Raw genomic sequence first — 72089 nt, forward strand, 5'->3', positions numbered from 1 at the left:
TATCATAATTTTCCTGTTAGACATCAAACATGGAACTCAACTCAAGAACTCAAGGTCTTTTATTGACGTTCTGTACATGTTACCACATAAGAACGAAATACGTACTCAGGACCAGCAGCGTAAAAAAAAGATAATTATCATACAGTAGGCTACATAGAATAATTAAAACATAATTTAATAGACTACAAAATTTTAAAGTAACATAGTAGATATATGTACAGTATAGTTATAAGGTAGTCATTGCTTTTCTTTAGGCCTTACTTAAAACGGTCAAGGGCCTCCAACCAAATTTTGCTTAGGGCCCCCAAAGGTCTAGGGCCGGCTCTGGCCACAGCCCCATGAAAATAAGCAGAGTCAGGGTGTTCTTCCTTCTGAAACACAGCCTACTATCCCCCTGGTCTTCAGTAAGCAGGTTTGAACCTGCTACATTGATCTGAAATGTAATAATCGTAAAGTGAATTATAGGCAGACATAAGCCAGTTGACAAAGAATGTAGCTGAAGGTGAGTTGAGCATAAAACAGCTCTTCTTTTTACCCCTGACCCTCAGATGATGTCCACATACTGTAACAAACACATTTATTGGTTTTAAATTAATCTATGTTTTTTTTACACCAGCGATATGCATACAGGTTATTTATTCTTAGCCTCTACACCATTACCGTCCCACAAACAGGCCCTAATAGGCCTTGTAGCCACCTGCAGATTGACATACAGTATAAAGTGATAGTAACCCATTAACGTGCACATCCCTCTCAATACAATTTATGGACATAGCCTAGTTAGCTATGTGTGTGTATAATTAGCCTAGTATTACATATGATCAAGTCATGCATTAATTACATTTATTAATATTATTAAGGTATTATTTCCAAGTCATGTTAATAAATAGCAATGAGTTAATTAAAAGTCCATTAGTTGGAGAAACCTTGATTATTAAAGCACAGTTTTAGTGAATAATAATTCAAATTTCAGTGAAGTTTGCAGTTCTGTTCTCACATGGAGCAAGAAAAAAAAAATGAAATGGAAATAATACCTTAAAGCATTATGATGGGAAACGTTTTTGATGTTTTTTATAAGAGAAAGTATTATTTATTTATTCTTTTCAAAAATATAAATTGAACATTTCAGAATATGCAAATGCTTCACATATAATTTTCATTGTTGCACTTTGAGATTCTTTGGAATGAAAAGTGTTATAAATTAAATATATTATTATTTATTATTAATTCTTTGAACATTTCCATTCGATTATGAAACCATAAACAAAAGAACATAACAACAATAAAAAAAATAATTTATAAGAGAAAGTAATTTTACTTATGGAAAGGGCGCGAACTCATTTTTGCGCGAACTGCTGCAGGCGCGAACACGTCATCATTCGCGTGAGGGGACAGCACAGGTCGTCAGAGAGGCAAGTTACCAGCTTGTTTTATATTCTTTTCAGATTGTGAAATGTTGACCAAAATAAACAAATTACTGATAGCCACCTAGATATTACAGACCAGCATAATACTACATGTGTTGCTTGCCTATAGTATGAAGATGACGAGTAACTATTAGGGTTGGTTTCCGAGCTCGGTACTTTTAAGGCCACCAACTGAATGACGGTACTACCGAGTTGCCGATTCAAATTCAATAAATCGGTACCAAAGTTCGGTGCCTGAGAATATCTGGTGATATAGACTAGTGTCTGTGACTATTAAACCGCAAAAAAACGATTTAAATACGAAATCTGCGTGTCTGTGAATGGCGGTTTAATTTACCTCACACAGATAGGTGCGCGCACACACACACACACACACACACATTGTCTCATATGAATGTATGAATGAACAGAGCCTGAAAGTCACATAATTATGGCAAGCCGTTTTAGCATTAAATACACCTTCGCATACTAGTCATAAATCAGTTTTGACTAGTCATAATTCCAGTTCCAGATATCTCCTCTGCAATTTTGACTAGTCGATATTGCAATTAAGATATCTACAATGTGATTGTGACTAGTCATAATATGGATTGAAGATATCTATAATGTTAATTTGACTAGTCATAATATACATTCAAGATATCTATAATGCTATTTTGACTAGTCACATTCTTCCATTGACTTCCATTGGAAAATATTTCCAGATATCTTCAAATGAGTTTTGACTAGTAGAAATTGTAATTAAAGATATCTATAATTGATTTAATACTAGGCATAATTCTAATTAGAGATATCTCAAATTACAATTGCACTAGTCATAATTAAATTAGAGATATCTCTAACTGAATTATTACTAGTAAAAATTATAATTAGAGATATCTCTAACTGGGTTTTGACTAGTCATAATCACATTTAAGATATCTTTAATTCATCAAATTTAAAGATATCTAAAATACATTTGTAGATATCTGCAAATAATTTATTACTAGTCAAATTATAATTGAAGATATCTTGAATTGGATTTTTGTCTAGGCAAAACTTAATACGAGATATCTTGAATTGGAATTCTTCCTAGTCGAAACACATTTAAAGATATCTGCAATTTAATTATAGATATCTCTGTCTGATATTTGACTAGAACGATCTTTCTTTGGAGATATCTGCAATTAGCTTTGTGACTAGGAAGAATATAAATGTAGATATCTGGAATTAACATTCAGACTAGTCAAAACTCCTTTATAGATATCTTAAACATGCATGCAAATATGCCGTAGCTAAGCCACACCTTAAACATTTTATTAACCAATCCTACCGCGGAAACCGTTGTCATCTGCCATTTTGTTTAAGAATTGTATAATAAAAGTCCTGCGTCTTTGGTCATTTTAAGCTCCTTTATAGAGAAGGAAATCAAACGTATGAAAATAAAAATGTACCTGGGACATGTGTAAACGTGACATATAATATGCTGAGAAGATCAAGAAGGTTGTTGTCTAATTCTAGGCTATATATTAAAGTAATAAACAAGGTTGAGATGCATGCTGTGGATTAAGTTGTGTTAGTTTTCATTCCCAAACGAACACATTTAAAGCTAAGCATTTGGCCTTATTTCTGGTGCAACATTACATATGTTATAATTTTAAAATAACTTTTCAACGCACTGGCGCTCATCACTCAACACAGCAGAATATCACATCGCAGATCTTTTGCTATAATACAACACACCACTCCCACCTTGTGGATTATTACCTTTATGACATGAGTAAACACAACGCAATGTACTAATCAATGTAATCAGTAGCTACATCATGTCAATGTTATTTAAACATTTATTAACCTGTAATCTTTTTAAAATCATTCTTAAATGTTTTTGACTGGGTCTGCTGGAGACATTTAATCATATGCATCCAAATGTTGTCACTCGTCGATTATTGGTGGAAAATGTCCTCACGTCACAACCCTACACAACAGCGCAGATTTGACTAGGAGCAGGTACAATTCAGATATCTTAAAATAGAGTTGTGACTAGTCGAAATTGAATTAGAGATATCTCTAATTACCTTTGCGTATGTGTGACGCGTCTATTGAAGATATCTCTGACGTCATTACAGATATCTTTAATAGAGTTTTGACTAGTCAAAATGTATTTAGAGATATCTCGAATCAGATTTCTTACTAGTGCAATTATAATTGCAGATATCTCTAATTTTCATTTTGACTAGTCGAATTATAATTATCACTAGTCAAAATACAATTGTTACTATCTTTAAATATATTTATAGATAGTCAGACAAAGGTTTAAATGCTAAAATGGCTTGCGATACATAATAGGCATTTTACCGTTTAATCTGTGAAAAAAATACCGTCATAAACAAAGATCTTCAGGGCAACCCGTCAAAATAAAAGTCCGGGTTATCGTGACACCTATATTACTGTTGTATTGTAGAATTTAGATACGTCTCAATGTAATAATAATTCTAACACTAATGTAATAATAATAAATGATCAACATTTCATATTTTTTGTAATAAATGTAGGCTATAAAGCTCAGTTATAAAGTGCAGCACTGTTTGACAAAAAGTTTGTTTAATTAAATTAAAATATACATTAATGTTTTATGTCTTCATTTAATTACCAGAAGATACACAACACATCATTTGTTGGAAATATTTTCATAGAAATTATATATATATATTAGTGCTGGTCAGCGATTAAATGATTAATCACGATTAATCACATGATTTTTCTGTGATTAATCGCAGTATGCACCAAATTCAATAATGAATACAAAAGTGCTGCTATATGAATAAAAGGGCAATAATATATGGTTTGCAAACACTTTAAACAAATAAGGTGCTTTTTACAGCAGTTAAAAGTTAGTATCAGTTACAATATTTCTTGTAAATATCAACTTAAACATTAATTTAACCAAATTAAATTAAACTGGTGGTATACATATTGATTGTGTAGTAATATTCTCATCAGTGTTCTGTCAGCTTTATAGGCCGACTTAAATCTGCATATTTGTGATATTCACCCCAGGGCGTTATTTAACTTTATAAAGGCCATTTTTTTAAATCTTATTAAATGTATGCATCATCTTTCCTGTTAAATTCTTACATTTGATTAATAAATTCAGTTATAATAGTAAAGACACTATAGGCTGTTACCAATCTAATTAAATAATTTAAACTGCAAAAAATAGAGCTGCAATAAATAATGTTATAAGATTGATGTTCTCAATAAAGCATGCGATCATACTTTAAACCGCCAATAGGGGGCAGCAAGTGATCGTCTTCATGAGCGAGTCATTGAGTCGTTCATTCAAATGATTCATTCAAAACACTGAATCATTCAGTAACAAAACACTGCGCTGAGTGTTGCTTTCCTCTGGAACTATTTTCCTCGTGAAATCATGGGTGAAATGGAACAAAAAAGGTTGTTTGGATCTTAATAGTAGTGTAAGTATAAGTATAAGAAGTGTAAGTAACTTAATATTAATTAGGCTACTTGTTTATTGAACTAGGCTACAACATTCATGCTACACAATTCACGATTGCAAAGTCGACTTGTGTTATAAACAAAATCATAAATAATATATGCATTATCTTTCATGTTAAATCAATATCAACAACTACAAAAAGCTCAGTTTGACCCCAGTATGTTTCTTCTGTGAGTTAATATCGCTGCTCAATGGTTTTGATTTCTCCACGAATGTCTCTCACAGAGACGGGCAGCGCGAGCCTCAACGCGACTAACGTACCAGAGGCAGAGATACACTCATCAATCGCTGTTTACATTGAATATAATAAAAACAACAAAAAAAAAGTTTCTGGTTATTTTAATATTTTATTTGTCCCTTTTGTCCCAGACAAAGAATGTCAAGCCCTTGGCTTACAGACAGCACTGTATTCTCCCGTGACCAATGGTTTGTCTGTGTGTGTATTCATTCTCTGTGAGATTAGTAGCCTATATGCTGAGTTTCAGTTTATTCATGAGACCGCTCCAGTTCATGTGCAACGCAAATGATCGCTCTGTCACGGTTTGTCTGCTATATTATTTATTACAGCTTATTTATTAAATTCAGGCAAATGATGAAACATTTATTAAAATTAAGATACAATTTATACAAAGCTTTCTACAAAACAAAACTTAATGAAGTGGTCAAAATCATCTCTGACCCGATGTCTTTAGCCTTATTCGGACTGGATTAGATTAACATGGGGACATGGGGGTAAAGTCATTTTACCTCAGGACGTCTGTAATATTAATGGCCAATTCGCACGGGATAAGACATCTCAGTAAAACTAGCAGAAGTGGGAGGAGTAACTGGCTTTACGCACCTCCTTGACGTCATGTGCGTATGATGTTACCGTTATAACGTGAGCAAACACAACCTGAGCGCCAGTCTGAACTCCGTCTCCAATATATGTGTTTTAATAAACAGTTAGGTCCAGTCTAACGATTCTGATTGGGTTATGTTGGTAGTAGACACTTTCCTAGAGCTAAAATGTGTTGTGCCTCTAATAAGTGCTTTTGATCTTCTTTTTGCTTTAAATGATATGCGGAAAATACTGGACATTTTCCACAGATTTGTCCCACCACCTACAACGCAACCGAATGCTTCAAGCGCCTCCAAGCTCGCAAAATGTGCTCTTTTTTAACTTTTAAACAGGAAATGATGGGATTTTACCATACATTTTTACAGCGGGTCTATTCGAACAGGATTAGTATTACCTGAGGTAATTTTTCCGGACCTTTTTAGAGAAGGTAAAAGTCTCGGTAATCTTTACCGAGATTACCCGTAATGTCCGTAATGATTACCGAGATGGCACATTCGGACGGGACTAAAATCACAGAGAACCTCTGGTAATAATTACTTTACCCCCACATCCCCATGTTAAACTAATCCAGTCCGAATAGGGCTTTTGACATAAATTGCACATCTGTGCGTGTTTCATAATCAATATAGCCTAGATGATATTTAAAAATAACATTATAATATTTTAACATAACTATAAAAAAATACATTGTTTGGCTAAAAAAGTAGCCTATCTTCTCCTGTCGGCGCCGATAATGCACAACGGGGACGTTCATTTGGTGAATTTCCCTCGAGTATAGTTGGTGCTGCAGATAGTAATTATAATATTAACAGTATTGGCAACGATATGCATCTGTTCATTCATTCTAGAGCTGCAACTAACGATTATTTTTTCTGTCGACTAATCTAACGATTATTTTTTCCGATTAGTCGACTAATCTAACGATTATTTTTTTCCGATTAGTCGACTAATCTAACGATTATTTTTTTATTAGTCGACTAATCTAACGATTATTTTTTCTGCCGACTAATCTAACGATTATTTTCCGATTAGTCGACTAATCTAACGCTTTATTTTTTTACCCTCGCATAAGTTACGCTAGAGGTGTAACAGTACAGACTGCTCACGGTTCGCTCTGTATCACGGTTTTAGGTTCACGTTTCAGTACAGTTCGGTATTTGCTATGTTCAGGGGGAAAAGGACAACTGTCAAATGAAAATAAAGAAAATAAGAACAGATAACTTAAATAGAAGCAGCAGCACAAATAAATACTATTGAGCAAAGATGATAATAAAATAACTATGCTTTTCAGGTTTTTCAGGTGGGTCTAACATTAGTTTTTAGGTAGAGAAATGGAATAAAGTAATCAAATGTAAAATAACTGCATATTGACTAATGTTTTTAATATTTACTAACATAATATTTTGCATATTAAACTTACAAAAGCTATTCAGTCAGGAGCAGTGAGTGATGTCTTTATCTTTTGTTTGACATTAAACAGACAGCAGTGAAGGCTACTGCCCCTTTAAGACCCAAGGATAGTCGTCGTATTTTCTGTATAAAGTTCACTTAAGGCATATACAGAGTAGGCCATGACATTTTGACATACTTTTTGTGTGAGTTTGTCCGTTTAAGCACAGGATTTGAAAGATAACTTTTGAAAGAGACAGATCTTCTCATTCGCGTCTCCTGGCTACACGCGGGTGATGACGGGGAAAATGACTGCTCATATTCGGACGTACGGCAGCTCTCGCATGCGTTTTATAAAGTTTACAAAGAGAGACCGTTTTGCCCACGTTTTTCTTTTACTTTTGCTGTTGTAGTAGTGTATACCTGAGGAGTCAGCACGTGTATCCATCGACAGAAACATACATACAGCATTATTAAGTTACAACCCATATTAAAGATGCGTCATCAGGTGTGAGATGACCCGCGGTGTAAGTGCGTCCCGGCACCTTTTGCTCGGGATCCCGGTTGGGAAACACTGGTCTGTATTGATTGACACCGCGCTGGTTTGTTTAGAATTATAATGAGCGCCGTGACCGCGCGCTGCCGCGTGATGAGGGTGTGTCGCAACTCTGTTATTCAACTGCTCTGGTTTTAAAAGCTGTCACACTAAATGCGCCAAAATGCAATAAAACTTGTTTTACGGTCGAATGCAACGCACCGAGTGTGTGTGTGTGAGTGAGTAAGAGACGCGCAAAAGGGTGGAGAGAGAACTTAAGGAAATGCAGCTAAACGAATATGCGTGCGTCTTTTAAATAGCATAAAAATGAATGAATGATGAATCAATATGTGGCGGCCGTTATTGATTATGTGGCGGTCCGCCACAAATTATTCTATGTGTGGGAAACACTGTTTGGCCTGTTTAAAGTATTCCCATACTTTTGATATTCATGGTCTAGGTTTTTGTGATAGAATGGAGAACTTTCTCCATTCCCACGAGCAGAAGCCAACATTAAGCGAGTTGAATGTGTGATACGACGCGCCGACGCATTTCACGAACGTCGACGTGACGCGTCAATACACTGACGTCAGACGCACGTCCGCTAACAAACCAATCAATGTTAAGATGCAGCCCAAATAGATGATGATGACAGGACGCCAGTGCATCAGGTAAAGTTCTTTAGTGCGCTGACATAACTGCGATTTAAAAGCAAACCAAAATGAACCAAATCCATACAATGTATCAAAACACGAACTTTGGTTTGGACCTTGGTGCGGACTTTCAGGTGTGAAAACGCCCTAAGATGTGATAACTACTGAAATAATTGCGAATTGCAAATACTGCACTTTGCTCTCGTGACCAGAGCCCACTGTTGGTGAGGTGTGTGTGTGTGTGTGTGTGTGTGTGTGTGTGTGTGTGTGTGTGTGTGTGTGTGTGTGTGTGTGTGTGAGAGGGAGATGCACAGTAGGGTTGTGCCGATGGACGACGATGGAGAAACACCATCGTGATGCCACGCCCCCGCCCCGCTGCGAGTCTTGCGAGTCAACACACCAGAGTATGTGAGCGGAGCGGCGGGGCGGCAATTTCCCCTCCACGTTCTTTCTAAGCATTCTAGAATCCCTCCGCTCCAGCTCCGCTCCGGGTTCACCATCTCCCTCTCTCCGCCTCGCTCACTGATATCAGAAACACCGCTCCGTCTTCGCTCTGAGGAAATTTGCGGCTAATAACTGCTAAAGTATTTTAGTAAGCTCTGAAATATCACTATAAAGTTCGGTTTATAACCTGCATTAACTGAAAAAAATGTATAAAAAATAAACAATAGGAGATTAAGAGCATAGTTTCAACGTGGTTTATTGGAACATTTGTGTGCATTTTCCCCCCACTATGCCAAACTGGCTTTATCAAAAGTTAAATATCATTGATGCTGAATATAATAACTGTATAGGCTACCTACTGTCTACTGATAACTGTATGCAGGTAAGCACTACAAGATGTTTTTGATTGCATTAGAGAGAACGATTAGTTCGTGTGTGTATAAGTGCTACCTGTTTAAAATGTGCTTTCACCCGAACATTCAGTAGGCTATGAGGTAAAAAAAAAAAAGAATCCCTTAAACTTTACCATCCCGCTCATGCCCGTCGCCGTGATCATCTGTATCCAGCTGGTTGTTTACCGTGTGAGTTCTGAACACTGCACCATGTGCTTATTTAAATCTTTTCATTTCTACTCATATTAGGCTATTCCTCATGTCTGTGAGGCGAGCCTGCTGAGTTTCAGTTTAATTGAGACGTGCTCCAGTCCATGATCATTGAAAGCGATCGCTTTCCGCGACCTCATAGTCTAGGCTACTTATTTGCTTCTTATTAATTAAATACATGCAATTAACCGAAGAAACCTTTATTAAAATTAAGAGACAATTTGTACAAAACGAAAGAGAGGCTTTTTACAAAACAAAACTTAATATTAAACTAAATATAACCACCAAAATCATTTCTGACCCACTCGCATCTTTGCACTTATAGGCTATCATAATGAGATAAAATTAAAAAATAATATTAGGCTATAATATTTAAACAAAAAATTAAAAAAATTGTTTAATGGCTACAACAAGTATAGTAAGCTACAGATTTATGTCATGTCTGAGCTGGATTTGAACGAACATCATTTTACCGGCGGGTTCATGAGCGCGCGCCTGCGGATTATTGAGCTGATCACACCGGCGTCATGACAAATCCTGTCCACCTGTGAAATCGTGTCCGCAAGGACCCCCAGAGCGATTCTATTGGCTGAAAGAAATGTTAATAGGTAATCTGTTCAGAGCCTGATTACAATTCTTACACAATCGCGTTTTGATTTTTGCTGTTTAAATTGTGTTAAAATAGTCTTTAATGTCTTAAAAAGCATATGTTTCATATATTAGTAGTATATAACTGAAGCTATAAGTGCTTATATAAATATATAATTCAGAACATGTTTTTGCTCCCATTATAGCAATCAATTACATATTTCAAATAAATGTTTTGCATGTGTACTTAGTATGGCAATGAATTCATAGTTTATTAGTTTATTATTTAGTTATTTTTAAACAATTGCTTGTCCAGAACCATGTATAACAACTTTTGATCAGGCATTTAAAACCGCTACCAGCGGACACGATTTCACAGGAAGACAGGATTTGTCATGACACCGGCTCCGCTCCGCTCATTAGTCATTACAGGCTCGTTCTCGACAGAATGTCCATGTATTCAAAAATGGTCGGGTTTAAATGTGGCTCGGGCTCATAATTACAGTTAATGTGTCGGGCAGGGCCGGTCTCTCGGGTGCATTGGCTTGGGTAGGGTCGGTCTTGATTTTTTTGAACTGATCTATGCTCTAGTTCGAAAAAACAAAAACGAAACGAAAATATTCGTTTTTCGTACCCCCCGGACGATATCATCGTCCATCGCGATGTTTTACTGTACACATCGTCAGCTGCCGATTTAAGTGATATCGCCCAACCCTAATGCACAGTGGACCTTTTTTTTTTTTTTTGCCCGTTTGCGTTTTGTGTTTTACTACTTACACGATTAATTAATGATATTATTGGTAAACAGGTCCTTCTCAAAAAATTAGCATATTGTGATAAAGTTCATTATTTTCCATAATGTAATGATAAAAATTAAACTTTCATATATTTTAGATGCATTGCACACCAACTGAAATATTTCAGGTCTTTTATTGTTTTAATACTGATGATTTTGGCATACAGCTCATGAAAACCCAAAATTCCCATCTCCCGCTCACGTGCACTCGCTCGCGCCCGCTCAGTGTGCATAAACGAGCAGAAGAAAGAAAGTTTGAAGTAAGTGAGAAACTTATGAGGGACTGGCGAAAAGCAGACGTTACTTTAACTGTAATGAAGAAAACAAAGAAAGCTAATCGCGGACTGAAAGCAGGATGGCCAGAGCTGAAGGAACGAGTCCACAGATGGGAGAGGCTCAGCCGCGCGAGACGGACACTGTGTGAATCGTTCTCCGCTGCATATTTTACTACATGCAGTTTGTATTTTGCAGAATAAGATTTTCTTTATGGGGGCATTTTGTTTGTGTTCAGTCTTTCTAAGTTGTTGTCTTTAAGTTAATATTTCAGTTAAGAGTTTTTTTCTGTTTTCAATTTTTTTTTTTCAGGGCTAGGCTAAAGGAGCAGCATAGAGCGTCCTCTCGCGGCTATATGTTTATTCTTGTCAGTCAGTATGAATTAAATTTGATATATAAGTCGCACCTGATTATAAGTCACAGGACCAGCCAAACTATGAAAAAAAAGTCTGACTTATAGTCCGGAAATACGGTAGCATGTTTCATCTGATCAATAAAAGAAAAGTGTTTTAAAACAAAAAAAGTCAACCTTTTAATTAATTATGTTCAGTTATGCACTCAATACTTGGTGGGGAATCCTTTTGCAGAAATGACCGCTTCAGTGCGGCGTGGCGTGGAGGCGATCAGCCTGTGGCACTGCTGAGGTGTTCTGGAGGCCCAGGATGCTTCGATAGCGGCCTTAAGCTCATCCAGAGTGTTTGGTCTGGCGCCTCTCAACTTTCTCTTCACAATATCCCACAGATTCTCTATGGGGTTCAGGTCAGGAGAGTTGGCAGGCCCATTGAGCACAGTAATACCATGGTCAGTAAACCATTTACCAGGGGTTTTGGCACTGTGAGCAGGTGCCAGGTCGTGCTGAAAAACCAAATCTTCATCTCCATAAAGCTTTTCAGCAGATGGAAGCATGAAGTGCTCCAAAATCTCCTGATAGCGAGCTGCATTGACCCTGCCCTTGATAAAACACAGCGGACCAACACCAGCAGCTGACATGGCACCCCAGACCATCACTGACTGTGGGGACTCAGGGTTTTTCCTGGGTCAGAAATGGTCTTCGGTGGTGGCTGACCAGACATGGTTATCCACACACACGCATGCACGCGCACACACACACACACACACACACACACACACACACACACACACACACACACACACACACACACACACACATACACCAACAGTAAAAGTACCTACCCACATGATCTGTGAGCCCAATACTGACAATAAATGTAAAATAAAAAAATAAAAATGTAATCTAATTTTGATATCTCATTATGTATGATGTCTTGATGTTTGTTTCTTTAGTTCCTCGTTTTTACACGGTTTGTGTAATTACTGATTAATTATTTTGGCAACAATCATTAAAAAGTAGCATTAAAATTTTTATAATAGTCTAATTCTCTACCATATAATATTTAATAAAATTATTGGCTATCAACAACTTGCATTGTTCTGGTTTCACCTTATTCCAGGCTATACTTTTTTTTTTTTTACTACATATTATCAATATAAATACTCAAAATAAATACTTGAAAATACTGTGGATTATTAAGACTAATTCGTACTAACCCCTCTTGTTTAATGGGGTAAGCACACTTGCGTTCTCATGTCAGAGGTGTTGTGAGTAAATGATTACACACCGATTCGTGAGTTCAGTGTTGGAGAGATCAGTTCATTAAAATGAGTCATTAGTTCGCGAATCAGACAAAAGCGGATGTGTGATTCCAGACTGTTAAAACAACGCAAAAGATTTGTCATCACAGAAAACACTTCGTAAGGATATTTTTTCGTTTATTTGAAAGTATGGTTTATGTCGGCTGCGTGTGCAAAACGTCTGTCAGAAGAGGTGTGTTTTTTTAGCACAATTCACATCCAGCAGTAATTCAGGGAAAATATTGTGCGAACGCGCCACGTGGAACATGGAGTCAGTCTTCCGATCTTTTACCAGTGTGTCAGTTCAGTTGATTTTGATTGATATGTGCGAGTGAGAAAGAGCTCAGAGAGACGGTGATTAGGGTTGGGCGATGTCACTTAAATCGGCAGCTGACGATGTGTACAGTAAAACATCGCGATGGACGATGATATCGTCTGGGGGGGTTGGAGAGAAATAATATATATTTTCGTTTCGCTTTCGTTTTTTCGAACTAGAGCTTAGATCGGTTCAAAAAAATCAAGACCGACCCTACCCAAGCCAATGCAACCGAGAGACCGGGCCTTTACACATTCCCCGACATATTAACTATAAGCCCCATTTAAACCCAAAATTTTTTGAATACGTGGACGTTCTGTCGAACGAGCCTGTAATGACTAATGAGCGGAGCGGAGCCGGTGTGATCAGCTCAATAATCCGCAGGCGCGATCATGAACCCGCCGGTAAAATGATGTTCGTTCAAATCCAGCTCAGACATGACATAAATCTGTAGCTTACTATACTTGTTGTAGCCATTAAACAATGTTTTTAATTTATGTTTAAATATTATAGCCTAATATTATTTTTTAATTTTATCTGATTATGATAGGCTATAAGTGCAAAGATGCGAGGTGGTCAGAAATGATTTTGGTGGTTATATTTAGTTTAATATTAAGTTTTGTTTTGTAAAAAGCCTCTCTTTCATTTTGTACAAATTGTCTCTTAATTTTAATAAAGGTTTCTTCGGTTAATTGCATGTATTTAATTAATAAGAAGCAAATAAGTAGCCTAGACTATGAGGTCGCGGAAAGCGATCGCTTTCATTGGTCATGAACTGGAGCACGTCTCAATTAAACTGAAACTCGGCAGGCTCGCCTCACAGACATGAGGAATAGCCTAATATGAGTAGAAACGAAAAGATTTAAATAAGCACATGTGCAGTGTTCAGAACTCACACGGTAAACAACCAGCTGATACAGATGATCACGGATGGGCATGAGCGGGATGGTAAAGTTTAAGGGATTCTTTTTTTTTTTTACCTCATAGCCTACTAAATGTTCGGGTAAAAGCACATTTTAAACAGGTAGCACTTATTCACACACGAACTAATCGTTCTCTCTAATGCAATCAAAAACAACTTGTAGTGCTTACCTGCATACAGTTATCAGTAGACAGTAGGCAGCCTATACAGTTATTATATTATATTATATGATTTTGAATGAGCAGACATCTGTATTGATCCGTAGATAAAATAACTGATGAAAACGTTCATCTTTCCAAACATACAAACAAATTTGCACTGCAAAAAGCATCAATGATATTTAACTTGATAAAGCCAGTTTGGCATAGTGGGGGGAAAATGCACACAAATGTTCCAATAAACCACGTTGAAACTATGCTCTTAATCTCCTATTGTTTATTTTTTAAATATTTTTTTTCAGTTAATGCAGGTTATAAACCGAACTTTATAGTGATATTTCAGAGCTTCGAGGTGAGGAGTGGGAGATGGTGAACCCGGAGCGGAGCTGGAGCGGAGAGATTCTTGGCGTGGAGGGGAAATTGCTGCCGCTCCACTCCGCTCACATAGCTACTTCTGGTGTGTTGACTCGCAAGACTCGCGGCAGGGCGGGGGCGTGGCATCACGATGGTGTTTCTCCATCGTGAGGTCGCACAGCCATCACAATGGACGATGATATCGTCCATCGGCACAACCCTAACGGTGATGGTTTTGAAAGACAGAGAGTGCGCAGAGCTCTCTGCTCATTCTCTGTCACTCAGTTAACGCGCGCCCTCTCACATGCATTAGTAATCTACATCAATTTATAAATCACAATAACTCATCAAATAAGGCTTTGGCGGGACAAAAATTTGTTTTGGCGGCCGCCAAAAAAAATTCAATGTAGGAAAAACCCTAGGGACTTGACACTAGACTTCAGGCATTTGGGCATTTCCTTCTCCCCAGTCTTCCTCCAGACTCTGGCACCTTGATTTCCGAATGACATGCAAAATTTGCTTTCATCTGAAAAAAGTACTTTGGACCACTGAGCAACAGTCCAGTGCTGCTTCTCTGTAGCCCAAAAGTGTCTTGACCTGGGGAATGCAGCACCTGTAGCCCATTTCCTGCTCACGCCTGTGCACGGCGGCTCTGGATGTTTCTACTCCAGACTCAGTCCACTGCTTCCACAGGTCCCCCAAGGTCTGGAGTCGGTCCTTCTCCACAATCTTCCTCAGGGTCCGCTCACCTCTTCTCGTTGTGCAGCGTTTTTTGCCACACTTTTTCCTTCCCACAGACGTCCCACTGAGGTGCCTTGATACAGCACTCAGGGAACAGCCTATTCCTTCAGAGATTTCTTTCTGTGTCTTCCCCTCTTGCTTGAGGGTGTCAATGATGGCCTTCTGGACAGCAGTCGGGTTGGCAGTCTTACCCATGATTGCGGTTTTGAGTAATGAACCAGGCTGGGAGTTTTTAAAAGCCTCAGGAATCTAATTGAGGTTGTCGATACAAATTAAGGACGTTCATTTTGAACGATATGAGCCGAAATGATTCAGTGACTTGAAATCGATTCAGAAACTTTTTAGCCAAAAATTTAAATCAGTGTGACTGATTTATTTCAGTCGAATCGAATTGTTGTTAAAACGAATCGTTACACCCCTATGCGGTAAAGAAAACTGTGCGACTCTATTTCCTACAAAGTTTGAACCACTGCATGTCTTACAGTCGTGATTTTTAAAGGGCCAGAGTAGAATTTTAACATGCAACATATTTCAATGTAAAATTAGAGAATAATTATCTAAATAGTACACATGAATAAATGAAGTTTACAATCTTAACACAAATACTTAAAGACTGAAATGCACCACATAATTTGCAATATTTGTCAGAGAAAATAAGCACAATAAGGCTCGTACAGGTATCCATTTAATAATTTTAATAAATATAATCATTTACACTTGTTACTATTGCATTCTGTTAATGTAAAACAATACTGAGGAGCAAATAATATACATTTATCAAAATAAAGTATAAATTGCATGTTATTACTATTTAAACATATTGCAAATAACTACTTTTATATGGTGTAAATAGAGTCTATTTTCACTTAGTAAAGTTATTCCACTTTGTAAATAGCATCTACAACTATTTGCACTTAGTGTAATTAGCAATTATCGCTAAGAAAATGTGCTATTTTTGCCGCTGCCTATTTTAGGGCCCTATAATTTCCGCGATCACGGAATCGCAGACGGAATCGCGGAATTGGCATATTAACGCGGAATCTGGTGTTAACGCAGATTTCCCCGGAATTTTACATATTTGTAATAGGCATGTGCCGATATCAATTTTTCATGTTGCGATTAATTGATGACGTTTTATCACGATATACGATATTATCACGATATTGAAATAAGTTGCAAAAAAAAGTGTCGCCATAGCATAACAGCTTTAAGAACAATTTTTGTAAGAACAAAAATAATTGAATGTTTAAATACAATAATGCACCAAAAATATATACAGCTATGGAAAAAAAATTAAGAGACGCCTCATTGAGAAATCAATGTTAAGTGGTCTCTTGATTTTTTTCAGAGCTGTAAAAGTACAATTTTCAAACAGATTAAAGTGCAAAAGAATTAGGCTATACAGAACAACAGGTAGGCTTACAAATTACAATAAGGTCTCATTATTTAATGCATTTACTAAGATTGAGCAATAGCTACATTTGGTACAGAAATTATAATGTTTTTGGTAATGTTAGTTAAGAAATACTGATCATTGTTAGTTTTATCTTAGGTCCATTAAAAGTTCTTTTGATTTTGATTTTAATGTTATTAAAAAGTGACTAAGAAATTAACATAGAATGATTAATTCTTTATAAGTATTTTTCATTGTCAGTTTGGTAATAATGAATTAACATGTTAACTAATGAAGTCGTATCTCAAAGTTATACTGAACAATAACAAATAATCAGAACAGTTCTAATTATTAGGGTTGTAGTCCAGATTAAAACATGAAATGTTTAAATTTGAAAATAAATAGCCTATTAAGTCTTTAAGTATTAAGTATTTGGTGCTGTGATGAACAACATTGAGATTACAAAAACGAATGGCTGTTTGCTGGTTTCCGGGGTAACCGGCTGCATTCTGCAGTTCATCAGTGCCCTCTGCTGTCACTGAGCGGCACTTCAGCAGCGCGTCTCCTTCACCGGTTCAGTCATGTGCAAACGCACGTTGGGCTTGTTTATATCTGAGCGCGTGTCCCTTTGACGCAGAATACAGCGGTGTTGAGCATTTATACGGTTGATGGGCAAAGTATTATTGAGTGCATTATAAAAAAATTATAAATTGTTAATAAATTATTATTTACGATATTTTAAAGTGCCCACGATAACAATATCGTGCATATTCATTATCGTGATAAATCGCATTATCGAAAATCGGCACATGTCTAATTTGTAATGAAATTCTGTGTCGTGTGGGTGGAGAACGCATGTCTGAGGAAAGTGCAGACCGGGGGAAGCAAATCTTCGCGACACAACCCCTCCCGTCATTTCAGCTTGCCCTTCAAAACAATGAAAGTATGGCGAAGTTGGTCTCCACGGCTATGCTTTCGGCAGCGATAAAGTTAAGAAACTCGACGCTAACGGCGGTTTCACACTGCACGCGCAGGTGGCGCAGAAGCTTTGCGTATGGAGAGCGGGAGCCGTGCGCTCGTTGTGCTCAGGCAGCATTGGTCGCGCGCGCACCTGAACCGCGGCTCGTGTATTGCAGACAGACAAACAAATATTGTCCATTCTGTCAGATTTTCCGGTGTTCTGCTCGACCCCTGTCATCTCGTGCTTTGATTTATAATGGGTACATTAGGCAGCAATGCATATCTGCTGCAAATGCGACCGTTTCCCCTCTGTTCCAAACATGCATTTAACATGCTGTAGCCTATGGGTAGTTTACATGATAAGTAACCTTAAAGTTAAGATAAGCATCTAGTTTTAATCATTTAAAGGGGCCTTTGAAGTTGGGGGAAAATAACATCAGGCAGTGTTGTGTTTTCGTGTATTTTTATTTTTCACAGCTCTGGATATCATAATGGTGATTGTTAAACACACAGAACAATTCACTACATGATTTCATGGTGAAATGTGTTATTTTTTCATGTTAATTTTCAGCTTTAAATGTTTTACTTAATAGTACTGTATGTAAAAGATGATTCTTATGATTTTTTTTTTTTTAATTGAAAGAAAAAGCTAATGGAGCACTTTAACTTATACTACTATAATAAGAATTTGGGAAAAAATAAAACGGATTTTATAGGGCCCTACTATTTTATTTAGGGAACATGAGGGCCCATCATGCTACGCCCCTGTTCATAATTATGTAAATATAATGGGATATATATTGCACCACCAAACATTGAGGTTATGTACAAATATTGTGCAATTACTCGATATATTGATAGTAGTTGCAGATAATTTGATGAAGGTTGATTTTAAAAAATGGCATCAGAACAACTCCATGCCTATTTTAAAATGGCTAACTTTGCTAAGTTTTGATTAATATGTGTCTTTTCGTCTATATTTGCAATTTATTTTGAGAAATACGCTTTATGTGTAACTAGCAAGCATGATCTAAATTGGTAGCATGTGTAGAGCAGATTAAACTCAATAAACAATGTGTTGTGTCATGCAATCAAGATTGAAATATTAGTCACTGAGCTTTTAATTATTTGCTTTCTAACTATCCTTTCCAGAATTTACATTTTAATAACTGGATGCCATGTCTAAGCGGAAGCGAATTAGTCCTGAGGAGGATGCCACTGCACACATTCTGTCTGGTGAAGACAAACCATGCTTTGAGGAGAGATTTATTTACTCTAATAAAGGTTAGTAACAGTATTTCAATGCTTCTTTCATCCCTTTTCACTTGAAGATACTGTAGCAGATTGGACATCGTTCTAAAATAGCATCCCCTCTTCATAGAAAACAGTAATACAAGCATAAGATAATAGCACAAAAGGCATGTGTAAAGTAGGGCTGTGCAATATATCGAAATTATCTAAATATCGCAAATGTACATATCGCAATATGCATATCGCAACAGCACGCAATATCTGAATGATTTTAATAGGTTACTTCAACATTGTGAAAAGTGTACATTTTTGGTTGACGCATATAGCAGAGAATCTACTGGGAACACGACTATTACTTTTGTTACTTGCTTGATGTTAAAAGGAGTTTTTAAAACAACTCCTGGCAGTCTTGCGCTCTCTCTCTCTCTCTCTCACACACACACAAACACACACACACACACACAGCGAAATGTCCACACAAGGCACCTCTCTGAAAGCGTGTGCTCCCTACAGTTCTGTTTCTTTTCTTGTTACACACTCAAAACTGTCAACACACACAGTTATGTCAAAATGGCTGTCCTGATGAGTATTCATGTTAACCCAGTCAGTTATGCTTTAAGTGAACGATATCAGTCGGGGAAAGAAGCCCAATGTGTGTCAATAGGTCCGTGCATTAGCTCTTAAAGTGACTTGCGGCTAATCAAGCTGTCTGTCAAACCGCAGAAGAACGAGAAAAATCACTGTGCTCTTGGCTGAACAACCTTTGTGGCTTTATCATGTATCAGTGTATATTTAATTCATATGAAGACTACTGTTTTTGTTTTAAATAGCAAAGAAATTAAAATAATGAAAATAATCGTCCGCAGCTAGTTCAGGTGTTTTCGTTTACCTGGATGTTCTTGATGTGAAGTTTTAGGTTGATATAAATATATATTACCAAGTCAACCAAGTCAAGCAGTTTTTGGTATTTAAATATATGCATTACATTTTTTGTTTGTTTACATTGATGTCAAAATTATATTGTCAGATTTATGACAATATACTTCTGAAAGCTGGTCACTTTCAGAAGTTGTAGCGACGCTTTCTATTCCCAGTAAGAATGTGAAACACATAAATAATATAATTCTCAGTTTTTAAATACTATTTTAAAATATTATTTAAATAGATTTTACACTCTAATAGCAATATCGTATCGCATATCAAATATCTCATTATTTAACAAGATATCGCATTTTTCTTCAATATCAGTGTAAAGCTGTATTACGTCGAATAGTCTAAGTTTAGTTGGTATTTTACTGGTATTCTTAAGATGATTCGTTATTGTTGCTACAGTTGCTGTTGTGGGCTGTGCAACCGAATGAGCAGCTTTTCACATAAGCTTAAAGTGACCTGAGGCCTCGATTATAAAACTGTACCTACAAACAAAAGCTAGATTTTGCCTACACACAAAAAAATTCAGATTTATAAAGCCATGAGTACGCACAACCTGCGCAAAAATCTCTTTATATCCCTTTATGTGCATCTCCTCCCCAAAATCCCCATATATGGAGCTGACAAAGCCTAGATTTACTATGCATGACCTCATCTGCATATCATTTGCATGCATATTCCCATCCACGTGACACAACACTGTCAAAGGTACAAAACATTGAAAAATATTTTAGATATGGACAATAAATGGCATTTGTGCCTTTACACATTACATTGCTGAAAATCATTCAAAATCCTTTTTATATTCTGAATTAAAATAACACGTTAAAAATAAAATACCTAATGCGCTGATTAATTCATGCTTAACTAATGCACAGATAATCATGAGTTAATGCATTACTAATGGTGAATTAACCCATTTATTAATGATCACTGCATCAGCAACTAATGAACATTCATCATCATTAATAGATTAAGTAATCATTAAATTGTTATTAGTTAAATATGTCATCATGTATTAATTCCTTAACTTGACTATTAGCTAATTGATTAAGTAATATGTAATTGTGGTTAGGGGTTTTGAATTAGTTAATAGTTATGTGACCCAACAAGTAAAGTCAGAACATAATGATACCTTTATAAATCATTAGCTGATGATTAATTAAACCAGACGACTGGAAGCTGAAATGCATGGCTTTGACCCGTTGTGGTAATTAACACGTTAATTTACATTATTAGTTCATATAATATGTTATTAAGCTTTTTTGCGTACGTACAATTTTACGATGAAATCTACGGAAAGTTTTATAAACGAGGCCTCAGGTCTATTGAATAAAGAAACAGTTAATTTCTACAGAGATACTTAATATTCAACACCATGCCATCTCTTTCTCTATCTTAGGTAGAGGTGTGTTTGCTCGCATGTCCATTGACAAAGGATGCTTCATATTGGAATACCGTGGAGAGTTACTGTCCCAAGAGGAGAGCCAAACCAGACAGAATATTTACACTGATTCAGAAAATGCCTTCTTGTTTGACTTTAATTGGGGTGGAAGACAATGGTGGTAGGTTTTGGTAACCATTTTGACTGACTATTTTTGACTTAGTTATTGGAAACAAATGTAATATTTTTTCCTCTTTCCCTTTTTAGCATTGATGCCTCAGAAGAAGATGGTTCACTTGGGAGATTAGTGAACGATAATCACAAGACTCCTAACTGTAAAGTGAAAAAAATAGTGATCGAAGGCAAACCACATCTGTGTTTGTTTTCCGTCAAGGACATAGCTCCAGGAGAAGAGTTAACATACAACTACGGAGATGCAAACCCGCCATGGCGTACTCGGGTAATTAGGTCTCTATTTAGTTTGTGTTGGTTTTGCCAGTGAGACCAGGTAAGCAACATTAGAGTGCTGTCATTTTTTTTAAAGTACCAGTACTAATTAAATTTCATATCATACCCAACTTAAAGGGATAGTTCACTTTGAAATTAAATGTTGATATGTTTTATCTTACTTCATGGGCATCTGAGATGTAGGAGTATTTGTTTCCCCAGGAGTTTCAATATTGATCAATTTAGGTCAAACCGTTCTTGTCTGTGCCTCACATAATGCAGGTCTATGGTCACCACCTCAAAGAGCAAACACAGAGAAGTCCAAATGAAACAATCCCCCATCGTAAGCACACACTGATGGCCTAAGACACCAAACGAGCCATTTGTGTGAGAAAGCGAACAGTATTTATATCGTTTTTACCTCTTGTACACCACTACGCCGACTGATCCGAGGGCGCGCGTGAGTGTTTCCTGTGGTGACATTCGCGTGTTCTGGCTGCGCAAGCGCGGAAAGCGCCGGAAGTGGATCTCTCGCGCGTGTACGTCTCTCATTGTTTACACAAAACAGAGATTATAGGTGAAACGGCTAATAGAAATGGTACTAATTTGCGCTTATCCTGGATGTTTAAACCGACGAAAAAGAAAACAATTACGTATGCTTGCACAAACTCATCCGGGAGTGGTGAGTTTTCACAAATTTCCAATTTATGAGCGTGCTATTTTGGAGTTATGGTTGATTGCTTTTCGGCTGGATATCAACACACCCATAAACGTACTAAAGTTGTGGAGGGTCTGCAGCGATCATTTTTCCCCTGATGATTTTACAAAGCAAGCAGTGGACCGCATAGTGCTGACATACCTACCTATAATCGTTGCAATAATAATAAAAAATACAACACATTACTCACTCTATTGACAGCGTGCCATTGGGTCCCTCTGGCCTTGGACGTCGCCTCCAGTTTATACGTGGCAAACTAAACACAATGTGCAAAACGCTGCGACTCAACAGCGGAGAAAACTCAGGATCTTCAGTCAGGCAGGTGTGTGATGCGATACTGTCAATTGCTATGTTCCATTCGTGACAACATATGCTCTCCACTTCTGTTGGCATCTCACTGAGGCTTGAAGACGTGCTGATGCAGCGGATGCTTCCTCCATCGCTCTGAGTTCTTGATCAGTGTATTCTGGTTCAACTAAATTGATGCGATGTCCTGTACGTCTAAATATGTTTAGATCTTCACAGTGAAAGGTAACACTTCCCATATTTCTGTGTAAACAATGAGAGACGTACACGCGTGAGAGATCCACTTCCGGCGCTTTCCGCGCTTGCGCAGACTAAAGCCAGAACGCGCGAATGTCACAACAGGAAACACGCACGTGCGCCCTCGGATCAGTCGGGCGTAGTGGTGTACAAGAGGTAAAAACGATATAAATACTGTTCGCTTTCTCACACACACTGCTCGTTTGGTGTCTTAGGCCATCAGTGTGTGCTTACGATGGGGGATTGTTTCATTTGGACTTCTCTGTGTTTGCTCTTTGAGGTGGTGACCATAGACCTGCATTATGTGACGCACAGACAAGAACGGTTTGACCTAAAATGATCAAAATTGAAACTCCTGGGGAAACAAATACTCCTACATCTCAGATGCCCATGAGGTAAGATAAAACATATCAACATTTAATTTCAAAGTGAACTATCCTTTTAACCAGTCGATAAAAAATATCGACTAGGGCTGCAAGATTTTGACAAAAATCATAATTGTCGAAACCTTGAAATTGTAATTGCGATTATTAAATACGATTATCACAACTTACATTGAATGATGTTTTGAATAGCTTTATACTAGGTGTGTAATGATACATTTGTGTCAGGATTCGATATAAATCAAGATACTTAATGTAGTAATGTCACTGAATCTCCGAAAACTTACATTTTTTCTCCCTCACGCATTACTCACTTTTTTTAATTATGCATTCAATGCAGGCAGCATCTCTCCCAGTCGCTGTCCCTCCTCTCACGCTTTTAATGCACTATACAAATAAGAATAAGCCATCTAAAATACTTTAAATAATCATACTACTAAAACCAAATGTGATCTGGTGATTTAAATAATGTTTGCGCTTTGAGGAGTTTCATTCCAGCAGCTCGCGCTTCATATGATCAATGCAGTCTGTCAGTTCTAATTGCAAGTCAAGTGTGCAAGTGTGTCAAAATGTCTAATTCTAAACTGTAAATGTTTAACTTATCTAAACATTTTAATTCTGCATACTCACTCTCATGTTGTTTTCGCGTGCCTCGGAATCATTTGAACATCCGTGTTTACTACATTATACGAGTCGTGGTAAATCTGGTAAAGCCATTGTGTCTCTTCAGAAGACTTGGATTTGGATTAGACATTAGACACTCGATTAGTTATTTTCACAATGCTTTTATGACATTTATTGGATCTTTTTGATCCAAAGTTTGAGAGGAATGGACAGTCCCGCCGCTGGCCGTCTTGATGAAGCGTCAATACTTTATAATGCCCGCAGCACTGGGAATGGACTTTAATGGAGGGACAAATCACAGGTTTTATAACAAACATCTTCATTTGTGTTTAGAAGCTAAACGAAACAACATATAAGCTGTGTGCACGGCTTCTGTCCTATTTTGCGTGCATTCGACCAATGTAGGCTACTGCTGTCACAGAGCAACATGCTATCGAGCCATGCAAATTGTACAAAAAATTGTAATCACTGCTTTGAACCATTACATAATCATAGCATCCATAATCGTAATCGTGATTAGAAATTTGATTAATTGTGCAGCCCTCAATTAATTATCAGCGTTGACGCAGTCAATTGTATCGACCAATCGCGACCAATTGCATAGCGCAGTCATACACAATGTTTCTGGTTGAAATGGCCAACAAATATTAAGAGCTTGAGTCTCTTTACAGGTGACCAGAGCAGTGCCGAGCAGTGAGGAGAACACCCCATCACAAGAGGGTTCATGCCTACTCACCAAAATAAACAGTCCCAAGCCAACTGAACAGGTAGATATTCTTGGTTTAAGTCAAGCTCTTGATCTTCGGATTAAACTCAATAGGCATAATGATCCATTTAGACCAAGGGTGCCCAACCAGTCGATCGCCAGAGGAAATCGCACTGTGGTTTGCCCTTTGTCTCTCTTCATTGTTCCCTCATCTCAGACCTCAAATACATAAAATATTAGCCTTATAGACATAGTATTTCTAGAGTAAAGGAAACGCTGTACTTATAAAAACAACAACAACAGTCAGTGATCTTGTAAGTAGGGTTGGTTACTAAACTTTTAAAGGGTTATTTCACCCAAAATTGAAATGTCTGTCATTAACTCCTCTCCCTAATGTCGCTCCACACCCGTAAGACCTCCGTTCATCTTCACACACAGTTTAAGATATTTTATATTTAGTCCGAGAGCGTATGCAAGTGTATGCACACTATACTGTCCATGTCCAGAAAGGGAATAAAAACATCATCACAGTAGTCCATATGAGACATCAGTGGGTTAATTAGAGTCTCTTGGAGCATCCAAAATACATTTGGGTCCAAAAATAACAAAAACTACGACTTTATTCAGCATTGGCTTCTCTTCTCTTCAGTCCTCAAGATTTTAACGGTTATGAATTGGGGATGCATGATATTATCGGCACGACTTCGGAAACGGACGATAAATGCTTAAAATATAAAAATAGGCATCGGCCAATATGAAAAAATGATGCCGATATGATAACGTGTTGATATGTGCCTGCAATAACTCACGTGTGCAAGGAGTGCTACAGCCATAGCACCAGTTTTTATTTTTTTTAGTTTAACATACTTCAAGTTCTGAACTACGATTTATAACCCACAGGTACCATCTATGTTTGCTGCCCAGGTGAAAGATCATCATGACAGTTATGCTCAGTGCTATGAAGAACTGTCAAAACTAACACTTGAAAGTGAAGGAGGGGCGACTGATCACAGAATGATCTATCTGAGGTATGTGCTAGCTTTTTTTGTTGGTGGGGGAATTGAAATGGCTTTCAGTATTAGGACTGGGGCGGTTACCGTTTCACCGCAATACCGCGGTCACGTGATGCCTACCGCGGGTCTGAGATCGTCACCGCCATCACCGCAAAAAAAAAAAAAAAAAAGGTTTACATTCCAGCCTTCATATTTTTTGCTAGAAAAACTAACATGTTCACTTTATCGTAATTTTTTTTATTTGTATAAAAATATATAATTTACTATAGGCTGTATTTTATCTCTTTACATAAATATATTTTCTACTTAAAAACTAATTTTTTTTATTTTATTAACCCCGAATAAGTACTCATCCGCGCTGGTTTGCACGTGAGAGGAAAAAAGTATCTTGCTTCCACTTAGGAGGAGTTGTGCACTTTTTATTTTAATATCTCCTTTCATACTATTTTCTTTAAACTATAATTTCGAACTATAATATTGACCCAGTGTTTTTTATGTGAACGCTGTTTTACGTGATTTTTACCATGGGGTGAAGCACAAAGCTTTTACAAGGGAAATACATTTGCAGATGTTACATCGCAGCCATGAAAACAGGCTCTGGATTCCTGCCGAATGAGAGAGGGAGGCTGAGCCCAATTTAAAGGTCCCGTTCTTCGCGTGTTTTCGAAGCTTTGATTATGTTCACAGTGTGCAATATAACATGAGTTCATGTTTCGCGTGTAAAAAAACAGTATTTTTCACACGATTGCCTTATCTGTACAGCGCTGTTTCCTCTGTCCTAAAACGTCCTGATGATCTCCTTGTTTTATGAAGTCCCTCCTTCAGAAATACGTAACGAGTTCTGATTGGGCCAGCGCTTCCCGTGTTGTGATTGGACAGCAGCTTAGCGCACTTTGCCCGGAAGGGTCCCGCCTCTTACCATAACGGGGCGATGCAAGCGCTGAATGTGCGCTCTTCTCCACGTGGGAGAGCAACGAGACCCCGTCCCCGAATCTGTGTGTTCTTGTGGGCGGAGCTTTAGTCAACAAACGGTTCTAGTGACGTCACTACAGCAGGAAGTGCAGCGGTGTAGTCCAAACCGGCCGCTCGCTGTAGGCTTTGAAAGGGAACTTCTTTTAAATAAAATATCTCGCTTGGCATTGAACTTTGAGCTTTATAATTTTACAGGTATTATTTATGCTCTAACAGCAACAATACACACTAACTAAAGTTTGAAAGATGGGATCGTGAAGAACGGGACCTTTAAGATTTGCCATCTTTTTAATTCTGTTTTGCAATCTGGTCATCCGATATTCCGATTTCCGTGAATTTTAACAATAGGCCGCCTAACGTTAGTCCATTTTATCTCTTTTCTTTTCCCAAATCTCGTTTCTTTTCACTCGCGGCGCACTCACGTTTGCAGGGAATTATAAACGTTTCTTCCTTTCGTTTGCTTAAGTCTATTACATCCGTTCACATCTTTTACTGTGGTAAAGTAGAAAACACTGTAGGACAAAATATTATTTAACACAGTTTGTGCTTGTTATTAGACATGAGGCGCGTCAAGTTTATTTGAATAGCGCAGTTCACGTGCACACAGCGGTTTCTTTCATTTTCTCTAGCAGTGAATAATCAAACATAGCCTAAATCTCTTGACCCTGTGGAAGATAAAACTCGCTCTTTAGACGTTTTACAACAAGTGTTGCTTTTATAACATCAGGTGAAAACATGAAGACGAAGATATTCGAGAAGTTGTCTATCCAGCTCGTGTCCCACATACATCTCAAAGCGCAGACCGGCATGACGCAACTTTGCGGAGCAAAAGGATAAAACAAATATTTTTTAAACAAATATTTAATTTTCTTATATTCTTAAGATTACCATGATTTACTTATAATCATTTAAATGGCGCCACGTCTTTTTTTCTTTTCTTTTTTTTTTTATATCACGGGTTTAAAAGCGGTTTACCGCTGAACCGCGGGAATTTCTTGCTTTTCAACAGCGGTTTAAAAAAATCCATACCGTCCCAGCCCTATTCAGTATTCATATGTTTAAAGCGGAGGTTCTGTGTTTTTTTCTAGGCTTGGTTGTGTTTATGGGGCGCAGTATAACATGTCTTAATTAGGGGTGTAACGATTCGTTTTAACAATGATTCGATTGGGTTGAAATAAAACAGTCACACTGATTTACATTTTTGGCTAAAAAGTTACTGAATTGATTTCAAGTCACTGAATCGTTTCGGATCATATCGCTCTAAATGGTAAATGGTATCGACAACTTCAAATCGTGATACGAATCGAATCGTTGTTAAACGAATCGTTACACCCCTAGTCTTAATACTTCTTTTTGTAAACGCCGTATTTTCCTTCTATTCTCCCTTTATTCCACACCGCTGTCTGTGCTTTGAACGGCTCGTCTGCTTCCTGCTTCTATGAAGCCCCTCCCTCTGACAAATGCAATGGTCTTAGATTGGTCAGATGACCAAATGTAGTTTCCTGTATTTTTATTGGCTGAAGGGCCAAGCACAGGTTAAGGCCACGCCCCTTCCCATTACGGGCAGAAGTCACATCTGCGGAGACTAGCGAGGGTTTATGATGTCACCAACCCAGGAAGAAGCTCGTTGTAGTCCAAACGGCCATTTTTGTAGGCAATAAACTGCCGGAACTTTAAAAGACAATATCTCCGTTTGCAGTGAACTTTCAGCGCTGTGACTTTGCAGAGACTGTTTATGCTCAAGCAGCGACATTACACACTAACTAAAGTTAAACAAGGCAAATCACATGACACCACCGCTTTAAAGGGTTAGTTCACCAATAAATGTAAACTCTGTCATTAATTCCTCCTGTGGTTGGCCAGCCGTCAGACCTCCGTTCATCTTCACACACAGATGAAAATATTAGTGTTGAAATCCGATGGCTCAGAAAGGCCTTCATTGACACCAATGTCATTTCCTCTCTCAAGACCCATAAAGGCACTAAAGACGTCGTTACAAAGCCCATCTCACTACAGCGGCTCGACAATCATTGATGAAGAGGCCAGAAGAGTTTGTGTGTGCAAAAAAACCAACAACTAAGTAACGACTTCAGTGAATCAGTGAATCAACTCATGATTCGGATCGCCAAAGTCATGTGATTTCAGCAGTTTGATATGCGATCCGAATCATGAGTCGATTCACTGATTCATAACAGTTCGAATCTTTGTTTTGAAATTGGCCATCACTATATAAGTCGTAATTTTGGGGTTTTTTTGCACACAAAAACTCTCTTGTCTTCATAAAATGATTGTAGAGCCGCTGTAGTGAGATGGGCTTTGTAACGACGTCTTTAGATATTGTCTTCCTTGTAACCCTTTAGTATTCCTCATATGGGCATTTAATTCAATAATGTTTTCTCCACAGATGTCCTCCGTTTCTGACTACAGTAACCAAGAATATGTCTCTGATACAGACGGTAGCTTATCAGACAACAGTTGTGAAAGTAAAGAACTAAATATCTGGCATGATGAGCCAGTGAAGGGACGTGCTTTCGAGTTTAGGAGTACAACGGACACAAGTTCAAGCTCATCCTATCACAATTCAACATCTGTGACACCGATGCCTGCTAAAGTTAAAAGAAATAGATACAGGAAGAAGCAATATTGTGTCTATTGCCAAAAGCCATACTCTAAAATCGCACGCCACTTGGAGTTTGTTCATCGTAATGAATCTGAGGTAGCCAAAGCATTCAGCTTCGATAAACGGTCAAAGGAAAGAAGAGTGAGATTACGCCTTTTGAAAAGTAGAGGGAACTTTGCCCATAATGTCGCAGTTTCAAAAGCCGGAAATGGAGAAATGGTTGCTTGCAGACGGCCCAAAGAAGTCAAATCTGCCTACGACTTCGCACACTGTATCCACTGTCAAGGTCTGTACGACAGAAAGACATTATGGAGACACAACCAAACATGCCCCCAGAATCTCCAAAATAAAAACCGCACAATCAGGCAGAAGAAAGTTCAGACCATCAGCAACTTGACCCTTCCTTCACCAGTGGATGTCACCAGAAGTCTTTGGACGATTGCTGGTGAGATGGTGAATGACGAAGTTTCGAATGTCGTCCGAAATGATCGATACATTCTTCTTTTGGGGCAGCAAATGTACAACAGGCTGAAGTCATATTCAGGAAGAAATAACTACATTAGGCAGAAAATGAGGGAAGTAGCAAGGTTGCTCATCACCGCCAGAAAACTAACAACCATTCGTAAAATGGAGGACTTCATCAAACCCGGCAACTTTCCTCACGTTATAAAAGCAGTGAGAGTCGTGGCAGGATTCAGTGAGGAGACAAACACCTACAAGACTCCATCATTGGCTCTGAAACTTGGTCACAGCTTGGTGAAGATTGCCAACTTCGTTGAAAGCAATGCACGGATGTTAGGACGCTACGGGGCTATAGAGTCTGCATGTAACTTCAGGCGTTTGTATGAGAGCAAATGGAACGAGGAAGTGTCTGCAGCTGCACTGACTCCTCCGGGGGAAGCGAAATGCAGTACGCCACAAGGATTAGATGGAATAATGATAGAGCCACGAGGTAAATATAATTGTGTAATATGCATAACACAATCGGTAATCATGATTAGTAGTATTTCACAATCATGTATATTCTTATAGGTTACAGTTTAGCTTCACAGATTTTTGTAATAGGCCACATCGTGAGAACTTTGAGAAGTACACTAAAAACAAATACTTGTTGAATTTACTTTAAATAGATTAGGGATGCACGATATTGGATTTTTGCCGATATCCGATATGCCGATATTTTTCTGCTCATTTTGGCCGATGCCGATACCGATGCCGATATATGTTTATTTTTTCCCTTTGTTTGGAAACAACACCATTTTGAGCAAAAAATAATTTTTTTCATTCTGGTTTCAGATTTCTGAGGTATCCTTACTAAAGGATTCTTGTTGAAGATAAATAAATGTTAATAAAGTTCTTTTTATTAAAAGAGTGTATTAAAAGCTCTGAAAATAACAATAAAGTCAGTAATTTTTCACCCCAGATGCAGCTGTAACCTAAATATTGTATTTTTGGATTTAACATTTGTGCACATGAAGTGGGGGTGGCATGACATCCATTGATGCTGTCTTTTAATTCTACAATTATTGTAGAGCTCCTTGGATTATTTTTCATCATCCATTTTGTAAAATTTTATTACAGATTAATACACTGTATATAAAAGTATTTAATTTACAAGTGTCATGCTTGTGATTTATGACATCATTACTGATTTGTTTATTCAGAACAAGAAGTAACTTCAATTTATTTGTGTATTCTACTTTTCATTGTATTACTGTAACAACAGCGCCTCCACTACATGTATAAATATATAGCGGTCTAGCGGGAGGGCACTAGGACCTGGAGGAGCTTCTGCTGCTGTGGAGGCTGCCGCACGCGCTAGAGTGGGGAGACGCGATTGGACTTGTTTTGGACTAGTTTTGTTGTGAAAACGTTGCAAATCTGCTGCTGACGGCCACGTCCTTCTGTACGTGCATGCAGAAATTCAAGGCAGCATTTAAAAACAGTTAATATAAATTACTGTACATGCAATGTATTTTCTTGTTTTCACTTGAAGAATGACCGCAGTGCTGACATGGTCTCATCGCTGTAGCACTCCTTGCACACGTGAGTTATTGCAGGCGCATATCAACACCTTATCATATCGGCAAGGCATATCGGCATAATGTTTTCATATCGGCCGATGCCGATTTTTATATTTTAAGCGTTTATCGGCCGATTCCGATGTCGTGCCGATAATATCGTGCATCCCTAAAATAGATGCGTCAAGTGGTTGCACACAACTATATTGAGACATTTTTACAAATAATGGGTCCTGCACACTGTGCGATTTTTCAAAATCCTTTGCGAATGTCCCTTGTCAGACTGTAAGAACATGATCCCCGCTGTAAGCCATGTCACACTGTAAGATCTCAGTTGGCATTAATGTCAGACTGCACGATAGTGAAGGCGCGCTAAAAACGGACGCGCGCAAGAAAACTCACCCGGAGCTTTATATCATCAGTGAATGACGCGTTGAGTGACAGTGAGCTGCATTACACGCAGGACTGAAATGCTGGCTACAAACAAATCTCTAGCTCTCGTTTTGGTCATAGTTTGTCTTAAAAAACGGAGATATTTGACTGTCGTCGTTGGAGAAGTCACACTGCAGGATTGTGTGCCAAAACTTCTGACACTGCCAGAATTTCGTCTGAGGTAAAATTTGATCGCAGCGCTCATTAATCGGCTGCCGAAGAACATGTCAAACTAACGACCAAAGACGTCAGATTTTAGCCTAGGATCTGAGGAATCTTTTAGGATTTGCTAAATTTGTCTCAGACGGCCAAATCGTGGCCAAAATCGCACAGTGAGCACCCGGCTTTAGTTAGTTAATAATTTAGTTATATGAACAAAAGTAATTCAAGTAAAGCTGACAATTTAGCAGAACACAAAACAATGTTGACAAAACACAAGCTAAAATGACACGGATACAATCTTATTTTTGTCACATTTGCTTTTGTTAACATTATTGGGTCGGTTTAGGGTTTAGTGTGGGTGTACGTTGAAAAAACCAACGTAACCAGAACATGCCAGATTCACGGACATCTGTTCCGGAACAAAACAAAGCTTTTAGCGCCACCCAGTGGACATTTCACTTTGAGGCTGCAGTGATATGTACGTATTAGGGCTGTCAAAATTAACACGTTAATAACACGTTAACGCAAATACATTTAAAACGGCACAATTTATTAACGCACGATTTATTTACAACCAACCAGACGAAGGTGTAGCGGAGCTCATTGACAGATTAAACATTCGCCGTATCCGGTCGGCAAGACTCAGAACACATCTTCCCTTCTTAAAGCGTTAGTTCACCCCAAAATGAAAATGATTTTTATTAATTTCTCCCCCTCATGTCGTTGGACACCCGTCAGACCTTCGTTCATCTTCAGAACACAAATGAAGATTGTAATACGGTTTGTAGATGGGAAGGAAGGAGGCGGGAACCGGCGAACGCTCAACAAACATTTATTTAAAGTAAAGAAACAAAATGAAAGTAAAACCGCGGACAGCCCCTCACGGACGACTGCCCGCAAACACACACAAAATAAAACGTGGGCAGCCCCTCACGGACGACTGCCCACAAACACATAAACAAAACTAAACATAAAATCCAGGCCTGGTCCTCTCTCGTCTTCCGCTGCAATGTTCCTCCTTTTATGCTCCCGTCACATGGCCGCGAGACGAGACCGGTGTGCCACGCAGCTGGCACTCGTTGACATTAATCACCGGCCCGCTCTCGCGGTCCCTCGCCCCGCTGCTTGCCACACCACAAAGATATTTTAGTGTAAAGCTGAGAAAGGCTTCAGAAAGGCCTCCATTGGCATTCAGTCCATTCCCACTCACAAGACCCATAAAGGCCCTAAACACATCGACACACAGCCCATCTCACTACAGCGGCTGGAGACCCATAAAGGCCCTAAACACATCGACACACAGCCCATCTCACTACAGCGGCTGGAGACCCATAAAGGCCCTAAACACATCGACACACAGCCCATCTCACTACAGCGGCTGGAGACCCATAAAGGCCCTAAACACATCGACACACAGCCCATCTCACTACACCGGCTGGACAATCATTTTACCAAGCGACGAGAATAGTTTTTGTGCGCAAAAAAAATCTAAATAACGACTTTATTACAGTATCCAGAACCCATTATTACAGAACCCATATTACAGCAAAGCTCCTTGATTATCACGCAGGAATGAGAGTATAGTTCCTACACACATCGGCCTAGAAAATCACAACTTTTCATTTTCCGTCGGTCTTAGTACACAATATAATTACAGAAGAGTCAAGTTTTAAACAGGAAAAATATTGAAACTCTATGGTCATTTTTGTGCGAGATGCTAACGGTCTAATCAGATGTAATGATGTATGCTAAGCTATGCTAAAAGTGCTGCCGCCAGATACAGAGATCGGCTGAATGGCTTCACAAACGGTTAAACTCGACTGTATATCTCTAGGGGAGCGGGAAAATGAGCCTATTTAAAAAATAGTGGAGTGTTTCTTTATCATAGATTGGCAAAGTAGTACAATAAAGCATTGGCATGTTCTTATTATTCAGGTAAAGGCTTGAATAATTGATTATTAAAATGCTTCATTATAGGCTCTCAGAAAGCACGTATGGGTAGAGCTAAATCCCCCTCCATGGTAGACCTGGACAATGCCCATCTCCAACCAGGTAACACTTTTAGATGTGTGTGTGTGTGTGTGTGTGTGTGTGTGTGTGTGTGTGTGTGTGTGTGTGTGTGTGTGTGTGTGTTAGCTCAGGACTTAGTTTTCACCATGGTCCCAATATAGGTGTAATTTAGCCATCAGTACTTTGGTAGAAAGGGGGTTGTTGCTGAACCTACATGTCTAGATATATACCGTATCTTGAGCCCTTTTGAGACATGGTGCTCTCAAAACAGAATTACTGAATAGCATTGGTTTGGAACAATATTTTATGGGTTTTTGTTCTCTCTGGCTTTGACTGATTTGCCTTGCATTTTAGAAATTACAATTTATTTTTACTTTTTGGTTTTATTAGGCACAAAAGTCAGTGTCAAAAGGAAGTGGTCAGAAGAAGAGGCTGGAGCGGTTGAAAAGCACTTGATGCCTTTTATCCGCAGCCGTCGCGTTCCTGGGAAGACGGACTGTGCCTCGTGCCTGATGGCCGAACCTCAGGCCCTGAAAAACAGAGACTGGTCTGCTGTTAAGTTTTATATTTATAACAGAATTACTGCTTTGAAAAGACAGCAGAGGCATTAGGACAGATTTTCTGTACAAGTATACAGTGTTAAATCAGTTTGAGCTCAAGGCCCTCTTTGAGTCTTAGCGAGAATGGTTAAAAAATATTTTGTTAGGGCGTAAGTTCCAATGCCTAACACTGAAGGGTTCCCATGTTTTAGTTTTTTTTGTTGTTGTTGTTTATTTTTTAGCAACTGTGTGTGTGTGTGTGTGTGTGTGTGTGTGTGTGTGTGTGTGTGTGAGTGAGAGAGAGTGTGTGTGTTTGTATGAGAGAGAGAGTTTGTGTGTGTGTGTGTTTGAGAGAATGTGTGTGTGTGTGTTTGTGTGTGTGAGAGAGAGAGAGAGAGAGTGTGTTATTTGTGTGTGTGCGTGCGTGCGTGCCTGTTTTGCTTGATTTGGTAAACGTTGCTTCATGGCTGATTTATAAACTGCAAACACCCCTAAATGTTTTCTGCATTGAAACAGCAAGTGGGACTGTTATGTTAATGTTGGGTAAAATAAGAAAATTAAAATGTCAGATCACAACTGACCCGACAAATGATGTTTCTTTAAAAACTAAGTTCGGGAGAAGCACGTTCAAATGATCTACCTAATCATGATGTCATTCCAACCAGCTGTCAACAATCAGTAATCAACATGTCTACCAATCAGCTCAAGTGGAAGATCACATAAATACCCAGTCAACTCACCAACGTTCCTTGACAAAGTTTGCAGCATCCCTCCACCACCCCTTCTACCTCACACGCACCTGGTTAACTTTCCTAACCAGAAATACGGGGGGAGTACTCTGGGTTCGGGCCAAATACCGAGCTCGGAGCCCTCTCCTCGGACAGCACGCCAAATACGCATACCATTTATTCTATCTGAATTATTTGTAAGTGTGAACTCGTGAATTGGGCAATATTTGTTTAGAAGTCGAAGGTTATTCCACCATTTTGTGCAGTGTTGTGTGTTCAGTCTCTGATACGCCTTAGGTTAGCAGGTCAGGTGTGCAGTAGGAAGCTGATTATTTTCCGCACCTCAGAGAATGGGTCCTTCAGTGAACTCAAGCGTGGGGCCGTGATAGGTCGCCACCTGTGCAATAAGTCCATTCCTGACATTTCCTCACTACTAAATATTCCACGCTCAACTGTTAGTGGGATTATAACAAAGTGGAAGCCATTGAGAACAACAGCAACTCAGCCAGGAAGTGTTAGGCCACATAAAATCACAGAGCAGGGTCAGAGCATGCTGAGGGTCACAGTGTGCAGAAGTCATCTTTCTGCAGAGTCAACAGCTCCAGACCTCCAGACTTCTGTGGCCTTCAGATGAGCTCAAGAACAGCGTAGAGAGCTCATGGAATGGGTTTCCATGGCCGAGCAGCTCATCCAAGCCTTACATCACCAAGAGCAATGCAAAGCGTGGGATGCAGTGGAGTAAAGCAGCCGCCACTGGACTCTAGAGCAGTGAGACGTGTTCTCTGAGCAACCAATCACGCTTCAGTCTGACAATCCCATGGACGAGTCTGGGTTTGGTGGTCGCCAGGAGAACGGAACTTGCCTGACTGCATTGTGCCAACTGTAAAGTTTGGTGGAGGGGGGATTATGGGGTGGGTTGTTTTTCAGGGGTTGGGCTTAGACCTTACCAAGACATTTTGGACAATTTCATGCTCCCAACATTGTGGGAACAGTTTGGGGACAGGCCCTTTCTGTCCCAACATGACTGCGCTCCAGTGCAAGTGTTAAAAGTTTATTATGTAAGCTGAACACTGTTATCAATTTCAGCGAAATTAAATAAGCATATTTTTAAAAAAATACAATGCAAAATTAACTCATTAATTTTCTAAAAATATTAACTCATTAACAAACTAAAAATATTTAATTGAGAGCAGGAATTCCATCCAATGAATTTGTAAACACACACACACACACACACACACACACACACACACACACACACTGTTCTGCATAATGGTAACCACAAAATCACAGAAACTCCTCAATGTCCAACATAACTGAACATTCAACATATTTTAAATATGTTTTACAGAAAACCATAAATTAACACTTTAATCCCTAAATTTACTCTCATAATTTAGTCCCTTGCAAAGCATGCTGGGAACTACAGATCCACTGCCGTATGGCAGCACAAATATTTAATGTAGTTTTAATGCAAATTAATGAAGTAAATTTCAGTTTTAAATATATTAGGCTGATTGAACACATTTCAACACAACTTAATTTAATTAGGTAAAGTAAACATCATTTAAATGTGTCTGATCACATATGAAGGGCCTGGATCATGTTTTTGAGTGCACTTTACACAGAGACTCTCTGGATTACGCTAGATCTAGATATTGATATTGACTAAAAGTAAAATAATTTCTTCCCAGTGGCAGACATGCCAGCGACAGTGGTCCATTTGTAATTACTTATGCATTAAAAATAGCAAACTTCACAGACAATTTCTGTGAAATTAACAAAATATATTATATATTTAATAATGTTCTCAAAACATTAGCACAAAAACGTTTTAGTTATGCATCATTCATGGAATATTTTTTTTTCTGAAACATTTGAATTGGATGTTAGTCTTATATTTATAAAATGCTTCAAACGACTTTTTATTAGACAGTTCAAAAAACGTTCAAAAGTATTATTGCTAATATATTGCTCGCAAAATAATAAAATGAAGTCCCTTAATGTTTTCTCTGATGTTCAGATACCCAAGGAAGAAAACGTTTGGTGTCTTACTACATGTACTATAGTAATCGCACACTGTAAAAAAATATTGTTGGTTTAACTTAAAAAAGTAAGTAACCTGGTTGCCTTAAAATTTTGAGTTTATTGAAATTAAAAATTTGAGTGGATACAATGAAGGAAATTTGTTTAATAAATAGAAACTCAAAATATTATTGTCTCTGTCACAAATCAGGCCTCTGGGGCTCCCTCTGATCGCCACCAGAGGGCTCCTTTACCTCAACATTTATCCCCATTCGGACTTCATTACCCATAATCCTTTGCCCTGACCTCATCAGCCATTATTGTTTACACCTGTGTGCCATTAGCCTCATCACCTCAGTCTATATAATCCTTGTTCACTCTGCTATTCACTGCGAAGTCTTGTAAAGTGTAATCACTACAATTCTGAGCGTTCTGTCATGGGTTCATGTCTCTTGGTTTTCGATCACCTGCCTGTCTCTGGACTGCTCTTTTGCCTACGTTCCCTGCCTTGTTGTGTTGTGTTTGTTTGGACTGCCTACATGGATTGTGATCTTGCCTGAACTCTGGACTTTGATTGTGTACTGCTGTCTTAATAAAGTTGCATTTGGATCCCCAATCTGTTGACTCATCGTTACAGTATCTGAACTACATAAAACATTTGATAAATCATGAAAATAGCACAATTTGGCATGTTTCACTGCGTCATCAGAAATAAAACACACACAGTTCCCCAATATGCTTACAAAATCTTTTAATAATATTTTAATAAAGGTTGTCGAATCTCAAAAAATTTTCATTGCATTAACTCAAAATTTTAATTTCAATGAACTCAAACTTTAAAGGCAACCAGGTCACTTTTCAAAATAATTTTTTGCAGTGTATAATTACAAGACTAAACCAAACCCTAACTCTATAGTAAGTCACTCAGTTTAAACAATACAATGTAACTATGTCACCTTAAAATAAAGGGTTACACTTTATTATAAGGTGTCATTTTTACAGTGCAATAATAATGAACTACATGTAGACCGTAAAAAAATATTTAAAAATAACTTAGGCTACCTGGTTGCCTTAAAATTTAGAGTTCATTGAAATTAAAAATTTGAGTTAATACATTTAACATTTTTGAGAATCGACAAACTTTATTCAAATATTACTAAAAAATGTTGTAAGCATATTGGGTAATTGTGTGTTTTATCTGTGATTAATATTGTGTTTATCTGCCAACTTGTGCTATTTTCATGATTTATCTTTTTTTTTTATGTGGTTCAGATACAATAATATTTTGAGTTTCTATTTATTGAACCAATTTCCTTCATTGTATCAACTCACATTTTTTAATTTCAATAAACTCAATTTTAAGTTAAACCAACAATATTTTTTTTACAGTGAACTTACTATAGGGTTAGGGTTAAGATTATGGTTTGGTTTAGGGTTAGTTGCATGTAATTATGCACAATTTATAGGCATGTAACGTGTAACAAAAGGCCCTGTTAAATAAACCTTACCTAACGTGTTCATAACGTAATGGGAATAATATCAAAGCGTTCGCAGAACGTGTGTGTTTCTAGGTAGTACTCACTATAGTGTGTAAACACACAAGCTCCTTAGGTAAGAAAGTAAGCATGAAAAGACAGGGATAATGTCGGCTACAGACTCGAGGATTTGCTTTTTAAGCGTCTTCGTCAGATAGAGTCCGGTGTGTAGCATATTTACATCAGGCCGACTGTAATGGATTCTGATGAGATTCAGATTGATTTTGTTTGTGAGCTCCTCAGTTGTGGCCGATGGAGGCTGAAGGAGCGCAGCTGCTGCCCTCATTTTCACACACACACACACACCGAGGTCTCGCCGTCACAACGGACCCCGTATCCATGGAAACGCTCCAATGCTGATGCTGGCCGATCGACTTTGGGCTGAGGGAGATGTGCTGTGATGGGATATTGGCCAGATCAGCTCGGACGCATGGACGGAAAGTGACCACGGGGCTATAGGGCTCTCATTTCAGAGAAATCGACAAAAACACGAAACAAATACACGACGCGTTACGTGAAATAATGCGTTTGGTTTGCAGCACATATCGAGCATGTGTGCAGTTCTGTCATGCTACGACTGTATTATACTGCAAAAAACTGCTCTATTTACTTAGCAATTTTGTTTTGTTTTTAGTCTAAATATCGAACAATTCTTAAATCAAGATGCATTTACTAAATACACTCACCTATTATTAGGAACACCTGTTCAATTTCTCATTAATGCAATTATCTAATCAGCCAATCACATGGGCGTTGCTTCAGTGCATTTAGGGGTGTGGTCCTGGTCAAGACAATCTCCTGAACTCCAAACTGAATGTCAGAATGGGAAAGAAAGGGGATTTCAGCCGTTTTGAGCGTGGCATGGTTGTTGGTGCCAGACGGGCCGGTCTGAGTATTTCACAATCTGCTCAGTTACTGGGATATTCACACACAACCATTTCTAGAGTTTCCAAAGAATGGTGTGAAAAGGGAAAAGCATCCAGTATGCGGCAGTCCTGTGGGAGAAAATGCCTTGTTGATGCTCGAGGTCAGAGGAGAATGGGCCGACTGATTCAAGCTGATAGAAGAGCAACTTTGACTGAAATAACCACTCGTTACAACCGAGGTATGCAGCAAAGCATTGGTGAAGCCACAACACACACAACCTTGAGGCGGATGGGCTACACCAGCAGAAGACCCCACCGGGTACCACTCATCTCCACTACAAATAGGAAAAAGAGGCGACAATTTGCACAAACTCACCGAAATTGGACAGTTGAAGACTGGAAAAATGTCAGAATTTGGCGTAAACAGAATGAGAAACAGTAACCACTGTGCAGGCTGGTGGCGGTGGTGTAATGGTGTGGGGGATGTTTTCTTGGCACACTTTAGGCCCATTAGTGCCAAATGGGCATCGTTTAAATGCCACGGCCTACCTGAGCATTGTTTCTGACCATGTCCATCCCTTTATGACCACCATGTCCCCATCCTCTGATGGCTACTTCCAGCAGGATAATGCACCATGTCACAAAGCTTGAATCATTTCAGATTGGTTTCTTGAACATGACAATGAATTGACTGTACTAAAATGGCCACCACAGTCCCCAGATCTCAACCCAATAGAGCATCTTTGGGATGTGGAGGAACGGGAGATTCGTGCCCTGGATGTGCATCCCACAAATCTCCATCAACTGCAAGATGCTCTCCTATCAATATGGGCCAACATTTCTAAAGAATGCTTTCAGCAGCTTGATGATCAATGCCACGGAGAATTAAGGCAGTTCTGAAGGCGAAGGGAGTCAAACACAGTATTAGTGTGTGTTCCTAATAATCCTTTAGGGGAGTGTACGTAAAACAACATAAGATATTTTCTTGTTTTGTTGAAAATAAAATCACAATGAAGTATTTTAAAATCAAAATGAAGCAAAATGATCTGCCAATGGGGTGAGAAAAATAATCTTGTTTCTGATTGAAATCTTGTTTCTTGTTTCCGTCCCAAACAGAAATACGATTTTTTTTTTTTTTAAAGCAAAAACTCACTTCATTTTGATATTTTCCCCCAGAAAACAAGAAAAAATATCTCATGTCATTTTACTTTAAATGAATCATGATTCAAGAATATTTAGATATTTGGACTGGAAACAAGAAAAAAATATTAAATAAGAAGAGCATTTTTTGCAGTGTAAATGACTTACACACGAGTGCTACTGAAAGCCTCATTTGTGTTTCTGAAGAGTTGTCTTCTCATTGGATAAGAAACAAGTTATCGCCCTCTAGAGGCCGAATAGGTGAACAACACATTTACACAAATCTGGGTCTAATTCTCACTGTTAACTAGTTGCTTATTATCATGCATATTACTAGGATATTATCTGTTTATTAGTACTTATAAAGCATATATTAATGCCTTATTCTGCATGAGCTTATTCTACATCCCTTAAAGGGATAGTTCACTTTGAAATTAAATGTTGATATGTTTTATCTTACCTCATGGGCATCTGAGATGTAGGAGTATTTGTTTCCCCAGGAGTTTCAATTTTGATCATTTTAGGTCAAACCGTTCTTGTCTGTGCGTCACATAATGCAGGTCTATGGTCACCACCTCAAAGAGCAAACACAGAGAAGTCCAAATGAAACAATCCCCCATCGTAAGCACACACTGATGGCCTAAGACACCAAACGAGCCGTTTGTGTGAGAAAACCAACAGTATTTATATCGTTTTTACCTCTTGTACACCACTACGCCCGACTGATCCGAGGGCGCGCGTGCGTGTTTCCTGTTGTGTACAAAACGATATAAATACTGTTGGTTTTCTCACACAAACCGCTCGTTCCCTACAGGGGAAACAAATACTCCTACATCTCGGATGCCCATGAGGGAAGCTAAAACATATCAACATTTAATTTCAAAGTGAACTATCTCTTTAATCCGACCCAATACCTAAACTTAAACGCTACAAAAGCTACCTCACTAACTATTAATAAGCAGTAAATTAGGAGTTTATTGAGGCAAAAGTCGTAGTTAATAGTGAATATGTGTTCCCCATACTAAAGTGTTACCAGTTTATTTAGTTACTATACATCAAACAAAATATGTACAGCAAATTCATTACAAACCGAAAGGGTGTAGGCTGAAGCCATGGCTCATTACGCCTGCCCTGTTTACAAAACGACATCTACCCATCACAAATTAAACACACATGTATAAACATATGCATTCATACACACAGTCATATACACGCACTGAATATATACTCATATACAAACATATTTACATACATACACACTTAATTACAAATGTTTGTTTCGGTTTTTTACAAAGGTTTTTCGGTGTAATTATAAATGTTAGGTTGTAATTAGAAGTTTAGGTAACATGTTACATGTATGTACAGTAGTAATAACTATAAATTATGCATAATTGCATGCAACTAACCCTAAACCAAACCCTATTTATATCCCTATAATAAGTACATGTAGTTCATTGACAGTACTCAGTGCATAATTACACTGTAACGCAGACAGACACCGTACAATAAAGCGTAACTAGAGTTTATTGAGGGAGAAGTCGTAGTTAATAGTGAGAACTGTAGCCTAAACTAAAGTGTGACTGAAGCGGCACTCAGTAAAGGTGATTTTTACACATGTAAGTTTATAGCATTCGTTCAGATAAATAATGTGTTTGAGAGAATCGTGGCATCTCAAGGTCAACCAACAGTGCATTTTAACATGTTGGAATGAAATAATTTAATGCTGATATTTATGTAATGTTCATTTTGAGTTATTGTTTAAAATTCAAACACAAAGTGCTCTACAAGCGCATGGTGTCTTTAAGAAAACATTACAAAAAGCTTTCAGTAAATTACAGGTATTGGTCATTACTGTGAGCTGAAGCAGAATGTTAAATAGACTAAATATAGGAATAAATAGACTAGAAAAATCACAAACGAAAGAATATATCACTTCAAAGCTGAACAATTATAGGCTAGAAATCCATACAAGGGTTGAGACGTCTTTTTAGTGTGTATTATAAATATGGAAATGAAATAAAATGCCTGATGTATTTATGACATTAATGGCACGTTTGTGACCGAAAGTTTTACGATTTTTAGCAAGGCGTCATACATCTACTTGTCCTGTAAATAATTTAGTAAGTTAGCCTCTCGCACTAGCATCATAAAAAAAAATTATAATAAAAAATAGATTAAAAAATCTGCCAAGACTCAAAGAACAAGCCAGTTAATAACTTTCATAAAAGCATTTAATTAAATATGACTTCAGGCAGATCGAGACACAGATCTGAAACGGGAAGGAAATGAAGATTCAGTGTTAAAGAAACACTCCGCTATTTTTAAATAGGCTCATTTTCCCGCTCCCCTAGAGATATACAGTCGAGTTTTACCGTTTTTGAGTCCATTCAGCCGATCTCTGTATCTGGCGGCAGCACTTTTAGCATAGCTTAGCATACATCATTACATCTGATTAGACCGTTAGCATCTCGCTCTGAAAAATGACCAAAGACTTTCAATATTTTTCCTATTTAAAACTTGACTCTTCTGTAATTACATCGTGTACTAAGACCGATGAAACATGACATTTTTTTAGATCACAACCACTGATTCTTTCGTTCCTTGTTTTTTGTTGGTCTTCTGAGAAACATGATGGTAGACTACACCTTCGACTCACTATCACAGCTCTTTACAACACACAAAACCATTTTTTTCTTGTGTAATCGATAGTCGATTTTTCGATTAATCGTTTTTTTTTAAATCTGGTCGTTTCAGAATCGATTCTCAAAGGCCACGAATCGATTTTTTCCCCATATTTATTTCCGCTGACATTGAACATAAGATTAACGTAAATCGAATTACTAGTCTTCTCCACTAGATGTCACCCATTTGCCTTGCGTGATCTTACAAAGGAGCGCGAGGCGCACATCATTTATCCATTCGGTGTTTAAAATGGGCAGCTTCCAGTGCGTAGTCGCCTTTATAATGCTGAGGTGAAACGCTGTAGCAATACTAAAAATCAGCGGAACCATTTGATGTGACAACACCAAGCCTGCAGTCTCCCTCTCAGATACTGAAGCGTTCGCGCCTCGATCGCCCCCCGGTGGCCAGTCCCAGTATAGCCGCCCCTCTGTGTTTTCTAATGGACGCGAGGCAAACTAAATAATAAAATTACACTTCAAATATTTTTCCCCCAAAGTTAGTTTATGTCACTGAAGGCAGTTATCATCACGATGATTTCATTTCAAGTGTTCGTTTTTAAAATAAGTTTAGCTTGAGTTAGTTATTTGATGCTATAAAAACGGGGTGTGTGACGTCATGATTGACAGCTGAGACTGACGGCTTCTCTGAGTGAAGTTCTCACTGAGGCACTAACGGACTTTTTTCGGCATTTTTGGGAGCAGATTGGAGCTTTAGCTATAATTTCTACATTTCCATAACTGTTTATTTCACACCAACATTATTAATTGCTCTGCATCTGCGAGAGTGTGGGCGGGCTTTTGATATCGCGACTGTACTTCCTGCGCTCTACTGCGCAACTCCGGTCCCGAAATCGCTACTGCGCAGACTCGGTCCTAATGTCCGCGCCGTGCAGGCCGCCTGAAAGCTTCAAATCTGCCAAGCGGAAACGGATGATGTCGAGTCGTCCATATTTTTTACGGTCTATGGACAACACACACACAGCCGAGCACACACACACACACACACACACACAGCCGAGCACACAACCGCTAAAAATAGATCACATACACGTGAATGCTTGCCTTGCATTAGGATCAAAATTGAGTAGTCACTTAAGCACGTACGTTAGCCATTATAGACATATTCAAATTATAGTCCATATACAGTGCAGGATCAATAATTCTAACCCTAATAGCTTATATTATAAACAGATTTCCTCAAATAATAGTTAGTCCACTGTCAACTTAAGTCAGCACGTGAAGGTATTGTTGTCCGTTACCAAGGCAACTACTCCAGGAATTAACCATAGACTGTAAAAAAAATAATGAACGCGTTTGTAGCGTATGATAAGTAAATGCGCACATGACGAGCGGCAAAATCGCAAGAAAAGCTTGTCGTGTACTGAAAATTGCTTAAAAAAATCATCCAATATCCTTTTTATGTTTTAGAATAAACATATCAATATCCATAAAATACTTCTCAGATCATTTTTTTTAGAATAAAGTTGCATCAAAGTTGTATTTAACAATTATATGGATTTGAAATATAGAGATGCGTTTTGTTTTAATGTAGGCTACTCGTGTGTACCTAAAATAAAAAAGTTTAATACACAGGTTTGTGGCACTTCATTTCTTTTTAATTACCCATTTATGTTCACTGTTCTTTTTTATAAATACCTATAGTATTTGTATTAAATCTATATTCATTTGCGTTGAATCGAGAATCGAAATCGAATCGAATTGGAACATCTGAATCGATACCCAGCCCTAGTAATCGACGCGCCGTCTCTTGCATGATACCCAGAAATGTCGAATATTCCGTTCTAATATGATTTCTGACCTGTACGGTGGCCAGAATAATAATCCTCCACGGTGTGTTAATAGGCCAGAGGAGAACTGAGTCTGGTTTCTCCAGAGGTTTATTTTTCTCCGTCATGCCCTGATGGAGTTTCGGTTCCTTTCGTCACCTTTGGCTTGGCTTGCTCAGTTGGGGACACTAACATTATGATCCAAATTATTCAACTAAATATACAAATAAAATTAATTCATTAGGTTTTATCTAATTCTATAAACTATAATCACTGATCCTCCAACATTGTCTGAAGCTTTAGACACTAGACATTAGATTTAACACTGAAGCTGCTCTGACACAATCGGCATTGGAAAAGGGTGATATAAATAAAGCTGATTGATTGATTGATTGATTGATTGATTGATTGATTGATTGATTGATTGATTGATTGAATAATCGCTACATCGCTACATAATTTGCCGGCTGCAACCCTAACCCTAACCCTAATCGCTACATAATTTGCCGGCTGCAACTCTGCATTGTCTGCAACGACACAAACTTAGTGCCGGTCGTATTGGAAGTGACCTATCTGAGGACTACTTTCAGGAGCTGCGTAACACCAGGAATGAGAGAATGGTTCCTATCTCGGTCTAAAAATCTAAACTTTAAATTTTCCTTTGGTCTTAGTACACGATGTAACTACAGAATAGTCAAGTTTTAAATAGGAAAAATATTATCTTTGAAAAAAAGTCTTTGGTTCTTTTTAAATGCAATACTAATGGTCTAATCTGATTTATTGATGAATGCGAAGCTATGCTAAAAGTGCCGCTGAATGGATTCAAAAACGGTAAAAGTTAACCAAACTCTAAGGGGATTGGAAAATGAGCCTTTTTAAAAAAGTGGAGTGTTCCTTTAATCAACATGGAGGGGAATATAATGATGATGCAGGACGGTCTTATGAAGCAGGAAATGTCAGGCCATGTATAAAGCAGCCCTGAGGAGACGGTGTGTGTGTATGTGTGTGTGTGTGTGTGTGTGTGTGTGTGTGTGTGTTCATCTCTGCTCTGTGTGAAAGCAGGGCTTGTGACTCAGACACCCATAAAATCACCTACAAGATATTGCTTTACACACGTCACCATGTTTTTAGTCGCACATGATGAAAAGTAGCCTTTATTTGCCGGATGGGGACCAGATAATAAGATTTTATTATCAGTTTCACCTGGTTGTTTTCATTATGAACACAATTATATCCAGCTTATACTACAGGGAGTGCAGTTATTTCCAGGGAAAAGCACGGCTAAAGTAGTTCCAGCAGGTCTTGACCACATTACAGCTCCATATCACTCCACCGCATGATTTCCGACCACAGCAAAAGAGCCAAAACACAACCATATAATTACTCCTCTATGGATCGAGTCCAGACCGAACTGCCCGAGCTCAGATGTTGTGGGCGGGCTTGAGCTCGGCTGGCATCCAGGCTAGGAAATAATAGGATAAAAACACAATTTATTTCCGTGTTTTTTTGCCACAGAATTATGTTTTATTATGTACAGACAGCACATACTCTCTTTTCTCTCTTACTGAGAAATCAACTTTCCCTTGAGCGTTTGATATATAAAAGGTCATGGTAATATAAGATTATCCTGTAACTGTCAGAGCTGAAAACTTCCTTTTTAATCAAAGAAAATCTTTTATAGACACCAGGCCCAGAAAACAAGGCTTTCAAATCAATGACGTATTAGAAGAGGAAACTCCGCCTCTACAGAAAAATGTGTACGCCTGCTTCTGTAGCCCCGCCTGCCGACTTCTGTAGCCCCGCCCGCCGACTTCTGTAGCCCCGCCCGCCGACTTGTGTAGCCCCGCCCGCCGACTTGTGGAGCTAAACGAGCAATAAACACGCAGAAGATAGCAAGATAATCGATTGTAAACAAGACACAGGTCGACACTGGATTTTCAGACATATTAAGATTAAAACACACTGCTGTGCTTTGGATCTGACAGGAATGGTGCAACACACTTATGTGAGTTAAACGTGTTTTTATATGTGATAGTATTGCATTGTTACTGATCATTTTGATTATGTGTACGTGTCTAACAGAACATACCTCAGCACGCTGTCACAGGATGGAGAATCCTTTATTTGTGGTTCACTGCGATTCAGGACCAGAACAGATCAGATCATGTTATATATCCTTTCTTGATCTGCGCTGTTCACTCTCTTGAATTGATGTTTGAAGACCGTGTGTGTGTGTGTGTGTGTGTGTGTGTGTGTGTGTGTGTGTGTGGTTTGTGCTTATATCCAACGATCAGGCGGGCCAAGTAATAAAAATAAAATCAATCAATCAATCAATCAGCGAATCATTCCGGCTGTATTCAAATCAATCCCTCATATGAACTGAACTGGAGCTGAAGCTCATTAAATATGCAAATCTTTTCAAATCCTAGCCGTGGGCGTTTACTTCCAAGTCTCCAGTGACATCAAAACCCAGCGTTCAGGAGAGAGCCTCAAAACCAGTGTCGAAAATAGCCTATTACTGGGGCTGGGATAAACATTTTTTCGATGCATCGGTTAATCTAACGATTAATTTTTCCTGAATCTAACGATTAATTTTTAAATATCTGAATGAAAAAAAACGAATTCCTTAACATTGCAATATATTTATTGCTCTTACGATTCCAAAGTAAAAGACTATACAAGAGCAATGCATTCAATAAAACCTTGAAAACATAAAGTACACACACACACACACAAACACACACACAAATAAATAAGTATAAACCAACAACAAAGAAACACAATATATGATTTTTTGATGTATGCAGCTCAGCCTACAGGCGATGCCCATCGATTAAATATCAACAAGTTGGTTAATCAAATCCGGGGAAGCGTGCCGTGAGCGTCTCGGCTTCGTGGCGTGTCCGTTTTTTTGTTTCGGCTCCCATGTTAACAGGTTAGAGTTTGCACACTGCCTGCGTGACGCGCGGAAAACGCCTGCATGCTAGAAATAGAAGAGCGCCTATTTTTCACGCGTGTTGGAAGCTTCTCCAGGCAAAATAGAATAGGAAAAGATGTTTATATATCATTTTGAAACGAATACATACAGGCAGTGCAGAATTATTAGGCAAATGAGTATTTTGACCACATCATCCTCGTTATGCATGTTGTCTTACTCCAAGCTGTATAGGCTGGAAAGCCTTTTAGCAATTAAGCATATTAGGTGATGTGCATCTCTGTAATGAGAAGGGGTGTGGTCTAATGACATCAACACCCTATATCAGGTGTGCATAATTATTAGGCAACTTCCTTTCCTTTGGCAAAATGGGTCAAAAGAAGGACTTGACAGGCTCAGAAAAGTCAAAACTAGTGAGATATATTGCAGAGGGATGCAGCAGTCTTAAAATAGCCAAGCTTCTGAAGCGTGATCATCGAACAATCAAGCGTTTCATTCAAAATAGTCAACTGCCCGTGAACTGAGAAAAGTCAAGCGTGCAGCTGCCAAGATGCCACTTGCCACCAGTTTGGCCATATTTCAGAGCTGCAACATCACTGGAGTGCCCAAAAGCACAAGGTGTGCAATACTCAGAGACATGGCCAAGGTAAGAAAGGCAGAAATTCGACCACCACTGAACAAGACACACAAGCTGAAACGTCAAGACTGGGCCAAGAAATATCTCAAGACTGATTTTTCTAAGGTTTTATGGACTGATGAAATGAGAGTGAGTCTTGATGGGCCAGATGGATGGGCCCGTGGCTGGATTGGTAAAGGGCAGAGAGCTCCAGTCCGACTCAGACACCAGCAAGGTGGAGGTGGAGTACTGGTTTGGGCTGGTATCATCAAAGATGAGCTTGTGGGGCCTTTTCGGGTTGAGGATGGAGTCAAGCTCAACTCCCAGTCCTACTGCCAGTTTCTGGAAGACACCTTCTTCAAGCAGTAGTACAGGAAGAAGTCTGCATCCTTCAAGAAAAACATGATTTTCATGCAGGACAATGCTCCATCACACGCGTCCAAGTACTCCACAGCGTGGCTGGCAAGAAAGGGTATAAAAGAAGAAAATCTAATGATATGGCCTCCTTGTTCACCTGATCTGAACCCCATTGAGAACCTGTGGTCCATCATCAAATGTGCGATTTACAAGGAGGGAAAACAGTCCACCTCTCTGAACAGTGTCTGGGAGGCTGTGGTTGCTGCTGCACGCAATGTTGATGGTGAACAGATCAAAACACTGACAGAATCCATGGATGGCAGGCCTTTGAGTGTCCTTGCAAAGAAAGGTGGCTATATTGGTCACTGATTTGTTTTTGTTTGGTTTTTGAATGTCAGAAATGTATATTTGTGAATGTTGAGATGTTATATTGGTTTCACTGGTAAAAATAAATCATTGAAATGGGTATAAATTTGTTTTTTGTTAAGTTGCCTAATAATTATGCACAGTAATAGTCACCTGCACACACAGATATCCCCCTAAAATAGCTAAAACTAAAAACTAAAACTTCCAAAAATATTCAGCTTTGATATTAATGAGTTTGTTGTGTTCATTGAGAACATGGTTGTTGTTCAATAATAAAATTAATCCTCAAAAATACAACTTGCCTAATAATTCTGCACTCCCTGTATTAATAAATGACATTTTCATGTTTCAAAGTCTGTAGGTTTACATATATGCAGATATAGGCCTAATTGTAATAATAAAAAAACGACAATTATCGATTTTGAAATATTGCAACTGTCAATACAGAACGAAATATTCTGTAGCCTATTTTGCCGGCAATACCATAGATATGTGGTCAATAGGCTACTGCCGACGTTGTCTTTGCTGTATCAGTAGGCTATTTCTGTTTAACATTAGGAATAGGGCTTCCCTCCGCATCATAGCAGCAGCAGCGCCGCGTCAGACACGCTTCTAGTGTGCAGAGGCAGAGAAAACGCCACGCAGCCCCGTGGCTGACCCGCAACAGAAACGCCACGCGCATCCGCGGCATGACAGGGAAAACAGTTACATGTGGAGTGTATTACGGGCGCCAATATTCCGTTTAAAACCGGAATAGTCCTGGGATGAGATTGCTCACTTAGAGGATGGATATACCCTCGGTCACATCAGCGCGATTAGACATTGAACATTTTAAATTTAAAACAGCTTATTATGTAGGTAGCCCATGTGCCTGATGCTTTCACTTGATGCAAACGTTTGTTTTTGTGATTAAAATACATATGACCAAAACATCTGTCTTCATCAGGGATGTGATTTTTCCGGATTAATCCGGAATTCCGGATTTTCCGACCTGAAAATGTGACCTACGTAAATCATGCAGATCTGTAAAAAAAAAAAAATGGCGGGGGTGGGGGGGGGGATTGGTGGGTTGACCGTCATCTCACAGCCGTCACCATGGTAACCCGGGTCGAAACCACGATCGCGGGATGGGCAACAAGGACTGTATCGTGACAAGAACATCGCCGGATCGGATGATCTGGGTATACTATTGCTTGTGTCTATATATAACCTATAAGTTACTAATTTGACTTTGTTGTCGATTGATTAGATGATCGATTTTGATTGATTTTCCACTATGGCAGGATGTTTAAGCTGCATTTAACATTAACTTGACAGCTAACATTACTTGTATTTGCTAGCACTAGCTATATATGCAAACAGCGCGCTTTTCGGCGCCCCCCGCTTTTTTCACGTCAGTTTGGGTGACAAAGTCATCTGAAGCCATTCCATAGCTTAACCCTTAAATGCATGACTGTTTCGCCAAACATTCTTACATATTGGGGACCCGGTTCTATATTTAACATGGATAACGTTATACCTCTACCTGTCGCGATAATATATACAACTCCTGATGTTAGAGTAACAGCTACAGAAGAATAAAATAAAACGTATTTCGTTACCTTTTGGAGCTTGGAAGGGTTCAGTTTGAGCAGATGTTTAATACCATCATCATATTTCCTCGTCAGAGCTCGTTTACCAGTATATTCAGCATCTGCCTCATATTCGCGATCTCCAGCATATTCTCCAACTCATTTTCAACGTCTTCAAAATCAATATTTTGCTCACTGACAGCTTCTTGACCACATCCATCATCAAGAGACAGTGACACTAACATATGATTGTGTTTAGTACTTGCTGTAGTAAATCACTGAGTCATTTCAAGTTTTGCAGATTATAATTATTATTGTTTCGTTTTCTGTCAGAGGTAACTATGAGTGAAACGTCACTTCATCATTGTGTATCAGACATCGCCACCTTGTGGAATAAAGGTGAATTGCACCCCCATTTCGTCATTATAGATTAATTTATCATGCCAGGCGCAAATTCCAAAAGAAACGTGTAGAGGCTCTAAAAAAGCTTTCTACAAAGGCTAAAGAGTCATAGAAAAATTGAGGCCTTCTTTTGACATGAAAATGTGCATGTTGCACATTTAGCTATTAAAATTGGGTAAAAATGCATCCACCAAATAATTAGTTATTTTTCATACTGTACAAAAAAGTTATTACAATAAAATGTATTTTTTTGTTCAAATAAGTTGTTATGGGTCCTGCTTTACTGTCCGTATTGATCCGCCACCAGTTTGTTCGGCGCGGCGCGGCGGGGGTGGGGTTGGTCTATATTATAAAATATGGTATATTTTCCTGCTTTTTTGTCCTTAGCCAATCACATGCCTGCTTCATGTGTGAAGAAATGTGTTTATGTAGTCGTGACAACAAAACGCGTGCATGCGCGCCTGTGTTAAGAGCGCTAGTTCCGTGCGCGCCGCGCGCCAACCCGTAAGCCTTGCACTTCTGGAAGTCTTAGGACTCGTGTTACTACCATAGATATACATAATAAATAATATACTTATATATTAATTAAATAATATACTTTATTATGTATATCTATGGTTGCTACTACTCTCCGGCGCCGCCATCTTCGTTTTGGGTCTGACGAATCGATGCGCATATTTTGCGTTTCAAAAAATTTTTAAAAAATTGTCCCAGCCCTACCTATTACTTATTAGTTATGATGCTTTTGAATGTAAAAACCACACAAACATTAGTTGACCTCAGACAACAGTATAAAAATGTTTAAAAGCCAGTTCATGACACCTCTAAAGCTGCTCTTGTTTTCCTGTGTTTTTACAGTAAAGTTGATGATTTACGGTACTCTTGGTAATTTAAAGGCTTGCTGGCAACCAACATTTCTGGTAAATTTTTACAGTGTACTTGCTTTAAAGCAATCTATAAAGTGCTGTAACGTAACTGGAGATCTTTTTCCATAAACAAGCGTTCTTATAATCTACACGACTCATGAGCTTGAGGCTCTTAGATCAAATATGGCGCCATTAGACGTGTCAGTAACATGAGGGGGAGGAAATGATGGCAGAATATCCGTTTTTGCTCAAACAACTATAGCAGTACTTTAAAAACAGGGCTCGTTTTGGTCTTTCACTGCATCTTTATCTCTGTTCCTTCTGCTACGGACAAATTATGTTCCACATACAAAACATGAAATAAGGTTATGGTTGCCTACACAGCAGTAAGTAATTGAAAGGCTTGACACTGGAAGACAAAAGTACCATGCAGACTGCAAATTGAATTTGGTAATATCCATTAATGTCAAGAGAGAGAGAGAGAGAGAGAGAGAGAGAGAGAGAGAGAGAGAGAGAGAGAGAGAGAGAGAGAGAGAGAGAGAGAGAGAATGCTCTTCAAGGTAATTACCTTCAATTTTCTGCTATTAAACTCCATCAGAATGGACAGAGCACATTGCTGAGATTAATACACACACACCGAGCCCTCTGCTGTATCCAAATATAACCAGGAAAACCTTTATTTACACATTTATTTACATGCGGACTGCTGACATCTGAACTAATGAACTAGTGAACAGCTAGGAGTATATAGGGATAACATGTATAATATTAAGAATAGACGTGTCCCAAATATGAAACTAAAAGGGATATTTTGATATATAGCATAGAATTAGGTTAAAGTCTAGCCTAGAAATCTTGACGCACCCTAGCGGCAGCAAATCTAATCTGCCCACAAGTGTCGTCCAAGCGGCAACCTCCCGCGATCTCTCTTGAAGCCAATACGGAAGTAATGTAAACTGTAATTCCTCAACTGGCCACTAGAGCGGCTCCAGAAGGAGCAGAATCTCATTGAGCCCCATGTTAAAATTCTCAACTTTAAAGCAGAAAAAAACATGTTTACAGCCTGGTACAAATTGTGGTTTTGGGTTATAAGGCTAATTTTGATCTTCATGACAACTGTGAGGGGGGTGAATTTTTTTATAACTCATTCGTTTACGTTATATAAAGCCTTAAAGTTCTGCATAATTAAGGGCGTGGTTACAAGTGGATAGCCATTTATCTGCCGTCTGTAGTTATTGCGTTACCTCAGCTCTGCGCACATCCCGCCTTTTTGCCCATTTTCTGTTATCCGGGAATGACACGCGATGACTCGCTCACAAGATGGCGATGGCCAGCTCGCCCATACTTTAAGCTTCAGAACGGCTTATCAGAATCCTATGGGTGACGTCACGGAAACTACGGCCATATTTTTTTACAGTCTATGGTGTCGTCTAGCAACTCTCAATACCCTTCTGAGCTGTAAACACCAAACTCTGGTCAGGCCAATCACATTGTGTATAGAGTGGGCGGGGCTTAACATAATGACGACGGCCGAGTTGCGTTTGCGTGCTTCTAGTAAACACAGAAACTGGCGAACGGCGGCGGTCTTTCGAATCAGCTTTGACCGCGACTCTGGAAGACTTGGAGTTAAGCTTTTCTCTGAGAAAAGAACAAAGAACGGCACTGAAGTCATTCTTAAAAAGGGAAGATGTGTTCGGAGTTTAGCCGACCGGATACGGCGAATGTTTAATCTGTCAGCGAGCTCTGCTTCACCTTCGTTGCTCTGGTTGGTGTAGCGCTATCCTATCACGAGCAGAGGGAGTTTGACAGACAACCGTTTATCCGCCCCTCGGATTGAGCCGTCAATGGTGAGTTTCCAGACCAAACATCTTGATGTGGGTCAGGTTTGTCAGGCTAGTTAAAGTCATGATTAAATCAAAATTCTTGAATCTTGAATCAGAAAAACTTCCCATCCCTCTTGCAGTGACATCTCTTCTCTGATGAAGAGGGCGGGGCCACCTGTCACTCACATGAGATCCACCAATAGCAAACCAGAACCATCCAATCAGTTCCCCACAGACACAATCAAGCCCCGCCAACATTTGTTCTTGTTTGCCAAGCGTTTTACTCAGATATACGGCACAATCGGGCAGAAAAAATCATTGCAACTTCCATTTCATGCTGAGTTTAAGTTTATAAAATTTAATTTGAACAATTTTGTATCTAAATGGGCTTTAAGTAAGTGTTCTCAGACACATAGGGAGTTTTGTTTACTGTGGCAAGAGGTTGTGTATACACTCAGAAGGTACATAATAGCATTGAAAGGCTTTATAGATTACTATTCAAGGCAATGCATTTAATACTTGTAATTATAGACTTTTAGAAGTTATAAAAGGGGTTATGATGCTTTTTAACATTTTCCTTTAGTGTGTAAAGTATCTGTTTGTGCATTTACACAACATGGGAATCTTCTACAGTTTCGGTAACACTTTAGAATAATGGTCCATGATCAATAAGTACAAACCCGATTCCAAAAAAGTTGGGGCACTACAAATTATGAATAAAAAAGGAATGTAATAATTTACAAATCTCATAAACGTAAATGTCATTCACAATAGAATATAGGTAACATATCAAATTTTGAAAGTAAGACATTTTGAAATTCTTTTGGATTTCAAGAGAGCTACACATTCCAAAAAAGTTGGGACAGGTAATAATAAAATTGACTGTGGCAAAGTGGAAAACTGTTCTGTGGTCAGACGAATCAAAATTTGAAGTTCTTTTTGGAAAACTTGGACGCCATGTCATCCGGAGTAAAGAGGACAAAGACAACCCAAGTTGTTCTCAGCTCTCAGTTCAGAAGCTGATCTCTGATGGTATGGGGTTCATGAGTGTGTGTGGCACGGGCAGCTTACACATCTGGAAAGGCCATCAATGCTGAAAGGTGTATCCAAGTTCTAGAACAACATATACTCCATCCAGACGTCGTCTCTTTCAGGGAAGACCTTGCATTCTCCAACATGACAATGCCAGACCACACACTGCATCCATTACAACATCATGGCTGTGTAGAAGAAGGATCCGGCACTGAAATGGCCAGCCTGCAGTCCAGATCTTTCACCATTAGAAAACATTTGGCGCATCATAAAGAGGAAGGTGCGATAAAGAAGACCTAAGACAGTTGAGCAACTAGAAGCCTGTATTAGAGAAGAATGGGACAACATTCCTATTGCTAAACTTGAGCAGCTCGTCTCCTCAGTCCCCAGACGTTTGCAGACTGATATAATCAACTTATTTTTCTCTGAAAATGATACATGTTCTCAGTTTAAACATTTGATATGTCATCTATGTTGTATTCTGAATAAAATGTTGACATTTTAAACTTCCTCATCATTGCATTCTGTTTTAATTCTAATTTTTGTACAGTGTCCCAACTTGTTTGGAATCGGAATTGTAAGTATTCAGGACTAATGAGTAGTAAACACTTCAGCTACTACTATTAACTAATATGGAAACAAGATGAACTAATCAGTACGTAATATCAAAATTAGAAGATGGTTCCAATAATTAGTGAATGAGATTAGCCTCATTAAAAACTATTAACTAACTAATAAATTATAAAGACTATTATTGTGTGTCTGAGATGTAATCAGTTGTCTTTTTTACTCTGAATAAAGTCATAAAATGCACCTCACTCTTCAAGGACTACTAGTGACCTGACCGTTATTCATTATTTTTAAGTGATATATATATATACCTATTACCTATTAGTTCTTGGTGATGCCTATATCCTTCAGTAATTATTGATTTTCAAACATTAAAGCATGTTAACCTTTTCTAATAATCAACATAATTAACTTTTATATGACCCCTTTATAAGGCCACCGGCATTTTTGTAAAGAATATAAATTTTTCTTATGCTCTAAAATATTTTACTGGGTAGAAATTGTGAGTAAAAATATTGTTTAAGATCTTTTTCCTTAATGCTTATCACGAACAACAGGAAAAGGCCATAGGTCAAAAAGAGTGAGTTCCCTGGAGAACCTTCTTTCTGGAATTCATTTATAATTATTTTAGAGATTTATTTTTCTGTATATATACTAGGAGAGGCCGTAGATTAGAAAAAGATTTGAATACAACACTAGAGATAGAGGGCCTTGAAATATGGTTGTGGACAACAGGGGTGAAAAAGGTTGAGAAGCGCAGGTGTCTTTATGCACAGAAGAAGTCCATGTCCTACAGAGAGAGAGAGAGAGAGAGAGAGAGAGAGAGAGAGAGAGAGAGGGAGGGAGAGAGAGAGAGAGAGAGAGAGAGAGAGAGAGAGAGAGAGAGAGAGAGAGAGAGAGAGAGAGAGAGAGAGAGAGAGGGAGAGAGAGAGAGAGAGAGAGAGAGAGAGAGGGAGAGAGAGAGAGAATATAATGCATTATAATGTAAACTTTTTTCAAGATTAGTGCATTATATCATACACTTAATTTGATGGTATTCAATCCACTTAAATTGAAGTCAAATTGAAGTCAAACTTAATCCGTTTGTGTTGTTACATTAAGGATTTGTGTTGGATCAACTGAAACTGCTTGTTAGTTCCCAGCATGCTTTGCATATGTCTAAATCAATAGTGAGTAAATGTTGTTATTTGTATTTTTATGTATTTTTGAGCAAAATGAGAAAGGAGGAGACTAGATTGGGTTTAAAAGAGTTTAATATTCAATTTAGGGCTGCACGTTTTCAAGTTTTTCATTAACCGAGGCCCTTAACGGTTAATACTCGGTTAACCATAGTGTGCGTCAGGGTTAATATTTTTAGTTTATTAATTTGACGATCGCCATCTCCGTAGTGAACGCGCCTATATATCAGGGTTTCCGTTGTCCGGTAATTACCGGACATTGGCCGGGAAAAAAATTAAATGTCCGACAAAATGAAATCTTTTCGGTCAAATTGTCAGATTAAAACTGCCTCTTATCGATACCGTAAGCCTGCGACGTGATGCCCTCGCTGTCATGACAGCGCTCCGTGCTGGAGGATTGCAATTCTCCACAGCCTGCGAAGCAGAAGCCTATGTGAGCGGAGTGGAGTGGAAGCGGAGTGAGGAGTGGAGCGGCGAGATTTTGAATGGAGTGAGGAGCGATTTTTTTAAAAGTCGGAGCGTTGTGGTTTTTACTCGCTCCGAGAGCGCTCCACTACCGCTCCATCACGAGAACAATTTATGACAACGGGCCGGCACAGCACTACATTTTTCGCCAGAACTAGAGCGTAGATCGGCTCAAAAAAATAAAGCCCAACCCTACCCGAGCCCATGCACCCAAGAGACCGGCCCTGCCCGTGTAAGCATCGAGAACGAGCCTGTAATGACTCAAGCCCCGTTCACACCGCCAGCGACACGCAGCGACAAAGCGACATGATCCCATTCATTTCAATGGAGCGCTGGCGACTTCCGGCGACACGAGCGACAGTGACTGTTGGCGACAGAATGTGGGCGTGTCAAGCGACTCGAGACACGCGACAAAAGTTCAGAAATTTCAACTTTATGCAAACGAGAAGCGATTTTCGCGAGCGACAACCAATAGGAGTGAAGTCAGTGGAGTGCACGTGATCCGTCTGCTTTACTGCTGCTACTGCAGTGTCCGGAGGAGTTGTTGATATTAGCTTTTAGCAAGCCCCCTGTTCTTTATAATATGTCTCTGTGTAGCCTACATACAGAGACACATTTAAAAAAATGATGCATGGAAAAACGTGTCTGGGATTGTGGGGATATAAAGTAAGTTTTGACTAAACTGCATGCAATATGGTCTACCTATTACAGTACAGTGTGTATGTATTCTAATAACTTGCTCTGTTCTGCAAAACACTAGTAATAAAAACGGTACTATAGTACAAATATATTTAATGACGTTTATATGCAACCCGTGTAGTGGGAACGCCCACTAGCGACATGAATCTCTGGCGCTGGCGACATGCAGTGACAAAATCGCTGGCGGTGTGAACGAGGCTTAATGAGCGGAGCGGAGCCGGTGTGATCAGCTCAATAATCCGCAGGCGCGCTCATGAACCCGCCGGTAAAATGATGTTCGTTCAAATCCAGCTCAGACGTGACATAAATCTGTAGCTTACTATACTTGTTGTAGCCATTAAACAATGTTTTTTTTTCTTCATATTTATGTTTAAATATTATAATATTATTTTTAGATTTCATCTGATTATGATAGCCTATAAGTGCAAATATGCGAGTGGGTCAGAAATGATTTTGGTGGTTATATTTAGTTTAATATTAAGTTTTGTTTTGTAAAAAGCCTCTCTTTCGTTTTGTACAAATTGTCTCTTAATTTTAATAAAGGTTTCTTCGGCCAATTGCATGTATTTAATAAATAAGAAATAAATAAGTAGCCTAGACTATGAGGTCGCGGAAAGCGATCGCTTTCATTGGTCATGAACTGGAGCACGTCTCAATTAAACTGAAACTCAGCAGGCTCGCCTCACAGACATGAGGAATAGCCTAATATGAGTAGAAACGAAAAGATTTAAATAAGCACATGGTGCAGTGTTCAGAACTCACTGTAAACAACCAGCTGATACAGATGATCACGGCGATGGGCATGAGCGGGATGTTAAAGTTTAAGGGATTCTTTTTTTTTTAACCTTCTACTGAATATGATCGGGTGCAAGCACATTTTAAACAGGTAGCACTTATTCACACACGTAATTTTGTGAATAAGTAATTTTGTCGTTTTCTCTAATGATTTCAAAAACATCTTGTAGTGCTTACCTGCTTACAGTTATCAGTATACTGTTATATTCTATTATATGATTTTGTCATTTCACACGGTGGCCAATTTAAATGTTACCAACTAAATGAGACATACTGAGTTTATAATTAAATGTATTAATTGCGTTTAATTATTGCATCTAAACACAATAGTGTTGTGCCAAGATTTTTCACGTGAATAAAGGCAAATAGATTTGCACACTTTGCTTAATCCCTGGTCTAGTCTGTTAAACTCATCAGAAGTTCTCGTTTCTGATCTGCCCTCGTAGCCTATTTTCTCTCTCATCAAAACCGAATACCATCAGTGGTTGTACATCAAGAGCAGGAACAGTTTTTGTGCATTTTGTTTCGCGATCTGACCGGAACAAACAGAAAGTCTCTGCAGCGGCGTTAAGCGTTAGATTAAAGCGCTCGTCTGTGTGAAGACTGCAGGAGCCGCGAGAGAAATCTGCTCCACTGATAACAGCGGCAGCGAGCGATCGCCTCTTATTTAACAAACGAATGAAATGATACTCTTCTAGTTAACCAGAGATGTTTTGTTTGTATTATTTAGGTTCATCCGTGAAGCAAGATGTCTTAAAAAAGTGGTGGGGACATGTCCCACCTGTCCCACCCGCAAATTACGCCTATGAGTTAAAAAAAATTGGTTGATTGATGCCAATCGGACGTTCATGTTTTTTTTTCCGTCTATTTGAAAGTTAGGCTAATAAACATGTTGCATATACGGCCTGATTATGTAATTTTTTTTAAGTTACATAAACTGCTTTCAGGAGTTTTTGACCGGCATATCATCAAAATGTCCGGAAAACGAAACCTCTGCCGGTCACTCTGACCGGCACCATTTTTTTCTAGCGGAAACTTAGCCTGACAAGCCAGACCCACATCAAGATGTTTGGTCTGGAAACTCACCATTGACGGCTCAATCCGAGGGGCGGATAAACGGCTGTCTGTCAAACTCCCTCTGCACGCGATAGGATAGCGCTACACCAACCAGAGCAACGAAGGTGAATCAGAGCTCATTGACTGATTAAACATTCGCCGTATCCGGTCGGCTAAACTCAGAACACATCTTCCCTTTTTAAGAATGACTTCAGTGCCGTTCTTTGTTCTTTTCTCAGAGGAAAGCTTAACTCCAAGTCTTCCAGAGTCGCGGTCAAAGCTGATTCGAAAGACCGCCGCCGTTCGCCAGTTTCTGTGTTACTAGAAGCACGCAAACGCAACTCGGCCGTCGTCATTATGGCCCCGCCCGCCGACTCTATAGCCTACACGATGTGATTGGGCCGTCCAGATTCTGAGGAATACAGCTCAGATAGGAATTGAGAGTTGCTAGACCACACTTGCGGGCAAATTAAATTTGCTGCCGCTAGGGTGCGTCTAGATTTCTAGGCTAGCGTAAACTCTGATATAGAGAGAAATGCACATCATGGACTACATAATCAGAGAGTAGCCGAGAATGATTCCCACAGCGTTTGACTCGCGCGGCTGAGCCTCTCCCATCTGTGGACTCGTTCCTTCAGCTCTGGCCATCCTGCTTTCAGTCCGCGATCAGCTTTCTTTGTTTTCTTCATTACAGTTAAAGTAACGTCTGCTTTTCTCTAGTCCCTCACAAGTTTCTCACTTCAAACTTTCTTTCTTCTGCTCCGTTATGCACAGCGCACGCGGCTCGCGCTCTGCTTCTGCCCTAATGCGACTTATAGTCCAGTGCCACTTATGTTATTTTCCTCTTTATGACGCATTTTTTGACTGATGCGACTCATACTCCGGAGCAACTTATAGCCTGAAGAATGCGGTAAGCACTGCATTGCAATACTTGCATTTCGCCCCGTCACTCTCATTTTTAAAGTGCTCCCACGCTCAACTTTTCTTTGCCCGCTTAGAAAGCTGGTCATGACTTCTTCTTGTGGATATTACAAATATCTGGGAGCGCTCTGGCGGTCTCTAGTGGTGCAAAAATATATTACAACTAAATTCAAAGTACGTCATTGACGCCACTTAACCGAGCAAAATGTTTCACTCGGTTACGCAATTTTTAACGGTTAATCGGTCAATCGGTTAACCATGGACACCCCTAATTCAATTAATTTGGAATTATTAGAACAATTTAAATGACAACGTTACCAAAAAATGTTTACTGTTTGCTCAAATTGCTTAGTTAAAATGAGCTAAATCAACACAATTGCTAAACATTTTGTCCAAACTTAATTTGATTGTGTTCAATACACTTAAATTGAAGTCAAATTGAAGTCAAAATTAATCAGTTTGTATTGCGTTACATGAATGATTTATAACAAAATGAGCAAAATGAAAAAAGGGGGAGACTTGATTGTGTTTAATAGAGTTTAATATTCAATTATGTTGGAATTATTAGAACAATTTCAATTATTGTGGGTTACCATTGTGGAGAAGAGTGGAGCATTTGCTTAGGCTGTGGACTAATACCACTAATGTCATTATTGCTTTGCTGATGAAGCTTTTAATGCTTAGCATTTAAGATGCTAGTGTGATATTGCTAGCTAAAAGTTTGTCAACTAGCTAGTGCAGTATTATAATTCAGTTTGCAACATTAAAGTATATGAAATTGTAGTGGAAAAATGAATATATGACATTGAATGTCTGAATCATGTCAGGGAGTCATATAAAATTCTCTTTGAAAATACTTAATTGAGTCACTTAAAATGTATTCATTCCATGATGTTGAAGTTACATGAACAAATTATGTTTCTTTAACGGCATTGATGCATGTGGGACCGATGTACACAATTAAATCATGTGTACTTACCGTTGTTGGGATTTCTACAGTTTTCTTCTCAAAGACGTGCGTCTCATTGACATAGTTACTGGGGAAGTATCCCATGACCCCCATCTGGTCTACATAGCGGTCCCCGTAAACCTGCGAGAGCAAAGCTGGTGTGATTTATGGAGTCGCACAGATCAGCTGAGACAAATGTCAAACGCAGAGTAAATGTGAGAGACGCACACTTCCAGACCAGAAGACTCCAGCGCCCTCTACAGGCTTGAGTTTAGCAAACACATAGACCATCTGGCCTCTCCTCAGGTTAATGAATCTGCAGTCTGAGGCCACGTAGTCTTCAAGAGCTTCAGCCATTGAAATAACATCTGTGAGAAGCATGTGACATTTATAATATTTACAGCATTATTGACCATATGCACACGTTCTTAAGAACTTAAGGTACACTCAAAAAAAAATGTATTGTATAAAGCTGTTCACTTTAAAGGGTTAGTTCAGCCAGAAATGTTAAACTCTGTGATTAATTCCTCCTGTGGTTGGCCAGCCGTCAGACCTCCGCTCATCTTCACACACAGATGAAGATAATAATAAATAATAATAATAATGAATTTTATTTGTAAAGCACTTTACATTTTTACAATCTCAAAGTGCTACAAAACACCAAGTGGTAGTAAATAGCCACTTTTAAAAATAAAAATAAAAATAAAATAAAATAAAAATAATATATTATAAGATATTAGTGTTGAAATCCGATGGCTCAGAAAGGCCTTCATTGACACCAATGTCATTTCCTCTCTCAAGACCCATAAAGGCACTAAAGACGTCGTTACAAAGCCCATCTCACTACAGCGGCTCTACAATCATTGATGAAGACAAGAGAAGAGTTTTAGTGAGCAAAATAACCTCTAAATAACGACTTGTATAGTGATGGCCGATTTCAAAACAAAGCTTCAAACCGTTATGAATCAGTGAATCGATTCATGATTTGGATCGCCCAAAGTCATGTGATTTCAGCAGTTTGACACACGCGATCCGAATCATGAATCGATTCACTGATTCATAACGGTTTGAAGCTTTGTTTTGAAATCGGCCATCACTATATAAGTCGTTATTTAGAGGTTATTTTGCTCACAAAAACTCTTCTCGTGTCTTCATAAAATGATTTGAATCAGTGAATCGATTCATGATTCGGATCGTGTGTCAAACTGCTGAAAATCACGTGACTTTGGGCGATCCGCATCATGAATCGATTCACTGATTCATAGCGGTTTGAAGCTTTGTTTTGAAATCGGCCCATTATATCAGGGTTCTGGTTCAAATGTAACTGCTTCATGTTATATTGACTTATTACACGGCTCTGTGAAATACTTGATTCTGATTGGTCAATCACTCATTCCAGCGGTGTGTTATTTCCAGGTAACACACACCGCTCATCCGGGTACTGCGAGTTATCTTGACCGGCACTACTTCTGTGCTTAACGCTGGCGCCATCTTGTGGCTTAAACAGCCGTGGGTTACAATGGAAGACTTCAAGGCAGGTTTCCTTTATAACGTTTTAAATATGGATATTTTTCTTACACAAACGCATCGATTGGAATCAGAAGGCTCTATTAACCCATCGGAGTCGTGTGGAGCACGTTATTTGACGGACAGCTGCATTTAATGGACTTCAAACACAACTACAACTACTGCTGGGATTAACGTTAGCCTGGACTTTTTAAATATAACTCTGATTGTATTTGTCTGACAGAAGAATGTCATAAACACCTATAATGACCTGAGGGTGAGTAAATCAGAGGCTTGGTTTCATTTTTGGGTGAACTAACCCTTTCAGCATCATTTCAACATTTAGCAGCAATAGATAAAGGCTTAAAGCAGTCTGGAACTGTTTTCCTTCGCGTAAGCTTTGCGTAAGAGCTAATAAAATATTTATTCTCAAGACAATATTTAGTGTGTAATTTATTTGAGACTAGTAGGCGTGTAATAAGCGGGATAATGTCCACCCAGCCGGTTGTGATCGCAGAATAAACCCCTTCAGAGTGACGCTCCGCTTTGCCTCGGGGTCCTGATCACTCTGGAGGGGTTTATTCTGCGATAACAACCGGCTGGGTGGACATTATCCCTTACTTAAAAGCGTTACTCTTTGACATAACTTGATGTTTTTATTTTGAAATAACATGATTCAATCAAGAACCCGATCAAACAGGACTTTCACTTCCCATCATGCTTTGCAAAGGGGCTGAATTCAGAGAGTAAATGTTTAAATAAAGTGTTTTTTTAACAAGATGAGAAAATGGAGAGACTTTTTAAAGTTTAATGTTATGTTGGTATTTAATAGTGTGTGTTGTGTGCGTGTTTTTAGAGGTTATCATTGTGGGGAAGTTGAGCGTGTGCTTGATCTGATAATAACAATTAAAGTTGATTTATGGATGTAACAAACCCATCTTCTGGCTATAGTCAATAAGATTTTGGATAATATTTTCTTGTTAGATAAATGTTGTAATTCAACTGGATTACTTGGTATGATTCATGTTTGATATTCATTTTAGAATAATTGAACTTAATAGTTTTGGACAATATTAAGAATGTTAACCTGATTCAACTAAATTAATGCATTGAATTAACCTTAAGTAAAAAAAAATTAAGTTGACCTAAATAAACAATGTTAATTAAATTGAACATAAACCAGTTACATGGAACAAAAAAGTAAATCCAACATATCATTTTTTGAGTGTATTCTGCAATGAGTTGGTATCTTCAGTGTCCTAAGGTAGATTTAACCGCATAAATAGTCTAACATTTAGTTTATAATATAGAATAAGAATAAAGGCACTTTAATAGTAAGGCCTAGCCTTAATTTAGTTATTCAAATAAAAGACAACATAAAAAAAAAGATGTGTCCATCAGTGTTCATCCTCAGCGAAAAACCATTAAATTGAACTCTTTTGTTTGGCTCAACACACTGCAAATTAAGGATTTATTGTGCACATTAGTGCAGTGTTTGCTTTGTTGTTTTTCACTAAACATAGTGATTTTGTAATGTTTCATATTTATTCAGAAGTGAAATATATATATATATACAGTCTTGTTCAAAATAATAGCAGTACAATGTGACTAACCAGAATAATCAAGGTTTTTCGTATATTTTTTATTGCTACGTGGCAAACAAGTTACCAGTAGGTTCAGTAGATTCTCAGAAAACAAATGAGACCCAGCATTCATGATATGCACGCTCTTAAGGCTGTGCAATTGGGCAATTAGTTGAATTAGTTGAAAGGGGTGTGTTCAAAAAAATAGCAGTGTGGCATTCAATCACTGAGGTCATCAATTTTGTGAAGAAACAGGTGTGAATCAGGTGGCCCCTATTTAAGGATGAAGCCAACACTTGTTGAACATGCATTTGAAAGCTGAGGAAAATGGGTCGTTCAAGACATTGTTCAGAAGAACAGCGTACTTTGATTAAAAAGTTGATTAGAGAGGGGAAAACCTATAAAGAGGTGCAAAAAATGATAGGCTGTTCAGCTAAAATGATCTCCAATGCCTTAAAATGGAGAGCAAAACCAGAGAGACGTGGAAGAAAACGGAAGACAACCATCAAAATGGATAGAAGAATAACCAGAATGGCAAAGGCTCAGCCAATGATCACCTCCAGGATGATCAAAGACAGTCTGGAGTTACCTGTAAGTACTGTGACAGTTAGAAGACGTCTGTGTGAAGCTAATCTATAAACCTACTGGTAACTTGTTTGCCACGTAGCAATAAAAAAATATACGAAAAACCTTGATTATTCTGGTTAGTCACATTGTACTGCTATTATTTTGAACAATACTGTATATATATATATATATTTCAAAAATGGGAAAATATGGGCCAATAAATACTCCTCTGCTGCCATCTACTGGTTACAGTGGTAATAATGTATTTTTTATTTTAAATAAAAGTGAACACGTTTTGTTTTATAAATGGGCACAATCTCAGAAAGATGTTTTTGGTCATCACACTAAAAATATAAAAAATTGCTTTTCTTAATTCCAATGTTCCCATTAGCTTCAAGTCTTTATTGCAATCAATAAAACTGGTTTATTGGCGAATTAATTATGAATTTGCAAATTAGTTAAGTGTGATAGCACTGAAATATAAATTCAGCATTAAAGTCAACTATTCCTGAAAACCAAGTCCTGAAAAGAAGGATGAACTGGAGGTTTTTAAAAGCAGATGGTCGGTTCTCTTTCGATATATTATTACATGTTCAGATATTCATACTAAATATTCTGGTGCCATGAAATTATGGAAAAATTATCAACAAAAAAAACTGGCAGGGAAAGTTAAAATGTTCTTCACGCTAAGAAAAAAAAAGTTATTTTAGTAAACTATTCACTAAAAGGTTCTTAGTGGAAACAAAAAATGGTTAATCAATGGAATCCCTATGAAATAAATCTTTTTTGAGCCTTTTTTTCCTCCAAGTTTTGCCCAGTGTGTTGAAAACATGCTGACCAACGCTGGGGCATGTTGTCCCAATAAAACCTGCCATGCACTGCAAAACTCAAAGCTTCAAAACTAGTCAAAAACACAAAAAAGGTTTTAAACAACTGGCTGAATATTGATTTAAAGTAAAGACTTGTGTCATGGACATGTAAACTCACATGAACAGGCGTTGTCTGCACAGATCTTGAAGTCTGCCAGTTTATCCATTAGAGCAGCACATGCCATGTGAGATCCGATGGAAAGGATGAAAAGGAGCATCAGGCCGTGAGGTTTGTCCATCTTCAGATACTAATGGATATCAGCGGGAATCTCTTCAGACGGCCACAGTCAACAGCAGAACTGACTGAGAGTCTCTGTAGAAGCTCAGCCAATCAGAGGAGACTTCAGCCACACATTCCTGCTCCGCTTCCGGAGCCGCTCTCTCCAGCTCAATGCTCTCTTCATCTCACTGACGCGCAACTTTGGCTTGAAAAAGCCTTGTCTGAAAGTTTGAACTCAATTTTTGAAATTGAAGTTTGGGACAGCAAAGAAACAGACGTGTTTCTAGCATGTTTTACCACATCGGTTGCATGATTTAACATGAATTAGCATGTTTGATTACATGTTTTTTCATGTTGCTAACATAATTTAGCACTTTTTCAACATGTTACTAACATGTTAATGGTAATTAGCATGTTGCTAACATTATTTAACATTTTGCTAAAATGTTTTAGCATGAATTAACATGTTGCTAGCATTTTTAACATGTTGTTAACATGAATTAGCATGTTTGATTACATGTTTTTTTTCATGTTGCTAACATAATTAAAAAATGTTCACCATGTTACTAACATGTTAATGGGGATTAGCATGTTGCTAACATTATTTAACATTTTGCTAAAATGTTTTAGCATGAATTAACATGTTGCTAGCATTTTTAACATGTCGTTAACATGTTAACATGAATTAGCATGTTTCCTAACATGATTTAGCATGTTGCAAACATGATTTAACATGTTGCTAGCATATTTATCATGAATTACCATGTTGTTAGCCTTAATTAGCATGCTGGTAGTATGTTTACCATGAATGAACATATTATTAGCATTAATTTGTCATCCTTGTAACGTGTTTTAACATGTTGTTAACATGATTTTACGTGTGGCTAGCATGTTTTAACATGTTAACATTAATTAGCATGCTGCTAGTATGTTTTACCATGAATCAACATGCTACTAGCATTATTTGTCATGCTGTTTTTTTTGCATGTTGTTAACATGATTTTACGTGTGGCTATGGCATGTTTAGCTTTTGTTAGCATTAATTAACATGTTTTAACATTATTTAACATGTTTTAACATTGATTATCATATTGTTAACATGGTTTGGTATTGTTGCGATCAAATTTTAAAAATAAATGAACATGGTACTAAAAGGATTTGGCATGTTATGTTTTAGCTTGTTAACATGATTGTTGGTAGCATGTTTTAACATGTTGTTAAAGTGAATGAACATTCATTGTGCATGTTGGTAGCGTGTTTTAACATTTGGTTAACGTGTTATGTGTCATGTTGTTATTATGATTTAACATGTTGCTAACATGTTGTTAACATGAATTAACATGTTGTTAACATATGTTAACATGAATGTGCATGTTGTTAACATGAAGTCGGAAGTTGCTAGCAAGATTTAACATATTTGCTAATAAATTTATCACAAATTAACGTTTCTAGCATTTTTAACATGTTTTTAACAGTAATTAGCATGCCGCTAGTCTGTTTTCCTATGAATTAACATGTTGTTAACATGATTTTACGTGTGGCTTGCATGTTTTAGCATGTTGTTAGCATTAATTAACATGTTTTAACATTAACATTTTAACATTAATTGGCATATTGTGGTTTGGTGTTTGCTATTATATTTTTTATAAATTAACATGTTACTTGAAGGATTTGTCATGTTATGTTTTAGCTTTTTAACATGATTGTGCATGTTGGTTGCATGTTTTAACATGTTAACATTAATTAACATGCTGCTAGCATGATTTAGCATGTTGATAGCATGTTGTTAGCATGAAATAACATGTTGCTAGCTTGTTTTAACACACTGCTAGCATGTACTCAGCTAGTTGCTAGGCTTTGCTATTGATAGATGCATAGTGGATGAAGCTTAAATACTCTATTATAGTTATTGTATTAAAGTTTTTAAAAAAACTGTAAAACTTTTAAGATTTTTACTTCTCATTTTTATATAATTTTGAGAAATCCTCATCCAGTAATCAGAAATGACTGGATAAGTTGCAGGTAGAACATGAAATAAGCTTATGGTTGCCTACACGTTATAAATAAAATCTATTATTATTATTATTATTATTATTATTATTATTACCTGGGCCGCATTAATGCACGGGCTTACCTGGGCTTAAGCCCAGGGCCCCGGGCTGGGGGAGGGCCCCGATGATGCCGGGAAATATTGTAGCCGGATTTTATAATATGTTGGCTGTCCCTTTAAAATTACGCTTTATCGCGTTGAATGCACATGCGGGCTTTGCAAGTCCTGCTCGAAAAATGTCAGTCAAACCCTCTTACTCAATGAACCCTGCAATCAACAGTCACAGTTGGAGTTTAGAGCTCAAAAAATCAAGCCCGACCCACCGAGCCCCTTATTTTGTCTGAGCCCGGCCATGCCCGACAAATTAACTGTAATTATGAGCCCGATTTAAACCCGACCATTTTTCAATACAAGAGTGTTCTGACGAGAAAGATCGGAGCGGAGCGGTGTGACCGCTCAATAATCTGCAATAATCATGAACCCTCACCGGTAAAATTATGTTCGCTCACACGACGTATGTGAAAACTGTTGACACTTCTGCTAGATTCCGAGACAAGCAAACTCTTGAATATCACGCGAAAATGTGCTAAAATATTCTGCCATGTAATATAGCAATATAGCCTAAGGCATACGCTGATAATATGATTTTTTTTTAATGCTCAAATAAATGTGAGCACTGAACTATACTGAAATATAGGCGCTTATTTTGCAATGTATAATATTTAAATGCATCAAATAAAATGTTGACCTCTGTGCTTATTATATAATTGAAATAAATTCATATTCTTGCATATAGGGATTCAATAGAGAAAACTTTTTTTCTTTTACTGGGTTTAATTTTTGACAGAACTGTTGCAATTATTTATTTTGACAACTAATATAGAAAGTCTTTACTTTACTAACATTCAGTCTTTAGCGTTGCAAGGTTTAGAAACAGTCCTTACAGAATAACTCAGAACTGTTGAAGAGTTAATTGATTATATAAAATTCAATAGGCCTAAAGATTGAATAATTTAGGCTATGTAGTTATCTGCATGTATCATCCATGAACGATGCAACAATGGAGAACAATCTATTGGGTTTTTGAGAACCAGAACCAAGCTGACTGAGCAGGGTAAACTTTAGCTATAATGTAAGCCCCTTGGAGGTGGGGAATAACACTAAGAAATTCTCAAATTCACTCAGTATTCCATGATCTAATTCACTAATTCACTATACTATCTAAATTACAATTAAGTACAAATTAACTGTTTTTATTTGTGTTGTAGTCACTAAAACAGTCCAGTATATAGTCAAACAAATTTTTATGTTGAAATAGTAAAGATTTCTGTGCCTCAAAATAGAAATGACAACCGTTTTTGGCAACACACTTTATTGCATTTATGCCCGAGCCTGACGGCCCCGACTTTTTACGCCCCTTTTTTTAGGCTTCTCCTTCGTTTTATATTTATTTTAATCATTAAAATGAACAATGAGATGTGCTGGTGGAAACAACATGAGACCATGATAGCTTGCGCCACTGTCAAGATATGGCTCGCGCAGGGTTAAAGAGTCCGTTTCTTCAGTGCAGCTGCTAGAGTTATGGCCTTTTTACAACCGGTTCCTTCATTAATTTTATGTGACCAGGTATCTATCTGATTGCGAAATGACCAGGAGTAACGTTAGGCCTAAATGCCTTCCGAGAGTCTTTCGAGACGTATTTAATTCTGATTACTCAAACAAACCAATTCAGAAGGTGCATGAAAGCATTTCAAACTAAACCGGACAGATGTAAATGTATCTGGTTGTTTAAACCACATGTGTTAATTTTACTCCTGACAAATAATTAAAAAATAAATGTGTGAGAGCGTGTTATGGTGTAGTAAGAGAGATATGATGGTGCTAGGCTACTGCAGCATCGCTGCAAATGAGTAAAGCAATTAAGCCAACGCAAATGGCCGTAAATGAAACTTTAAAATAAGTCACACAAAACACAATCATCTTCAATATAAATTAATGAGACTAATGATCTTTCCAGTGCTTAGGTCACTCTCTCTCATATTGCGATCTTTGAATTTGAAATGGGCTGCTGAATAAAATGCTGGAATCTTTTGCTTTGATGTGAACTCCGTTAAATGAGCATATACCGCGGGAATTGAAGATCGGATTTATATTAATTTTGCTGAAGTGTAAGGTAGGCTATAAGACAACCTGCATGTCCTTTTTTTTTCTTTAGATTGTGTAGCCCTTTTTTTGAGCGCCTTTGCGAGCAGTAGGCTAATCTATCAGCCTGCCTCAAATGCCTTTGTGGTGGTATAATAACTAGCCTACTTTGTTTTTAATGTCAAAGTAGTTATATTTCGTTTCGTTTCTTTATTAAGTTCATTTAGAAAAATGTTTAGAGCAATTTTTTGTTTGTTAAATTAAAGTTTTAATTTTTTTATGTGACGACCCAGTGAGTTAACCGCATGTTTAATAGCCTCACTCAAACCAACTCTTGAATTGTCTTGCCTATGTAAACTTTAATTTAACAAACAAAAAATTGCTCTGAACATTTTTCTAAATTAGGTTAATAAAGAAACGAAACGAAAAATAACTACTTTGACATTAAAAACAAAACTGAACTATTTTAATGGCTGCAACAATGTAAAAATAAATAAATAAAAAACAGGCTCCAGCCGAACTCAGGCTGAAAATTTTGATAAGCGTTACTCGTTACTGGAAAAAAGTGGTCAGATCAGAGTAACGCCTTACTGGCATCACTGGTTGTGATACAGTAGGCTAGCAGCAGATAGCTAGATAGTCTATTAAAATAATTATCTCCTTTTAAACTTTACAACTTAGTTGAGCTCCCAGTAGTTAGCTAGCCACCACACTAGAGCTGTGGAATATAATAATTTTTATCTAGGGCAACGTGTATACAAAAGATTCTGCATAGGCTACATGTAATTAAATAGGCCTTATCATGCATGTTTCCTACGATAATCTTAAGAACATTTTGAGACGCCATGAATATGAACTAAAATGTGTTTTTAACATACCATCTCTGTATTTAAAAAAATAATAATTATATTAAAAGCACATTTTAGTTCCTATTCATGGTGTCTTTAAGTACCTGGAAGAGCACTTTTTCACTTATTTTTGTGTATTTTATATAACAGACTTATAGATTTGGATGTTTTTAAATACCATTTATTCCCGTAAAATAAAAGGCTTTGTGATATTTTTGTAATTGAAAAGATCAATGATTCAATGACAAATGCATTTTTAACAGTCACTTGTTGCCACCTGGTGGGGTAAAAGGGGTGGGACCATAACTTTAAACAATTAATTATGCAGTTCCAATGGATGAAGGGCCCCCCAAGAGAGATACCCCTCGCTGCAGACTGTAGCGCGCTGACGTCACGAATATACGTCACGTATATTACGTATCGCATATCTTTAAAACGCATGCGCCATAACGTGGTGACAGCGCATGCGTGTACTATTTGCGTTATGCGGTGATGTCACGTGTTTTGATTTCTTGTTTGACGTCCCACGTCTTTAAAATGCATGAGAAAACTTGACATAATAGGTTGATAAAATGTTAAAAACGCTAAAGTAATAATAAAAAAACAGCAAAACGGAGTACACATATCCTTGGTTTTGACCAT

At 38.2% G+C, this 72089-nt stretch overlaps 2 protein-coding genes across 5 annotated transcripts; one reads left to right on the forward strand and one right to left on the reverse strand.

The window, feature by feature from the left end:
• The first annotated feature begins 1383 nt into the window (after positions 1 to 1383).
• LOC137045220 (histone-lysine N-methyltransferase set-1-like) lies at positions 1384 to 34516 on the forward strand. 3 transcript variants are annotated; one of them, XM_067421770.1, is made up of 9 exons: positions 1384 to 1412; positions 18697 to 18828; positions 21128 to 21290; positions 21377 to 21569; positions 24496 to 24591; positions 25431 to 25558; positions 28920 to 30087; positions 33728 to 33802; positions 34151 to 34516. In XM_067421770.1, the coding sequence occupies exons 2-7, from the start codon at positions 18723 to 18725 to the stop codon at positions 29008 to 29010; spliced, it is 777 nt and encodes a 258-aa protein (XP_067277871.1). In that variant the 5' UTR covers positions 1384 to 1412; positions 18697 to 18722; the 3' UTR covers positions 29011 to 30087; positions 33728 to 33802; positions 34151 to 34516. The 3 variants fall into 3 exon arrangements, with proteins under 3 accessions (XP_067277871.1, XP_067277870.1, XP_067277872.1); XM_067421769.1 differs by having other exon boundaries at positions 21504 to 21569; XM_067421771.1 differs by lacking the exon at positions 28920 to 30087.
• Positions 34517 to 45879: 11363 nt separating this feature from the next.
• LOC137045451 (otoraplin-like) lies at positions 45880 to 66528 on the reverse strand. 2 transcript variants are annotated; one of them, XM_067422077.1, is made up of 4 exons: positions 66306 to 66528; positions 61891 to 62030; positions 61693 to 61803; positions 45880 to 46523 (listed from the first exon to the last, which is right to left on the reverse strand). In XM_067422077.1, the coding sequence occupies exons 1-4, from the start codon at positions 66424 to 66426 to the stop codon at positions 46386 to 46388; spliced, it is 510 nt and encodes a 169-aa protein (XP_067278178.1). In that variant the 5' UTR covers positions 66427 to 66528; the 3' UTR covers positions 45880 to 46385. The 2 variants fall into 2 exon arrangements, with proteins under 2 accessions (XP_067278178.1, XP_067278179.1); XM_067422078.1 differs by lacking the exon at positions 45880 to 46523 and adding an exon at positions 51945 to 56389.
• Between the last annotated feature and the right edge of the window lie 5561 nt (positions 66529 to 72089).

Source organism: Pseudorasbora parva, chromosome 17 (genome assembly GCF_024679245.1).
Source record: "Pseudorasbora parva isolate DD20220531a chromosome 17, ASM2467924v1, whole genome shotgun sequence".
Classification (NCBI taxonomy): domain Eukaryota; kingdom Metazoa; phylum Chordata; class Actinopteri; order Cypriniformes; family Gobionidae; genus Pseudorasbora; species Pseudorasbora parva.

Coding starts and splice junctions, on each gene's coding strand:
- LOC137045220 (XM_067421769.1), top strand. CDS start 28,920: ATGTCCTCCGTTTCTGACTACAGTAACCAAGAATATGTCTCTGATACA. Junction 30,088..33,727: donor AATAATGATAGAGCCACGAG/GTAAATATAATT, acceptor GCTTCATTATAG/GCTCTCAGAAAGCACGTATG. Junction 33,803..34,150: donor CAATGCCCATCTCCAACCAG/GTAACACTTTTA, acceptor TGGTTTTATTAG/GCACAAAAGTCAGTGTCAAA.
- LOC137045451 (XM_067422077.1), bottom strand. CDS start 66,426: ATGGACAAACCTCACGGCCTGATGCTCCTTTTCATCCTTTCCATCGGA. Junction 61,804..61,890: donor GAGTCTTCTGGTCTGGAAGT/GTGCGTCTCTCA, acceptor TTGCTCTCGCAG/GTTTACGGGGACCGCTATGT. Junction 46,524..61,692: donor CTGTAGAAATCCCAACAACG/GTAAGTACACAT, acceptor ATTATTTCCTAG/CCTGGATGCCAGCCGAGCTC.